Below are 72,089 nucleotides of genomic sequence, written 5' to 3'. Positions count from 1 at the left end.
CGTGAATCCGGGAATGGTGGAAGAGAATTCATCTATACATCTATGATTTATGAAATGAATTCTAGAACCTCCCTTTTCTTCAGGATCTCTCATTTTCCCAAGCACACGCAATGAACAGGTATGCTACCATCATAAGACTGGTATTCTAGCTTCCATAAATAATTCATTAACCATACTGCAATCGAACAACAGATTAAAAGGACCCAAGACATGGGCCCCTATCACAAAAACATGTCAGAACACGAAGGCTCTAACCTTACAGAAAAGATTAACCCAACAATCACAACATTTGAGCCTAGCTTCCACATTTTCTATAGTTTATCAAGCCAGACAGATAAGCCATGTTGTTTTTCACATATACCTCAACACCGATCTACCTATGGCCAGTTGTACTCGTGCAAACGTTTCAGGCAGACAAGGCTCCGCACCGACTTTCCACTATCATGGAGATACTTCAATGACCTGCCAACTAGTGCAGCTGCAACCAGAATCCTGTCATATATGATCAAACAGCACTTGCATTTAAGGTCTGCCAGACAAAAAAAAAAAGTTGCATTAAAAACAAGATGATTTACTCGAAGGTCATTTAGATGTGTCATCGAAATACCCATTTTACTCTTACAGAAGATGAACACCATGACTGTCACAGCTGCTATACTTTCATGGCCTCCGATGAAATGGATAAAGGACTGATCGCTAAAGCTTCTTGAAATCCAAGTGCGAGGAAGAAGGAGACATGCTCTTGCATGCTTGTAGACTTGGATTGGATCCTACTTAAGCAAACAACTTTCAAACAAACCTTAATATACTTTGTGTATGTTCATCTTGATAACAGGCAGTTGTCCAATCAAATCCCGTCATATGAAAGGTAATACCAAATTCAAATCCCAATGCAATACACTTAAGTTAGGAAAATGGAGAATTATTTTATAAGGAAATTTAAAAAATATTTATTTCTCAGTTTATTTTTTATAAAAGTTTTCAATAAGCTACCTAATTAATTTATACAAGTGGACCTTACTGCAAACATAGGTGATGTATACATGAAATTCAATATGACCATCATGTGTTGCACACCTTGTAAGACCGAAGGCTCAAAGCTCAGCTCCATCGTAGATTTAGATGGATTACACAATTGGAAATCGATTTAATGACAATGCACACCTTCCAAACCATTTCCTCCCCGGTGTGGCCCACACGAGTGGAGGATGTTCCTTTTTTGGCCCCAATTTAGGTTGTGAAATCTAATAGTTAAAGTGAATTTCTTATGACCACCGTGACAAGCCCTGTAAAAATTAAGGGTGGACATCTCTCTCCCTACTATTTCCTTTAGTGTGGCCCATCTGAATTATGCGGTTAGGTTGATATTTTTAGCCCTAGATATAATGTAGGATTCCATATGAAAACTTTGGTAACTAAATTCAGTGCATTGTAATTCATTTAAATTCGTTACCGCAGTTTAAACGGTTTAATTTTAGTTGTTTATCGCCCGTAAAAAAATTTCAGAGGATGCTTATCAAAGGCTGCACTCTGCCAGAGTAACAAAGTTTTTCTTGGAGGACAAGACACAGGCAGGCAGAGTGGGCAATCCAGACCGTCCAAACCATATGCATGGCATAGTTCTACGGGAATCCACGCTGCACAAATCTCTTACCCAACCGTTGATGGATCTCAACCAGATAATTGAACTGAGTAGATAATGTTAGCATTATATTCAGACGGACCTTTTGGATGGTCTGGATAGCTTTACTTCCGTTCCACATGTGACGAGGATGAGTCACCACCATTTTGAAAATGGTGCAAAATGAGTCTAGGACTATTCAACTTATACGCGGGGCCTACTGATGAATGGACCATCCGGAACATTTTGATCTCGCCTTCTGCCCTCACACGAGTTTAGTTCGTTAGCACGTGTCCGCGATTCGCCAGTTGAGTCCACGTTCGCGCGAATAGTACAGCATTTTTCTTCCTCGATCCCAATGGGCGCGGATTCAAAGGACTGACCGAGTTACGGAAGCGGATGGGCTGGTGTACCACACACACCAGGCTATATAGCTGGTGTAGATACGTGTCGTGCGAAGACGAGCGCCGACGCTCTCGAGCTCCGAGTTGTACGAACGGTTCAAAGGAGATCAAAGTTACATGGTCCCCACGATGATTTATTTATTATATCCATACCATTCATCCATTTTTCGAGATTATTTTAGAGCATGAAACAAAAAATGAATCGTATCCAAATCTCAAATGGACCACACCAATGATTTTCACCGTTAAAAAATTCGTAGGGTCCACCATAACTTTTATTTTCCATCAAATCCGTTAATAAGGTCACAAATACATGGATGAAGAGGAAAAAAATTTCATATTGATCTGAAACTTCTGTGACCCAGAAGGGTTTCAATGGTAGAAGTTCAATCCCCGCTGTTTTTTGCAGTGTGGTCCAATTGACATATGGATCTGTCTTATTTTTCGGTTCAAGCCTTAAGACGAGCTAGCCAAATGGATGTACAGTTTGGATATAACACATACCTCATGATGGGACCCATAGAAGTAACTGACGTCAATACACCTGCTATATAGCTGGTGTGTGATACACCAGCAAATCCGCTTCCGTTACGTAGGTCCTGACCGTGGCCCACCTCGATGTATCATATGAACGCGGATTGAGTCCTACAACCGCTGTCTCCAGCTGGAACGGGCAGGAGCTTTGAGTAGCCACCGTGATGCGTGAGTTTTATCCACACCGTCCATCTATTTTTCTGTATCAATTTAGGATATGATCCCCAAAACTAAGGCAAATCCAAGGCAGAGTTGGACCATACAATGGGTATTAAACTCTTACCGTTGAAAACTTCCCAGGGGCCACGGAAGTTTTGGAAGGAGCTGATATTTGTGTTTTCTCTTCGTCCAGGTCCATGTATCACGGTGGGCCCTATAAAAGTTTCAACGATGAGAATGATTCTCACTGCTGCTTCCTTTGGTGTGGTCCACTTGAGCATTGGATGTGCCTTGTTTTATAGGATTACATCCTGAAATGATACAGAAAAAATGGATGAACGGTGTGGATAAAACACATACATCACGGTGACCACTCAAAGCTCCTGCCCGTTCCTAGCTGGAGACCGGCTAGAGTAAGACGCAATCCGCGTTCGTATCATATGGACTAGCTGTTACTCACTCTAACCGTGTGGTTCCCACCTTGATGCATTTGTTATATATTAATGTCATGCATCTGTTTTTCAATCCCATTTTAGGACTCGATTCCCAAACTTTAAGGGCGTGTCTGGGCGGTGGGATTAGAAGGGATTAGGTGAGATGGGATTCAAGAAACATAATTAATACAGATTGTCCCTGTTGCCATGGGATATGATTAATTCTATGCTTTGTTGGCAATATGGTGGTACATTGAATGGATATACCCACTATCATTTGAAATTATTGAGAATAATGCACATGTGTTATATCTAAACCGTTCATTTATTTTGTAACCTCATTTTATGGCATGAGCCTAAAAATGAGGTAGATCCAAAACTTTTGTGGCCCCAAAGAAGTTATCAACGGTAAGTATTCAATCCCCATTGCTTTCGATGGTGGGGTCCACTTGAGCTTTAGATTTACCTGATTTTTTGGCCCATGCTCTAAAATAATCTCAAAAAATGGGTGGACGGTGTGGATATAGCCCACACATCATGTTGGGACCTACACAACTTGCTAACATTGAGTGAAATTGGCATCGACCCAATGCAATTTCATCTAATATAATTTCAAGCTTTTCCATTCTTCCCAAACATGGAATGGAATTGGCACGGGACCAGATGAATCCCATCCCACCTAATCCCTTCTAATCCCACTACCCAAACATGCCCGGAAATAGTGATGAATAACCATTAAAAACTTTTTGTCAACTTATATTTCCCTTGTTTAGGTCTTCTTTACATTATCAACAGGTTAGATACCAAATAAACATAAAGAAAACCTTTCCACCGGCCCTTTGAAACTTTTAATGGTGAGGGTGTTATCTACTTAATTTTTAGGACCATGTCTTGAAATGGCCTCGAGAAACAGATGGATAGCATGATATACAACAAATCATTAAGGTGGGCCCAGTAGTATGGGTAATACCCACTAAGTTGTTGCCTAGGTAATACCTAATCCACTAATCATATTGTATGTCCACACGTCCATCTATTTTGCCATGTCATTTTAGGGCATGGGCCAAAAATGAATCATATCCAAATCTCAAGTAAACCACATGCACAACAAGAAAGAGTGATAATTGAACGCCTACCATTAAAACTTCATAGGGTCCACCTTAACTATTATTTTCCATCCAGCCCTGTTGATAAGGTCACGCATCCCTGATTAATGAAAACAACAAATTTAAGCTTGATCCAAAACTTCTTGTAGCCCACAAATTTTTTTATGGTCAATCACTGCAGTTTCCTGTGTTGTGGTCCACAAGAGATTTAAATTTACTTTACTTCACTTTGGCCCATGCCCCAAGATGATATGAAAAAATGGATGGACGAGATGGATATACAGTACATATATCAATGTGGGCCCCATGATTGCAGGCAAATCGGCAACAAAAATTATATGGAGTTAATGGTGAAGTTTATCGAATTCCAACCATCGTTTGCACTGGCTTGTACATGATCCAAAATAAAGACAATCCAGAACTTAAGTAGATCATATAAGTACTCGGCTTGAAGTTAATTTGTTCTCTTTTGTACGATGTCCATAATGCAACAGGAACACCAGACAATCAACCTCCAAAATACCCTCGAATGTTATCTCGAATGTTATATCATCACACCGTTGCACTTGATGTACTAAAACTCGAACCACCATTGCTTGTCTAACCTGGAGACAATTTGAAAATAAACCCAAGGAGAAAATGATTCATTGTTGCAGAAAACTAGAGAGCCAAATATTCAAATGAATATGAAAATCGAAATAGAGAAGTCCATTTTATAGACATCAAAGACTGCCTTGAAAGGGTGTTTAAGCACCCCTGCCAATAGACATGGCTATTAGGTTTTCGAAAGGGATGACTTTTAATTTTTCAACTTTGTAAGAAAATTCAAAAAATGATCATTTCGGTCAATCGTTGTAAAAATAGAATTTCAAAAGGCAATAAAACATTTTCGCTTTTGGCAAACATACTCGTGTGCACGCATTGCACCACACCATGCCACATCGCATCCATGGCCACAACCTGGCCTGGCACGCACGTGTGGGTGGTTCATGGCATAGATTAGGGCTGAAGAATTCGCATGCAAATGATCTAAGGAAACCAAGCATTGATGATGAAGGAAATTCAGAAAAATTACACAATTCAATAACAGATTGTTTAATCCTAGGGTTTTACACGAGCCAAGCTAGCTTGAAAAGCTCACTCAGCTTGGCTCGATCTAGCTCGACTTGACTCGACTTGAACGGTGAATCAAGGCGAGCCAAGCTTTATATGACCCAGCTCGTTTTGAAAACAAGCCAAGTTCAAACATAGTAAAGTTTGATTCGAACTCGACTTGGCTCGAAGCTCGAGCTCGACTTGACTCGAATATATATATATATATATATATATAATATTTATATATATATATATATATATATATATATATATATATATATATATATAATATTTAAAAAAATTAAAACATAAACTCTATCGTATCCGTCCATTCCTCTCATACCATTTCCCTTTCTTACCTAACCCGTTGTGCTTGAGCTCCTCTCTCTCTCTCTCTCTCTCTCTCTCTCTCTCTCTCTCCACTTGGCCACTTGACTTGTCTCAGTCGTACAGCCTACACTCACCTGAGCTCTCTCTCTCTCTCTCTCTCCACTCGACCACTCGCCCGAGCTTGACTCAGCGTCTACCCGGCTTGTCTCAACTGTACAGCCTACACTCACCTGAGCTCTCTCTCTTTATCTATCTCACAGTATCAACAACAAAGTACTACCTGTGGTTTTATCTAATGTTATACATATATGTGTGTATTATTAATTAAATATTTGATCTGGGGGTTGGGTCAGTTGGGTTGGGTTGTTGGGTTAAGTCACGTGCGGGTAGCGGGTTGGGTCAGGTTGGGAGCAAGCTCGACTCGACTCAAGGTAAGCTCGCCTCGACTTAATCCATTAGCTCGCCTCGAGCTTGACTCGAAAGTTCTGGCAAACAAGCCAAGCTTCAATAGTAAGCTCGAGGCCGAACTCGAGGAGAGCACAGACAAGCCAAGCCAAGCTTGGCCCACCTCGACTCGATGTACAGCCCTATTCGATCCCACCTGAGGTTGGTTCGGTCCAACCGAAAGTGTCCAAAATAGTCCAACAACAAACTGTGTTGTAACTGAAGTTAAGCTTGGTGCCACTGAAAGAGAGTTTGGTCTGACTTGAGGCAGAAAGACTTCATATATAATTTGAGAAAATTCGACCACAACTGATAGAATAATTCGGTGTGATCGAAGTAATGTTTGGTGTAACCAAAGGCTATAATCAGTGCAATCGAAGCATAACAAAATGTAAAATTTTGAAGTTGATTCAAAGTCAGTGTGGATTTTCTCTATTTAATGAGTTTTAAGCTATTCTATATAGGATTAAGGCTTGAGAGAGAGACCAATTAGTAGCGGAGCTTCTATGGAATCATCATTCCTCCTCAACCATTCGATTCTAGTTTGTTTTTCTCTCTAGCATTTTGATTGATATTTGATATTTAATTTATTTTTAATAAAAAAATTAGTTATTAATGTTGAATTGTGATCAGATATGATTGAATTTTAAGATTGTAGAATGAATCAATCTGTAAAATTGATTGATCTATTATCGCCTTCAGGTATATTAGATGCTTTCGACTCCCTACAATGTGATTACCTAGATCTTCATGAGAGATCAAGTATATTATGATTATAATCTATGTTGGATGTTTATGATTGATATTACTATGTTATCTTCTGATTATAATGGATTGGAATATAATTCTAGTTGAGTTATCAATTTAAGAAGACTGATTAAGATCGAACTCTGTTGATTGGGAATTCCTGGATCCTTGGTCATTTTTTTTATTAATTGTCTTAAAACCCTTCAACTTCGTTGGATTAAAAACCCAAATAATTTGTTATTACTGCTTCTTAGCTCTGCACTTGGAGGTTCTCGGAGTTCGATTGGTTACCACTAAAGAACTGTACAAATTTAATTAAACACCTATAAGAATCTAATGAATTTGCCCGATCACTTAAATGTTATATATTAATCATGTGATCTATGAATCTATGGCCAAGATCTAAGCGACCCGCCATCGATTGATCAAAACAACCAAAGCCTAATGAAGATCCACTTAAAATTAACACAATTAATAGTTTAGATCTCGATTATCCTATGTACATAACCCCATTTGACCAAACTACACTTTTGGGCTAAGAATCAATGGCTTAGGATAATTCATGGTAAATTTAACTTTTTTGTTAATCTCATAAAGACCAGACGACAAACTTAGATCATATAGACCATATTCAACATGCACAAGAAACTCCACTTCTCAAATCACATTATAAATAGCTGGATTAACCAAACAAACTTTAGACCGCTCATTAGTGGGTCATCGACCACGAAGCTATAGAAAATAATTTGTCTTAACAGGCTTGACATCTCATATGGATTAGATGGTTAAGATCGTATGCCGAATTGTTCAACTAAGAGCCGCAAGTAAACACATGAAAACACAAGAAGAACACCTAGTAAAGAATGTAAGTTTTCTAGATATTTTCAAAATTGAAAGTTAGTTATACTAATTTAGAATTATTTAATGTTGAGACATTCAGACCATTAGTTTGCGATCAAATTGATGATACTAACCTTAACTACCATTCCATGGATATTCCTATAGATGTGATCCCGATCGACAATCGAATGTCGTTGAATTAATTCATTAATTGTATCATTCAATTGACATAACTAAAATACGAGGCGAGCGTAATCTTGTGTAGATCACCACCTAGAATAACCATTCCATATCTCAGATCGAACTGTTCACTACAAAGTGAGCCTCTTAAAACCAAAATCAGCCTACTCTTGTATTAATGAACCATTAGTGCTATTTGTAGGCAACCAAACCTCTCAAAATGAATATAAACAGTATTTTTTTAGCAACTTCTCTCTATACGAATTTTTTCTAATTAAGTAAGGTTAGAGAGTGTTAAGGGGGGAGAGTTGTGTTGAGAGAAGAGACATAGAGCTTGAATCTGGAGTTTTTGTGTTAGAAAGGGGGAGTGTTGTTGAAATTCCACCATTGCACTTGCTTAATCCTCCACCTTAATGACTTTCACTGAAATTAGAAGAAAGTCTATCTCATATAATGTAAATGATAATTTAATTGTAATTTGCCTAAACTTGCTAGTTGTTGTTCTAAAATTACTATAGGAAATTCAAACTATTTTAAAATCTCAAACCTTAGGTGCATTAAGAACAAGAAATCTCATTCAAATGTGATGAGTATTCCAAGTTCCCCTCTATCAGCTCTTGATAGTTACAATTAGTGATACTTTGATTCTAATAAAAATGCCTCATGCTACTAATGTTATAATTGCTCTATTATCATAATCCCTATGTTAATTGTTGTCAAGTTGATGATATGCTTGATGAAATGTTTGATTTTGGTGGAATCATGATATTATGATCCATTTATGCCACTTGTTGTGTAGTGATTATATAGGCTTGCTTAGACTATTGATCAAGTACTTGTGTATAAACCTCAATTGACTCATCATGATTACGATAGGTTGATATGTGCCAATGATTATGTACATGATAGTATGTAACCGAAATGATGTAAATCAAGCTTTAAAAAATTGTGTTGACTAGTAGACAACATACCTTTTAGTTTTCCATCACAAACTTATTCGGTTAACCGAGGTAGAATACGGTCGACCGACAGTAGTTAGGGCCACATGAGTTGTTTTACACCCAATGCTAGTTTTGCCAAAGTTTCCTCTGGTCCTACGTCACCAAAGTTCACATGTTTAATTGTTGCTAAATACTTTATTGAATATTGGATACCATGATTTTTAACGTTTTGCAATCACATATTATAGTTGTTAATGTGTAATACAATTTTATGAACACAGCCTCATGAACTGGACATGGTAGTATGAGACACTACATCTGAGCTATCGGCCTATGCTGGGTGATGAGCCCCCTCTGGTGACCAGTGAGCATTAATGGAGGTGACAATCTTACTATTATCTTACTTGATTTTAGGTGATGAAACCTCATCGTGTTGATTAAATATTTGAGTGACGGGCCCATATATTTGGATTGATTATTCATATTTGATATTAGGTGACGAACCCTTACTATATTAATTAAATATTTGGGTGGTGAGCTTATACATTTAGATTGATTATTCATATTTGATATTGGGTGACAAACCATTACCATATTGACAATTAAACCTTTACCTCAGGATTGATTATTCATATTTGTGGGTGGCGAACCCTAATTTTGGTTAAAGGACACAGGCGACGAGCCACGTGATTATGTTTATTTGACTCTTGATATAATTATGGTATTCTACCTTTTCTATTAAAATTGTTTATAAATGGATTAATAAAAGATTGGATAAAACATCCATATCATGGCATTTGCAGGTGTTGCATGGTCAAATTGTCTGTTGTATTTATGCCACACGGGTAGATATTCTCGGTATTACTGTCAATTCTATTTGCATTGCGAGTAATATTGGTGATGAGCCATATTATTGTTGGTTTTATTTATATTACATGTGATTTTTGTAACGAGCTATATCACTATTGGTTCTTTTACGGGACATACATTCGCATATCATGACATGCATGCATTCAATCAATTATAATAGAGAATTCTTTATTATGATGCACTATCATTACATATACTTGATTGCGTTAGTAGAGTGAGCAACTTGGTAGAATGGTAATACCGATTTGATCACTCACTCCCTCTCGAGACATTGTTTTATGCAGATGCCATAAAAAGCCATTGTGTTAGATGAGGCAAATGTGGACTCGATGGAGGAACTCTCGTACTTCCAAATTTATGATGAGCAAGCATAATTCCAACATGTTTTCATTTTTCTCTATTTTTTCTAGAGTAGTTGCTTAGAGTTTTCAAACATTTAGTAGATTTTGGGCATGTATATTGAGTTCCCAACTGAGTAGATTTTACTGTGTGTTTAGATGACTTTTATGGATATTTTGTGTGTTCGATGTAGCATTACTTTACTTTCGAGCTTAATACACCATTTGGTTTAGTTATTTACGATTGGGTTCTGATGTCATTTGATTATGATATTAAACTATGCTTTCAAAATATAAAAGTTAACACTCAGAATGTCGGGGACCAAGTGTGTACTTGACCTCTGAAATTCGGGGCTACAACAAATTTGGCTCCAGTACAAAGATATTGTTTTTTAACTTAGAGTCATTGTTAGCTGGTAAAAATATGGCTTCGATTGATTAGAATCCATAGAATTGCTTAGAGGATAACAAATTACAAGATTCCTCAACTTGAGTGACTCCTGAGTTGGTTTGCACTGTAAATTCTAGGTAAGGGCCTCTGTTACGGAAAATGAAATGATTAAGTACCATTTTTCTGCCCATGAAATGCATGGTCTCTTCTTTATATGACTATATAATTTTCAGGAAGATTGAGGGAACTTCAAATATTACTGCATTGAGTCATACTATGCTGGTTTTCAGGACCCTATATAGGTAAAATAAAGAAACATAAAAACATTATTAGGAGTCCAATGTTACTGTGTTCAACCATACTGTATTGGATTTCAAGACCTTGAGTAGACGGAATAAAGAAAGAAAAAAAAGTAGTAGAAGCATATGTTGAAGATGTGTGCATGCATAAAAGTTGTTAATGTTATGGGAATGTATGAAGTGGTTGATTTAAGTGAGAATGAAAAGAGAAAATCAGACACCCTTCTTGGTCAAAATGATGATCAAATATCTCGAATTTCAACCCTAGTCGTTGACTTCAGTGTCTTCTTTTTGTCTCATGTAATTCGTAACGTAGTTGGATAAGAGGCCTTGTAGGGGGAACTTTTATGAGATGACAAAGGATTAGGTAAGTTTGGACACAACTTTAATTAAGCGACGACATACTAAGATTGTAACTAGCCCCAAGGATTGGCTCCTCATGAGCAACTCTTCAGTGGAGATCAAACTTTCCCATGGCCTCGGCCTTCTCTCGCACTCTCCATCCCTTGCTCATCTATAATAAGCCCTTAAATAGGCTTGGAAAAACATAATAACAGCCTGTCATGGGCCACTTTTGGGTGTTAACCTTTTTCCTGTGCACAAAGGCCTACAAGGCTTTTGCAAAAGGAGCCACAACTTGGGACTTTTCCTAGAAATGGGGCTTGAAGGTCTTTTTTTGGGAAGAGCCCTTTTCACAGTTCAAGGAATTTAGCACTCGTGGTGCTTGGTGATTAGTGTTTTAGAGCCGTAGTATTCTCTCTCTTGCTCGGCCGCCCGTTTGCTTCAACGACGACTAACTGGATTAGGTGGCTGTTTTCGAAATATCACTAGGATCCCTTAGCTAGATTTTCACATAATATTAGTGCCATTGGAGTCAGGGAAATGTGGTTCGATTGGCCAATAACTTACATGTACCTCAGGTGAATGGTTAGCATCAAGCCACGCGGGGTATGGCTATGTTGATCTGTGCTGTTAATCATTTTCAGATTGTTTTGACGACCTTCTTGAGTTCCTTTTGGGCCTTTCGAGGTCTTAGGGTCAAACCGGGAGTGGCTTCATCAAAATGTTGCACGTTCGACCATCCCGGAGACCTAGACATTTGTGTAAGGAAAACGGATCGGCCAGCCACCAGATCGAGGTGATCCGCCCTGTTGGCTACCTCTAAAACTCATCATAGGCTATACATTGTAAAATCCAAATGACCGTATTTGTAAGTGTTGAGCTGTGTGATACCTTCTATCAAAGCTAGTACCGTAGTCGAGAGTAATTCTAATTTCATTCAGGGTGGGGTCTTTACAGTAGCACAACTGTTATATATATATAAGGAAAAGGTACTATGCGCTCGACCTCACAAGTCCGTCCCATGAGGTCAAGCTATGTGGGCCCCACCGTGATGCGTTTCGAACATTTACCCTATCAGTCAGATGTACCATTCCATCTTGGGCCTAGATCTCAAAAATCAAGTCAATCCGTGACTTTTTTGGGCCACACCACATACAAAAGTGGGGAGGGGCCATGCACCATTAAAACATTCATAATCATTTTTTGGGCCCACCGAGATGTTGTTTGCAAATCCAGCCCATCCATTATGTGTGTCCCACTTGGATGAGGGTTCAGACCAAGTTTCACTAGCATTCAAAACTCAGGTGGACCCCACCAAGTGCTTTTATATCTTTTAACGGTGTCTTCACATGATTTTAGATGGTATGGCCCACCTGAGTTCCGTATACGGCTGATTTTTGGGATATCCCATAATTTAGAGGGGACCCATCAAATGCACGGTCTTGATGGTCGACACGCATCACGGTGGGGCCCACACAGCTCAACCTCACAGGAGCTTATCGTGAGGTCGAGCGCATAGTACCTCTTCCCGACACACACACACACACACACACACACATATATATATGAGGTGCTCGTGGTTGTATGATGACATATGTATTGACACATTTAACAAGTGAACACTTGAATTTAGATGGCAGTAGTGTTGTACATTGGCATCATGGGCACATATGGCATATTTAGAGCCATTGAAGATGAACAATGACATAAATGGCACATTGGTGTATGTAAAGTGCTTTATGCAAATTGGGTGTAAGAGGAGATGAGTACCTGTGGTGCATAAGCACATGTAAGATCTGCTAGAGAAGATTGATGGTGTCACATGTGGTACCTTAGTACATGTGAAATCATTTACACATGTTTGACGACGTACAGTGATACATGTATCACATTAGCATATGTTACATAGGTGGCACATGTGAGGCATAAAAAAATAAATAAACAATGACTCATTTGATACATTGACCCATGTATCACACGGGAAGATAGATGGTTGTATATTCAGGCTTAACTATTAAAAAATCAATTTTCTTTTTACAGTAAGAAAAATGATATTTTTTGTAAATGAAGGTAGAAAAATAATTTGGGTCTTTACTCATGGCTCAGTGGTAGACCCTGTGGGTTTCAACACCGAACTCATGTGTTTGAGTACCCATGTGGTGGGTGTGAGTGTAGGGGTGTGTTTGTAAAATAAAAAAATAGAAAAATATATTTAGTATTTTTTCAATAAAAAAAAGCAAAATTAATGTTTTTGGGGTGTGTTTGTAAATAAAAAAAAGTAGAAAAATACATTTAGTATTTTTTCAATAAAAAAAAGCAAAATTAATGTTTTTTCAAGAAATTCTCGTGAAGAAAGGCTTGACAAACATAGGAATAGAAATCTTTTAAGAAATAATATTTTCTTTCCTTTTCTTTCCATGGATCCAGGTGTTCCCTTCATCTAGTGTGACTGGCCTCGTGAACAGGTTGGATGGAATGTAAAAAAAGCACGGCCAGCCCCAGTAAGGTGTGGATGGTGGACCTCCACATTCCATTTTTGCTATGTTGTGGTTTACTTCAGTTTTGTATTGGCCTGATTTTTGGGACGGAGTGGATGTCATACACACATCACCGTGGGCCCCACAGAGGTTTTTGTTGCACGGCCTTCCTACAACAGTGGTTGTGGTCGTACATTCGCGTGCATCCCAAATGGCAAATCCCCGCGCTCTTCGACTATATAAATTAAAAACTGCCGCTCGTTTCTCTCATATTTTTCATTACCAACCCCATCACTCGCAAGCGATGAAGAAGGAAGAGAAGAAGAAGAAAATTACAGAGCGCTTCGTCATCTCTCCTTCTCTTGCTCTCCTTCTCTATCTCTTCATCTTCTCCATCTCGAATTCGATCTCGGTCGTTTCGGCAGGTGAAGAAATCTCAATCGGTAGATCTCTGTCTTCCCTGAATACCCCTCCATTGATTCGAATTTACACCAAAGAAGAACTCTATATCTTTCCAAGACCGGATAAAACGGAAATCTAGGGTTTCTTCTTTTGTTCTTTCTTTCTTTCCTTTCTTATTCCTTTTCCAATATTGCCATGTAGCAGAGTTAGCTTACATCATAAGCAATTGCTTAGGGCGTGTATGTTTGCACCAAATTTCATAAAGTATCATGACATATTGTGCCAAATTAGGCTGGTTAATCGTGAAATTTCACAAAAAAAGGAAAAGAAAATCGTGAAATTTCATGATATTTGGTGGAACCAAACACAACCTTAATCTTTTTTTTTTTTCTTTTTCCTTTTTGCTGGAATTGATAATATCTTGGTTTTTTCTTTAAGACGGGTCTTGAATTTATGTTCTTTCTTTCTTTTTCTTTTTGTGAGGTTTTTATGATTTCCCCTCTAGTCTTCTCTTATATTTCACCACCATTAAAAAATGGCGTTGCTACACATGGCACAGTTATATAGCAATCCGGACAGACCAAGTTGCTAAATCAATTGTGGCTTTTGATTATAACAAAAAACCTGCACTCGGCAAATCGTAGTAATCATCTGATTATGCCTGTTGAATGTGGACAACTCAACATTTGATCGCCACAAATTGAGTTGTTGGAATTGGTCGATCAGTGTGATCTCTGAACTGTGTTCTATCCACAATGTGTCCCGCAATTTGGATGGCCTGGATAGTTGTGCACGTGTGCCACATGATGAGGATCAGTCACCACCATTCTTGAATGTTGGTGAACTATCAGTGGTGCCTTTTCTGAAGAAAAAAGGTTAGGCTACTGCGTGTCTGTGATAGTTCACTGCCATTTTGAAAATGTAGTGCCTTATCCACTATGCATTTGGATACATGAATGGCAAACCATACTCCGAATTGTGGCCCCCATTGATGAAAGAGCAGGACTCGAGATTCACTCATTGAGGAGTTGTTTGGATGTTGGTAAATGAGGCAAGTTGTAAATGATTTACTAGTAAATCATTTATCATTTACAACTTGCATTGGGATGTCCTAAAATGTTTGTAATCTCCTTTTCCCCCTTTTCATTTGCTAGCAAAAAGCTGGGATTTCATTTTCTACCAAATGATTTACAAGTAAGAAGCCTCCAACAAGTCTTGAAGACTGAGAGATACACACCTCCCTCTCCCCATTGTATTGAGAACTCTCTCTCTCTCTCTCTCTTTCCAATCTCACAACTTGTCTCCTCCCCTCCACCAATGGCAACAAATCTTGCTACCGGCCGTATAAAAGAGCATATGAATTCATGGGCCCACTTCTATGGCTCACCTATTGCTTGGTTTTATGTAAGGTATTTCGTAACAGTAAAGGTGATTGTAACGACCACCATTGTTACCTTTACAATACGGGGTGTAACGACTGTTACGGGGCCGTAATAGTTGTTATGGGCTCTCTCTCTCTCTCTCTTTTTATTTTTTTATTTAAATTTTTTAATGAAAAAAAAACCAAAAAACCTATATTGACACCATAATGGACCGTTACGGGGTCATTACGGCCGTTACGGGGGCTGTAATGACCTTTATAGTTTATTTTTTCTATAATGGCCGTTACAGCCTTTACAACCCTATAATGCGTAACGGTTGCCACTGTTACCTTTATGAAATGACCTTTATGGCCCCGTAACACCCTTTACGGCCCACCATGGTTTTATTTGAGGATCAACCCTAAGCTTTAGCAAGATGGGCTTAACTCAATGATCCACTTTAAAATCCACTCTTATATGCCATTTGAATTTTTTAACGAATTACTTTTCTATACTATCTCAGGTGTGAATACACAATTATGGGATATAAACCATTTACAGGCTATCCAAACACTGTAAATGATTTACTAGCAAATCATTTACAACTTCAGAGAGGCTGTAAATAACGGTTGGTTTTTTGGAATCGTAACGGTCATTACCCTCGTAATGGTGGAAAAAAGGGGCAATTTTTTATATTTAAATCCATTTTTTCCCATTTAAAAAATTTTCTCATTACAAAAACCTTTCTAAATCATTCTACAACAGATTTCGACCACTCTTATTATAGTTTTTAGGGTTGAAACAGTAGATTGAAGTAATTTGAGCAAATTGAAACTCCAAGGGGCCATTTTTTCAAGAATCATAATGCTTGATTTTTTTAAGGATGAAGAATTCTAATAAGAAAAACAGAAAAATTATACAAGCAGAAAAAGGGGAGAGGGTCCACACAATGGACCACCCATACGCCGATAAATTTACAACTCAACCCAAAATTTTTAAGTCAGCCCATTCAGAGAGAAGCGAATACACCTCAAAAATAACCGCTTGATTGGGCTTAGAACGATTATGGAAACACCTCTTATTCCATTCCCCCCAAATGGACCACTAAATAGCAAGGATAGAGAGATGCCATTTAGAATGATGGGAACACCCATTGCCTCTCCTATACCAAGCCCAAATGAGGTCGGAAATTGTCTTTGACATCACCCAGTCTACTCCGAACAACACTAAGAAGTGGTCCCAAATCTTTTGAGGAAAAGGGCAAAAAATAGGGATCAAGATATTAACCTTCTTGAATCTTGATGCAAGGGCTTTAACCAGGATTTTATACAGGCTATTGATAAGGTTGATAGGACGGAAATACTTGATCTCTTCATCTCCCTCCACTTTTGGAATAAGCGCTGCAAAAGAGGTACTTAATTCCTTCAAGATTGACCCCTCCACAAAGAATTCCTCAAAGAGATCTAGTAGATCGTGCTTCACCACACTCTAGAAGGCTTGGAAAAAGCCTATGGGAAACCCATCAGGCCCAAGGGATTTATCCCTCCCCAAATTGAAAACAGCTTAATCTCTTCTTCTGTAAACTTCTAGCGTTGATGACTCCGCTTTTGATATTTTGTCAAAATCAAGGAAGTTCAGTCTCGACTGAGAGCAACAGTCTGAAGAACGAAGTCTTCGGTAAAAGCCAACTATAGCCTCACATATATCCTCCTTTTTATCCAGCGTTTCACCTTCAACCACAATGGAGGAGATCCGATTACATCTATCTCTGGCCGAAGCAACACTATGGAAAAAAACCCTTCTTTCAACCACATTGCTCTCGAGCACTACCTCCATTTAATTTCTTCCTCTTTTAAATTTTTTGAATATTCAGCTTCTAATTTGCCTCGAGCCTTAATCTCCTTCGTGGAGATCTCAACCCCTTCCTCTTTGATGTCAAAAGAGTGAATTTGCTCTAGTAACTTAGCAACCTTAGCTTCTCTTATCCCAACGCTTGACTGTTCCATTCTTTAAGCTTCCCCATTAGCAACTTCAACTTCTTGTGCAGCCTAAAGCTCCCTTTGCCTTCGACGATCAAGGAATTCCACCACTTTGACACAAGCTCTCTGAATCCCTCAACCTCCAACCACATTAGCTCAAATATGAAGGGTTTAGGGCCCTGGCTTTTGTTCGACACCTAAAGCAGGATAGGACGATGGTCTGAAAGCGTCCTTGGAAGGCCTTGGATCTGACATATCGGGAACTTGGCAATCTAGTTTGTAGTCACCAAGAATCTATCAAGCTGTGACATCATTGGAGGCACACGACCATTGAACCACGTGAACATGGCTCTTGACATTAGAATGTCCACCAATTCAACTTGCTGGATCCAAATAGAGAAATCTCTCATGCTTCTAGCAATACGAGATCCACTGCTTTTCTCATGGCCAAACCTGATGACGTTAAAGTCTCCCCCTATGCACCATGAACCAGTCCACCTTGCAGGAATAGAACTCATTTCCTTCCAGAAGTCACTTTTTCTATTCGGTCTGTAGGGGGCCGTACATGAAGGTAAAGAAGCTCTTGAATCTAGAAGAAATTTCAACAAGAATCAATGAAATATAGAACTCCCCCTGCCAGCAGTCTCCTTTTTTCCAAAGACAAGTGTCCCAAGCCACGACAATTCCCCTTAAAAATCCAGTAGCATCCAAGGACTTGAATTCCTTCAATTTTTGCCCCCAAATTGACTCCAGGTTGGAGCTATTGCATGATGAAATTTTTGTTTCTTGAAGACATAATTTGAGCTTTCGATTTCCTGCACATCTCCCTTATTTGGAATCTTGGCCATTGATCCCCAAAAACCTTCACATTCCAGCTAAGGATCTTCATTGGGACACCGACCTTGCCCTTCTTCCCCTCATCAAACCTGTTGGTTTATTGCTGTTGTTGTAATTCACTAAGCTTTACCGCCTCAGTAATTCCTGCTGCCTTCTTATAGGTCGTCTTGAAGCCGGGACTTGTTTGACCTTGCCACTTTGTTCTATATGTTGGAAAAGGGCTAATGCATCATCGTCCCTTGCATGGAAAGACAACCCCAAGTTCCTCCCTACCCTGTTGATCATATCCTTAGTCCAGTCCAGCATCTCATCTGACGTAGGGATATCACTGGAGACGCCACCTATAGTAGCTTCAGCCTAACAGGTCTCTATACCTGTGCACAATTGACCCTTTACAACCACCCAACGCACCTTGGAAAGGGGAAAGGTCCAGCGTATCATCCATCTTGTTCCTCTGCTCATTTTTGCTTCTAATTGCAAGGGAAAGAGCCAACTAACCAGGGCTACTTCCGCTAGAATTGCTTAAGAACGAATCCATGTTACTTGGGCTAGGCAGAGGAAGATGAAGGGAGGAGTCTTGTTCTTCAAGCTACCTTACCAAGTCCTTTTGCAAAAGGAGAAAACCTCCTCCCTTTGAGCGACAATCGATAGCAATCTACTTGAGAGGCTCCTTGTGGAGAAGAATTGCCCTTGGATCACCTCTCGAGTAAAGGCAAATGGGCTTGGAATCATTCGAGAAAAGTCTCGTGGAAGAATTCTGCACATGTAAGGCGTTAGGGGCATGTGCGAGGGCTGAATCCTGAACCGATTTCTAAGTAGCAAAAAAATCTCCTAGCTCAGTTCAAACCTAAACCCTAGTTGGAGAAGTAGCTGCATTAAATTTTGAAGCAATAAAAAAATCACCCGACTCTGTCAGAACCTAAACACGTGTCTGAGAAGCAGCTAAAGACGCAAGCGGGGCCCCTGCACGCTCACCATGAGTCTCGTGCGAGCGCTCTCTTTCCTCCACGTCACAGATGAGGTAGGCACAAACTCAATCCCGTTCACCTGCAAAACATCGAACTGACGGATATGGAGGAGAAGCAACCACGTGTCCCCCTGAGCCCCGTGGTTACTTCCACTACGAGCACGTATGTACGGAAAAGTTTTGGACACTGTTGGAGGATTGGACCAGTGCACCTTCTCGAGGCGTCCCCCCTAGCTTCACCCTGTTGCACCTTTGCTTCCTGATTTCTCCAAACTTCCCCCCTACTTGCAAGGGATGCCCCAGCTAGACTCCTTATCAACACTAATCGGGAGTGTCACCTCTCCCATTGAGAGGGAGATCGTTGTCGTCATAGGGAGAGCTTTACGTCTCTTAATGCATATGTGAGCGACACTAATGTCCTCCCCAACTTTTGCTGCCTCATCGAAAGCTTGGACTTCCCCAATACAGCTCCTGACAGCCATAAGAACGTCCTTGTTCCACAGTTCGATGGGGATACCCAAGAACAAGAACCAAGCCAGCTCACTACCTAGAATAGATCCCTCGTCCCACCTACGAATCAAGAGGATATGGCATTCTTTGAAAATTGCTCCTGCCATGACCAGCTGGTCCACATTAGTCCCCGGCTTCGTTGAGATCCACACCTCCATAGCAGAAATAGGCTTGATCCTATAGTCACATTCCTCTAGTCGACAACAGGTCCTCAACCAAACTCTCAGATGGGAAAGAAGGGCCCCATCTCGAGCAATGGCTATAACTGACCAAAGAAAGGAGGGCCTAGCGCTTTCCACCATTGCCGGATTGATGAAAATGACCGGCCTGGCTGAGGAACATCCTCAAGTTTATTGCTTCTTGGCCCTCTTAACGCCTGAGGAAGAGTCTCCTTGAAGGACTGAAATTTCTCGCCGTTGTTCCGCTCACCCTTTTCCTTCCCCTGAAACTCGTCATCCCTAACCCCCAAGTTTGACGGAACTCGCCTCGAGTCACGCATGGCGTCCTTCTCCGCCTTCTTTACTTTCCCCTTCGAATAGCAGTTTTCGGGTCATACTTAGTGATGAAGACATCAGAGGACCTACTCGAGTGTACTAGAGATGGAGACGACCACTCACATTAGAGCAACTTTCTTTGTGGATGGGAGACGAGTTCCAGATGGGGCCTGCTGGGCTATTTTGAAGACCCCACATGCATTGGACGTGCATCAGGAAGACCCTACATTGGGATGATGCATGTAGGTTGCTTAGGAGACTATTTTAGTCATAAAATTTCTATTTCATTTTGATCTGACCGTTGGATCTTGTCAATTGGGCCACTGGGCCACCGGATCTTTTAGATATGGGCCCCTTGGATTCCGATCTTGCTTTCTTTATGGTTTTTGGTATTTTTAGGAGTTTTTTGATTGTTGAGATTGATAATATATGTTATAGTTTTCTTATTTTGGACGATGAGCCATTTTACTTAAGTAAGTGACATAATTGTAATTATGTTGGATTTTAATTCCGAATTTTTTATTATAAAAGCACAGAGGGGGTGGAGTTCCAACCCTAGTGGAGATTTGAAAAGAAAAAAAAGAAGAGAGAAGCTCTCTTGTGTGAAGGAATTTTCCTCATTGTTTTCTAGGATTTTTTTGAAAAAAACCCTTCCAATTAAATTGTGGAGGGGTAGAAGCTTGTTTGGTCGTGGATTCTAAGGTACATCCTTCCTCTCTCTTCCTCTTCTTCTCGTCTTCCTTTTTTCCTTTCCATTACAACCTTATAAACCCATAAATCTTCAATTTTCTATTTTTTCCAATTTCTAAAAACCCTAATTCCAAAATCCCCAATTCCTATGAACCCTAATTTTTCAAATTTCAGGTTTTTCCCTTCCTAACCCTAATCATAAAACCTACAAATTTGTCCATTGAGTGTGGAACGTGCCTATGCTAAATTGGAAGTTCTATCCTTCCATCGGTCTTAGTTTTAATTGATTTATATGATTTCTTAGAATGCGAGCATGTGATTTAGGTTAAATTAGATTTTATTTCCTATTGTTTACTCTTAATTACTTGGTAGGTTAAAATCTTTTGTTAATTGAATTACTTTATGGACTCTTTCATAATCTCTACATTGCATGTTAGCATTAAATCATGTGTCCTGCATCAAATTTGGTATTAGAGCATAGGTTTAGCATATGATTTTTATGTTGCATCTAGATTAGAGTCACATCTAGGGTTACTAGAGTATGGATCGCATATAGGATCATATTACTGAAATTTTGTTGGAGTATCTTATTGCTGAATTTTCAGTTCGCAGCCCTACTTATATCATTGCTGAAATTTCAGCATAGTAATTTCTGGTTGTCACATTGCTGAATTTTCGGCTTGTAATTTTCAGATTGCACCTGTGCTGAATTTTCAGTTTGGCGCACTCGGATTACCATCTTGCTGAATTTTCAACATAAGATTTGAGGATAGCGACTTGCTGAATTTTCTGGTTAATGTGTCAGCGTGATCTCTAGGTTAGTACTATCATTGTTGATGCAGGACATGAAATTAAACATGATGTATGAGATTTCAGGCTTAAAATCACCTTAGTTCAAAAACAATTACACAAATTCCATATCCCACATAAAAAGTACAAACATTCAAGTAAAGGGGAATCTATGCGGGTCCAGGCCTACACAGGCTAAGACTGGACCAATAAAAATTATAAACCAAACGATTCTCAAAGGGAAATAGAAATCAATCACAGATGCATAGCAAACGGTCCCTAATCCAAGGGATTCCCCAATCTCAATTCAAGGAATCCTAGGGTGAAAAAATGGACAAATAAATTAGGGTTAATGCAAACTAAGGCTAGGGTTTAGGAAATAGGAATGAAAAGAGGAAAACCAGAGGAAAACCTGACCCGGAAAAAGCTTCTGCATGTAGATGGTGGCCCGGGGCTGACGCGTGTGCGCGGGTGGGCTGGCCGCACGTGTGATAAAAGCCCGCCTCCCCAAAGTGACACCTAGGCCTTGGTCGGCCAAGGGAGACCTCCAATCCCTCCAAGTTTGACGACAATCCGACGTAAGGTTGAGGCGTAGTGCTCCGCCGAAGTTTCAGCCATCCTACAGGTCCAGATTCTGGAAACTGGCTGTAGGGGGATGAATAGCTGTAAAAGCTGGGAAATTCAAAGCAATTATGATGATAAAAGATAAGAGATATGGATGGAAAAGGGTAGGGGCGGATGGGGATAGATGTGGGTTCGCACCACGGTAGTTAGCCTTTCGAAGAAGGGAGAGCTTCGCACCCACTTTTGAATTCTTCCATAACTCACGAAGAGAGCAGAAAAATAAAGCAGGAATTTTTATTAAACTTGAATGAATGAAAAGAACTACAAAGGGTGCCTATTTATAGGGAAAACCCCATACCCCAAAAACTCGCACCATGTGCACAACCTATTACTTGGCGATGAAGTAAACTAAAATAAAAACCAAACAAAGAAATTTAAATCGTTCACGATGTTCTAAATAATAACAATAAACAAAACCTAAAATATGAAATCAATTTGACGAGTGAGCCACGATCATGAGATCCCATTATGGGCTTTTCTTGACTATCGGGCCCACTTTTTTTGAACCAAAACTTATTTTCTAGCTAGGAGGTCCTCCTTGGACGTCGTCATCCAGCCAGATCAATGGTGGGGTCCTCCTTCTGCATACGTACATGCGTAGGGGTGGTGGTGTGCGTGCGTGTGTGCGCATGATGTCCCCATCAATTCTCCCCGGCTGCGAAGATTTCGCCACTGGCGAAATAAAACTCCTGAACCGATCCAGGATGTCAGGATCAAGTCTTTGAAGCTCCTCCTCAGTGAGCCACGTGTTGTCTGAAGCTGGGTGTGACTTCCATTTAACCAGGTACTTTTGAAACCCACCGTTCGACGTGGATATTATCTGATGGTCTAAAATATCCTCTATTTCCTCTCTAGGTGTAGGAAGGGTAGGTATGTAAGGTAGAGGCTGAGAAAATGGGTCGGGAAGGGTAAGTATGGGACGTAGTAGCTGGGAAGATGGGTCAGGACAGGTTTATATGGGAGGTAGAGGCTGAGAAAATGGGTCGGGACGGGTAGGTATAGGAGGTAGAGGTTGGAAAAATGGGTCGGGAGGGGTAGGTATGAGACGTAGTAGCTGAAAAGATGGGTCGGGACAGATAGGTATGGGAGGTAGAAGCTAGGAAAATGGGTCGGGAGGGGGCCATGGATCAAGGGAAAGGTCTGATGAATCAGGATGGTTAGGTGAAAGGCTGGACAATGCATCAATGACCCCTTAAAATACAACTAGATCCTCCACATTGAATGTGGAACTAATTCCCATGGAGGGTGGAAGATTTGCCACATATGCGTTGAGACTGTTTCGTTTTATAATTTTAACGGGTCTAACAATATGCGTGTGTAACTTACGAATGGACCCCGGAGAATACCGCTCAGGCCTGATGTGGACCATCACAGAGTCCCTTACATTGAATTCCTTGAAACGTTTATGCTGGTTTGCAGAAAATTTGTAATATTTATTACTAGTGATCTTCTGCCTGATTTATTGATGCCATAAATAAATGTGATGTACAAAAGACTCTGCAGGCTCTAACGGCCTATGGGACCGTGACATAAGGACAAGATCAATAGATTTCTCAGGTTTATAATCAGTAACGACTTCATAAGGACTTAGACTTGTAGACCTGTCGACAGAAGTATTAAACACAAACTCGGCTGTAGGTATTACGGTGTCCCATGTTCTGGTGTGTTTGATATCCCTCTTAGGGGGAAACTCATCCGGTAGATCATTAGGAAAGACATTATGAAACTCATCCACTATTGGAATGGCCTCGGTAGGTAACTCTACACTAGCATCTGGTGCACTCTCTAGCCATGAGGCCGCACATATTGTACCCCTTAAAATAATGGTCTTGATGTCCTTCATGGGGTGGGGGTACGGGTGCACGCCCATGACCGACTCCTTGGCCACCTCCATTTAATGGTCTATCCTCCTGGCCACCTGCTAGAGATTGACCATCTTTCCTAATGGTGGGGTTTGTCCTGAGGGAGGCTTCTATTTGGTCAAGGCGTTGATCTATGTCTTGTTCTAAATGCTTACCCCAAGACTCTATCTGCTGGGACAGCTTGTTTAGTGACTCTAGCAGTTGTTCCATGTTTAGTGTAGAGTGCTAGCCAAAACCATGACCCGTACATGTTGGACGTACAACTTGCAACTCCACTTTTTTTGAACCAAAACTTGTCTTCTAGCTAAGAGGCCCTCTCCGAACGTTGTCATCGAGCCAGATTGATGGTGGGGTCCTTCTACGTACGTACATGTGTAGGGGTGGTGGTGTGCGTGCATGTGTGCGCATGTGTAGAACCTAGGGTTTCCTTTAGAGTGTCCTTGTGTATGCCTACTCGTTCAAGACGTGGTTTTGGTCTACATTCCACTATGAATCTAAAACAGATTGCTAAGGCCCTTAACGCTATCAACAATTGTCTGACAACTATTGAAGCGCACAATAAGACCATCGGGACTCAATTGACCGTGACCAATGCGCGTATCAATCGGCTTGAAGCCTTCCTTTAGGCAAACCCCGACACACGGGAAGATGTCCAATCACAAGTCAAGGATCAAGTTGAGACTGTGCCACTTACAATTATTAGCTGTGTCTTAAGCCAAATTGTAGAAAGTGATGATTGGTGCATAGATTCAATTTTCCACACTTATGCTAAGTGTGATGGCAAAAATTGTAAGGTAATCATTGATAGTGGTAGTTGCATCAATGTGGTATCTGCTCGCACCGTGGACCGCTTAGGTATGCTAGTTGTTCCTCACCCTCAGCCCTATCGAGTCTCATAGGTTGATGCATCTTCGATTCTGGTTTCTCAGTGTTGTCCTATTCCCATCTAGTTTTGTTCCTATACAGACACATGGTGTGGTGTTTTGCCTATGGATATAGGCCACATCATTTTGGGCAAGCCTTGGTTGTATGACATGGATGCAACACTATTCGGTCACTCGAATACGTGTTCGTTTCTATATGGAGGTAAAAGGATTGTCCTTTTTTTTTTGAAAGGCAACAATTATCATTAAACCAAAAACAAAGGCAAACAGTGAAAAGGAAAAAAAAGAAGAAGAAAGAAAACAAAAACAAAACCAAAAAAAGGCAACATTGAGATAGTGTCAACCCTTAAGCAACAAGGAAACATAAATCCTCTTCCCTTAGGTTGTCAGAATAAGAGGCCCACTCGACCACGCAGGACAATACTTTGAGAGAAACGGAGACGGCCAAGGAGTCAAGACATGTGGTCCTGAAGATGTGACGAAACTCCAGCTTGAGTCTCTTCGTATAGTTAATGCCAAATAGTCTGAAAGAGAGACTAAAATTGATTTGACGTTGTATGCCCACGTGGAAAGTGAGGTCACACCTAAGGTTATTATGGAGATGCCACCTGAGGTTACACCTGAGGGCAGTGTAGAGTTACCATCTGAGGTGAGTCTGATATTGGAGGAGTTCGGTGTTGTTATTCCAGAGAGCATACCGGATGAGTTTACACTCGTGCGGGACATTCACGCATTGACTCTACCAAACCTTCATCACGATCAAATGAGTACTGGAGAGGAAGTAGATGTGGAATGACAAGTAGATGAGCCTAGGACCCTTTTAGATTGCATACCCATGTCTGTTTCCATAGGCCTTCAGAGTCTACACATGCATCTACACAACATATGCATGACTTATATGTGGAGATTAGAAAAAGAATCAATATAAGTAATGAAACATACAAAATGATTGCTGACTCACATCATATGTTTAAAGAGTTTGTTATGGTTGATGAAGTCATGATTAAAATATGTCCAAAAAGGTTTCCACAGAGTACCATAAAAAAGTTACAAGCCCGTAGCACTATACTATATAAAATCTTGAAAAAACTAGGTTCGAATGCTTACTTGATAAATCTTCCACCTAAAATGGGTATTAGTTCCACATTTAATGTGGAAGATCTTGTACCGTTTCATGGACATTCCCCTAACCTTCACATGAACTTTGATGATGATACCCATGACCCGTTCCAAAGCCCATGGCCATTACTTGACCCCTCTTCTCAACCTTTACCATCCGCACCATCCATACCTATGAGAAGAGAGGAGATGAAGGATATCTTAAATGAAGAAGCGGTTTCCACACGACATGGCGGTTACCAGGAGTACCTTGTCAAGTGGAAAGGCAGACCAAAATCAGACAATACGTGGATCACAAAGGCAAAGCTTCAGTGACGAGACCCGAATTTCCTCGAGCATCACTGCAGCTTTGTTTTGCTAGAGGCAGAATCTCCTCAGCCGAGGGAAATTGATGGGGACATCAGAGGACCTACTCGGGTGTACTAGAGATGAAGACGACCACCCACATTAGAGCAACTTTCTCTGTGGATGGGAGACGAGTTCCAGATGGGGCCCACCGGGCCATTTTGAAGACCCCACATGCATTCAACGTGCATCAGGAAGACCCCACATTGAGATGATACATGTGGGCTGCTTAGGAGACTATTTTAGTCATAAGATTTCTATTTCGTGTTGATCCGACCGTTGGATCTTGTCGATCAGGACATCGGGCCAACAGATCTTTTTAGATCTGGGCCCCTTGGACTCTGATCTTGCTTTCTTTATGGTTTTTTGGTATTTTCAGGAGTTATTTGATGGTTGAGATTAATAATATATGTTTTAGTTTTCTTATTTTGGACGATGGGCCACTTAAGTGAGTGGCATAGTTGTAATTATGCTGAATTTTAATTCCGATTTTTTATTATAATAGGGTGGAGTTCCAACCCTAGTAGAGATTTGAGAAGAAAAAAAGAGGAGAGAAGCTCTCTTGTGTGAAGGAATTTTTCTCATTGTTTTCTAGGGTTTTGTTTGAAAAAAACCCTCCATTCCAATTAAATTGTGGAAGAGTAGAAGCTTGTTTGGTGGTGGATTCTAAGGTACATCCTTTCTCTTCTTCTTCTTCTCTTGTCTTCCTCTTTTCCCTTCCATTATAACCTTCGAAACCATAGATCTTCAATTTCCCATTTTCTCTAATTTCTAAAAACCCTAATTCCAAAATCCCCAATTCCTATGAACCTTAATTTTCCAAATTTCATATTTTCCCCTTCCTAACCCTAATCATAAAACCTACAAAGATGTTCCTTTAGTGTGGAACGTGCTTATACTAAATTGGAAGTTCTATCCTTCCATCGGTCCTAGTTTTAATTCATTTATATGATTTCGTAGAATGTGGGCATGTGATTTAGGTTAAATTAGATTTTATTTCCTATTGTTTACTCTTAATTACTTTGTAGGTAGCATCTTTTGTTAATCGAATTACTTTATGGACTCTTTCATAATCTCCACATTGCATGTTAGCATTAAATCATGTGTCCTGCATCACTTGGCCTTTTGGACCAGCATCCTTTTACCATCGAAGCTTTCATCATTGAGGGAGTCGACCGCTTCTTGTACCTCTTCCTTCGTTCGCATCCTTACAAAAGCGAACCCTCTGGGCTTTCCTATATTACTGTGTCTGGGAATGACCACCTCAACTACCTCTTCTGCCCTCTCAAACACCTGTGAGAAGTTGATAGGAAGCCACCCTAATGGATACCTTAAAACGAATAGGGTTGGAGCTACTGTAATAGGATTTTAGACGGTCATTTAGACAAAGGCTTGGCCGAGGACCTAACTCATGGATTTGAGGGTTGGGCTATGAGATAAAGGAATTAATTTGCCATGCTCTATCAATTTGAGCTTTTACAGCAAGTGGTTAATTGTCCTGCATCAAAGGCTTTTTCGTGTCTTCTCACTACGACCTTCGTCCACTCGCTATCCTGCTCCTAGCCAGGAGCCGAAGAATCTCTCTCTTAGATCCCTTTGCCCTTTTCCAACTTTCCTTGCTTTGACCCTTCTTCGTCCTCACCGTCATCCTTTTTAGAGTTGTGCTCTTAGTCTATTCTCCTTGTAGAAGTTCTAACCTGCAAGGCTAATCCGTTGATGGGAGATCGTCCTCTAGAGGAACTTGAGCGACTTCCGGCCGATCAACTTCGCGATGCACGTCTTGCTCTTGCCTATTGTGAGCTCCCAATCAAGGGCATGTGCATCAGACAACCTGATTAATGCTTGATTGTGATGTGTAAATATTAGAGACACATAACCATGTTCATCAATTCACCAAACAGCCCAATACACTACTCTCACCAAAGAGTGGACCATTACGCTGCCATAAACAGTTAAAAAAAATGAATACATATTTGGAGTATTTACATTATTCTAGATTTTTTTGGATATTTTTTTCAGAATTTTTTTTTTTTTAAGATCAACTATTATGGGGGGTGTAATGGCCGTTACGTACTTGTATCAACTGTTACAGCTAATACCCATATCGGTAATGGTGGTGACCATTATTGATGCAGAATATCTTACAATGAATCCAAGAACAAATATGTCCCTACTATTGTTGACCCAAGGTTCTCTTGGTCCAATCCTTTAAGACTAGTCAAAAGAACAGCTCCCATCCCGGTCAAATCTGCCTCGGAACTCCTTTCTAGCGACAACCTATCTCCGAAACTCCTTTCCAAGAAGAATGCAAAATGCTTCTTATCTACCATATTGATCCGCCCCATGATAGAATTTTGCATCTTCTATTTCCTCCTAAACTCAGTGTTTTTTTTTTTGCTATTGGATGTGGACCGGTGTCTATGGCTTTGTTGCCATTCACTTTTCGATTACAATCAAATGGTTAGGATCAACTGATTAAGCAGGTTTTGAATTGTGGTTTTAGATATTGGTTTTGGAGTGCAACTATCATGTGGACTGAAGCTAGTACAACCAGTGTTGTTAAATGCGATCGCATATGCGCATATGCATCAGTGGATTGCATATATGCAATCACAATGCATATGCAATCGCATATGTGATGTATGTGATCGCATATACTTTTTTTTTTGGGCAAAAAATCCGCTTTTCCTATAAAAGCACTCAAATCCCCCCATTTGCAACATTGAATCATTCCAAACTCTCTCTTACTCTCTTTGACTCCTTAATCCTTATAATCCCTCTCATACATTCCTGCTTTCAAGTTCCATTTTCCAAGTCTAAATCCTAATCTCTACAAATCCTCTAGAAAGATCAATCAAAACGAGGTCTCAAAGATCAATCAAGGATTGAACATTCAAGAATCAAGAATACATGATAGTAATATAGTATGGCTCAGAGGATGAAGCTCAGAGGGGAAGTTCTTTTTGTGCATATCTTTAGGGAAGGCAATGGGCTGGCTGACAGTATGGTTCGCTTGGGTAGTGAGAATCAATCTGCCTCGGTTATCCGGAATTTTGCAGAGCTCTCGTCCCAAGTTTGAGGTCTCCTCTTCCTCGACTCAATGGGTCTTGGGGCAGTCAGGAAGATCTCTGGGAGCAGGAACTAGTGACCTGTTCTCCATCTTCAGCGTGCCTCTAGTGCGGGTCCAAAAATAATTTTCCTTCATTTTCCATCTTCATTATGATAGGCTTCGCCTAGGTCATTTTTTCCTGGGCAAGCCCGAATGTCCACATCATGTAAAATTTACCTCTGGATGAATGAAGGTTTCTTTAAAAAAAGAAAAAGTAAAAAAGAATCAAGAATACATTCTACATCTCTTTAACTTGGGGAAATTCCCTCCCCCACCCCCCTTTTGCATTTTAAAAATAATTTCCCTTATTATTATTATTATTAATTTTTCACAAAAAAGAAAAAAAAAGCAGTCGCATATGCGGTCACAGTCACACACAATCGCATATGCGATTTGACAACATTGAGTACAGCTCATTCCAACTCAGTTGGAACCATCTTAAGTCGGATTTGTGCGCATTTCAAAAGGGCCAATTCATTTCATTCTCCATGATACTGAGTTCAGCCAGCTGTTTCCTACAACAATGATTCAGGATGGTGACTAGACTACTTACAAACTCTCTAGATCAATCAAGCTAGAGCAATGCTATCCACTGCCAGCACTGCACACCATGCATGTACGACCACCTTTCTGTGAGTCAATGAGCATGTTTGAATGCATGAACCATTACCTGTTTTATAGTATATAAGTGAAACAAGAAAACAAGAAAAAGTTGAGGCTTTTCCTATAGCTTTATTTAAGAAAAATGGAGTGGCTAGTTTGATGATATTTATCAGAACTATAGATGATTTAAGTTCTGGAAATAGCATGCTTTAGATGGTAACTGTAAATGTCTTATAGAAAATTTTGAACGAGTGGAAGTAATATTTGATATACAGCCTATTTGATTGAAGGTTAATGATAGGAAGTCTTGCCTTCTCTGAAGAACATGTATCTATTATATCTTTAAGTGGGAGATATCAACTTTATCCTGATGGAACTGCTAACTCATGCTTACTACTATAACGTTCATATGAATTACTTTTTGGTTGTGCAGCTACTCATCCTACTACGTTGCTGCTGTCGTCTGGCCGAGCAGTGGAAAATTCACCAGGTTCTAAGCCTGGTACCTTAATGGTTTGTGAGAGGATTCACATCCGTGGCCAGCCAAGGCTTCAAAATCTGGGGAAGTATGCCCATTCATTGAAAGTGAAGGTGAACATAACTCAGACTAGTTCAAGAGCTCATCCACGAAATATTGAGGTCTGTTTTCATAGGTAAGTCGTGACCCGTGCTGCAAGATAACACCCATTTTTACAAAACCCTTTAGAATGATATATAGCATGCTAAGGTGGGTGAGAAGGCGGCCGGTAGGTCAAGGATTTTGTCAGTTGCAAAACTTGAGTGTATTCTTCCTCCCCTTTGGGAAACTTGCTGGTTATTCTTTCTGTTTCTGATGTTTTGATCTTTGACAAATTAGATAATGATTTTTTTTTTTTTTTTTTAACCTACCACAACAAAGATCCCAAGAAAAATATGGATTGCACAAGGAATTGAAATGCTGCTTACTGCAATACAACTCAGAAGTCATAACCGCAAACATTTAGCTTGAATGCGGACAGTAAATAACCTTCCCTTCTTGTCTTTCTGAATCATCATCATCATCATTAATCATTATATAAAACTTATCCCAGCTAATTGGGATCAGCTACATGAATCCTGTTCCACCTTTCCACTCTATCAAGGGTTGTAACTTCAGTTAGACCGTAGGTCATTAAGTCTTTTCTTACTACCTCCACCCACTTTCTTTTGGGCCTTACCCTTGCCCTATTAGAGCCTTCAACTTGTACCAACTCACTCCTAACCGGTGCAGTTCTTGGTCTACTTTCCCTCATCTTAGTACCTATTGGTGCTAATACTAAATTCCCTCGAATGCATTCATTTTGATGCAGAACATGAAAATTAAATATGATATGCGAAATTTCAGGCTTAAAATCACGTTAGTTCAGAAACAATTACACAAATTCCATATCCCATATGAAAGTCCAAACATTCAATTAAGGGGAATCTATGCGGGTCCAGGCCTACACATGATAGGGCTGGATCAATAAAAATATGAACCAAACGATACTTAAAGATAAGAAATAATCATCCACACATGCGTAGTAATCCGTCCCTAATCCAAGGGATTCACCAATTTCAAATAAAGGAACCCTATGATAAGAAAATGGGCATAAAATTGGAGATTTGAGTAATTTTGGGTTAGGTACTTAGGTTTAGGGATTTTGGGTGAGAGCGGAGTGAAAGAGAGGAGAGAGACGAACCAGAGAAGTACCGCACGCGTGGACAACATCAATGGCCCAGACGCACATGCGTGTGATCTTAGCCGCGCATGTGTGGGGCCCACTATTCAGAAAAAGGCCACCTTAGCCTTGGTCGGCCAGGGATGGACTCCAAAACCCTCAAATCTTAGCTCGATCCGATGTACGATTTGTGCGTGGTGCTCTGCCGAAGTTTCAACCCTCCCGTAGGGCCAGATTCTGAAATTCTACTGTGGGGAGGAGAATTGCTACAATAGATGATTGATTCGAAGTGTAGATGATGGGGTGAGATGAGAAGAAGGGATGGTAGAAGATGGGTAGTAGAGATGTCGATGGATGGGGGCGAATCGGGATAGATGTGGCTTCGCACCACGGTAGTTAACCCTTCGATGAAGGGAGGGTTTCGCACCCAACTAGGCTTCACAACTCAGAGAGTAGGAAAACGCAGAATTTTTATTAATCTTCAATGAATGAAAAGAACTACAAGGGGTGCCTATTTATAGGGAGAACTCTATACTCAAAAACTCGCACCATGTGCGACACCTATTACTTGGTGATGAAGTAAACTAAAATAAAAACCAAACAAGGAAATCTAAAGCGTTCACAATGTTCTAAATAATAACAAGAAGCAAAACCTAAAATATAAAACCAATCCGACGAGTGGGCCACGATCATGAGATCCCATGGTGGGCTTTTCTTAACTATCGGGCCACTTTTCTGAACCAAAACTTGACTTCTAGCTAGGAGGCCCTCCCTGGACGTCGTCATCGAGCTAGATTGATGGTGGGGTCCTCCTATGTACATACGTGCGTAGGGGGGGCGGCGCGAGTGCGCGTGATGTCCCCATCACATTTCTAAGCTATTCTTCCTTGTCTTGCTACTTATCCATCCCAACATCCTCATTTCAACTACATTCATCCTATGATCATATTGTTCCTTGACTACCCAACATTTTATCTTTCCGTAATAACTGTTAAAAAGTTTACCACACAAAATAAATAAAAAACCCACTCCCCAGGTCGAAGAGTTTGGGAAATATTTTTTATGGCTCACAGGTGGTTGCCTACAGCATAAGTTATTAATCGAGAATGTTTGATTCATTTTAGTATGTTAAAGTCCCTCAATATACATTGATACACCATCCTTTATCGGCTCGAGCTTTTAGAGCAAGTGATTGTTTGACATGGTATCAAAGCGGAAGGTCTTGTGTTCATGGTGTGAGTCGTGAGTGTCCCTCCACCCTTGCCTAGTATGATCCCGTGCAGAGTTCCACCCCACGCGTGCCGGGGAGTGTTAAAGTCCCTCAATATACATTGATACACCATCCTCTATCGGCTCGAGCTTTTAGAGCAACTGTTTGTTTGCCATAATATATGCTGTATCTGTATGCAGTTCATGCTTTAATTTGTTTCTAATTATTCCCTATATTTGTTTTCTTTAATGTTTTAGTTTTAACTATTATCTTGAGCATTGGATATTTACATTGACTGCAACCCTTGGTTGCAAGACAAATGAACCTGTAAGCATCCTGCAGAGCAATCTTGATATATGATACATATCTTCATTTCCATAATAAATAGCTTTTGGAAAGGAGGAATTTTAAGTTACGCAATGACCACATACAAGCTAGTATTTTTCCGCGTGGGTACTATTTTGGTAGAGAGAAAAACTCAACTGGAAGAATTAATTGATTACTCATTCCATCAATCCCCAATCAGGTTAAATGTTTTTAGAGAAATAGTGATAGTAACTGGAATGCCCCTAACCTAAATGGACATACACTATAATATACTTGTGGGCAGCTATCACGTGACAAAGAAAATACACTTCAAATATGTGACAAAGCTAAAATCTCCCTCAAACTGACATAGATGGTTGTAAAGTGCCAATTGTCAACTCAAAATGAGAGACTTTTGGAAGCTAATGGTTTTGTGATGACGCATTGTGTTAGAAACATGAGGTAGTGTAATGAATGAGTCATCCCAGAAGTTCACCCTAATAAAGTGACAATCCGCGTCATTATGTTTAGTTTGCTCTGGTGAGGTTGCATTTACTTCATTTTTTCAAACTTAATCATCTCTACTATATGTAATTTGAGTATATTTGAAGCAAAGATAATGGCTTGTAGGTAATTTCTAGGTGTTTGTGTTCTTAATGATCAATGGTTGAGATTTTACCTGCTCAGCCTCATCAATGGTCTTGATTTTACCCACTCCAATAGGGAAGGACATGTCTGTCATTTTAAAGTTTTGATTGAGTTGCCCCCATGCAATTAGTTGTAGCCTGCACCACACCACAACTTGGCTTGGTAGAATACATCCCGGCATATTGCTATAGGATACATTGAGATTTTAGGCTCTGTGTCTAGGATCATCTTCCAATGATCCAAACCATATGATGGGTCTCACCTCAGATGGGGTTATACAAAAAAAAAAAAGGAAAAAAAAAAAAAAATCTCATAAATTGGGTTGTTTTATCCCTTTGATCATTTGATTCGTTTCCTTTGAGTTTGGATGGTCGCCAAAACCTTTTAAATAATGGAAGGGTTGACATCAATCTGAGAGTTATTTTAGGTATCCCCCACTCCCAATTAGGCCCATCACGTAGATGGTTTTCGACGTTAAAAAGGACTGAGATCCAACAGCTGATGTCCTGACATATCCTACCAGGTGTCATAATATATTGGAGTATCAAATAACACCCCTTTGCAATCATTCCAACCTTCTCTCCTTATCTCACGAGCTGCTTCCACTCTCCATGTGCATTGCACATGCCATACCAACTAGTAAACATAATATAGGAGACAATAAATGACTGTCTACATGAAGCCTTCTAAGCCATATAAATTTTTTATGGATAAAAGTGCAAATTGGGTTTGAATTGACCACCTCTAACATATAGAATGGGTATGTTACCGGTAAAACAACTTGCTTCTAAGCCATATAATCAAACTAGAGTGTCAGGCAGAAGATTGATTTTCTGCTTTGCTCTTCAAAAAGAACAAGGAAGAGCCAAGAAAGATGCAACACCAGTGGTAGGTTTCCTGATGTTGCAACCAAATATTATCTTAGCCAAGTCACCAATTTTTGTAAAATTTGGATAAGTCCTCAGCAGGGGACTCTGACATTCAGTTGATTTTAATTTTGTAAACTTTGCATAGGATATCATGAATTACCCCAAACCTCCGACCAATCATTGGTAAGCTGTCAAATCAGTAAGAGATTATCCTTGAGCAGAGTTCATATTAAGCTTCACCTGTTCAGTTGTTGTCAGACATTTGATTAAATTCTGGTAATATTTAGGCTGACTACCCTAGTATGAGTGGTTCTAGTAACATATATCCAAAGAATTATCTCAATTCTCCCTAGTCTCATCTTGCACTACTTTGTTTGGTCAGAGTCTTATTTATTTATTTATTTATATATTATATATATATATTATTTATTTAAATTATTGGCAATTTGGTGGGCCACAAAAGAAGAGGGTGGCCAAGGTAGCAAAAGAAGACCATTGCTTTGGAAGACTTTGCTACTTGTGGGTTTTTGTGGCCTGTATGGCAGGAATGCAATAGCTGGTGTTTCCGCAACACTCTGCCTATCTGCCTTCTGTGGTTATAGTTGAAATCAAGCGCTTCATTGTTGAATGGGCCCAAGTTTATGGGACAATTCAGGGAGCTTCTCTAAGGTCTTTCTTTGATGTTTTGGGATGACCGCTGATTATTTGGGTGTATCTTTTCGATTGTTGGAATAAAATCTTCCTAACCCTTAAAAGAATAAAAATATAAAATTGGTGGGCCTTTGAAGTAGATTTGGCCGAAACGTATGACAGGTTATCAACCTATTATCAAAATAAAGATGTCTACTAAGTGAATAGAGTGATTTAGGGGGCAGTAGCATGATGAGAGAATGCAAAATGGAAGGATAAACTGATGAGTTATTCCACTGCCCAATTAGGTTAAATTATGATTAGAAGAAATGATGATGATAGCTAAAATACCATTGATCCTGCTGTGGATATACTACATATGCCTGTATTTTAATAATGTATTATATGCCAAATTTACTTCACATATACAACTCATTTAACACTGCAACCAATGGGATTTACTGCTTCTCTTTGAACTGCTCGCATTATAAACAATTACAATCTTGTTTGTTATTTACAGGAATGCATCTCTTCAGATTGGCATGTGCCCTCAAAATGAATGGGAGAAACTTGGTAAGGATTTATTGGTACGATACATGTCACCTTACGACAATAAGCTTCTAGACATACGGATGCCTGGTCGCTCCATAGAATTTGTTGAGGTATCCACTGAAGAAGGTAATATTCTATATGCCGACACTGCAGGCAAAACCATGTCTGGTAAATGGTAGTTTCTGACATTACTAACAAATATATTGCAGAATTCCGGTTGTATCGTGTTATCTTTTTGGTATTGGGGATAGTTATGATGACATTAGCGCCTGCCCTGAGCAATTCGGTCATTTTCTACTATAGCAGTGCAATGACTGTTGGCATCGTCCTTGTGATACTGATGGTCCTTTTTCAGGTAATACAGTCTCCGAGTTGGGAGTTCACTATCTGCAGAATTATGTTTCTTTTTGTAATGCTGGTTGATTATTTGTTTCATATGGTTTTAGTGTTTCAAAATAGGTCACTAAGACTGAACTTTCAAACATGTAAAGGAAGCCTTTCAGTTTACATTTGTTATTGACAGGCCATTTCTTGATTGTGGTGGTCCTATAAACTCATCTATAGCTTTTTACTTGTTGAAGTCAGTGTACCCACACATATACATGTCATATCTAATTTAACATATATGTATTATGCTATAAATATGCTATAAGCCTATAGTACATGCGTATGCTTGGTTAATTAAGTATGAAATCGGTGGTGAAACAGTTCCCTTGTGATTAGGACTTAAGGTCTGCAATCAGGTTGAAGCTTTCAATACACTGAATGCCAAAGATAGAACAACATATAATTCCATCTCAAAAGTTAAAGAAGAAAATGGAGGATGTGTAGTGGTTTTACCTTGTTCATGCTCTAACATAGGATGTGCTCAGATGCAGTTCTCTGTCATTGGAAATGTAGGATTTTGCAAGGAACATACACCTTTCGTGTCAAGGTGGAAAATTAATCCTAATCCTTTGTAAAATCTATATACCTGAGGAGTATCACACTAGAACAAATCAAACCAAAGAATCAACATCTTGACTGCTTAGGGCCACCATGTGCTACTAACTATATTTGATGGCTTGTCAACAAATCGGTCAAGGAATTACCTGGCTGAATTTGGCAAAGTAAAATTCAAGCCTTTACAGCCTTTGATTGGCCCAGCCGATGGTATGTTTGGCATCAATGGTCATAATCATAGCCTCATATGGCTAGTTTGGAATTAGAATCTTAACTGCCACAAATTAGCTCATGCCAAGGTTAAAATAGTCGTGTTTTACATGGATTTATAAGATTCTTTATTTGATTTCAATGCCTTCATAGAACTCTGTTCCATTTGTTTGTTCCCATCCATAATATGGTTCATTTGGTAGGGGATGAAGCTGCTACCGACAGGTCGAAAGAGTTCACTTGCAATATGTATGTATTCGTCAATTGTAAGTGTCTTAATCACTTTACCTTTAAAAAAGGTGCCTTAATCACTTCTATTAGCTTTCATGGTTTGCTGTAACGATCATTACATAATGGTGATGGTGGCAACTGGTACGCATCATGGGGTTATAACGGCTGAAACGGAAGAAATAACAGCAGTTACGGCCTGTTTACGGGGTTGTTATATTTTCTTTTAAAGATTGTAACAGCCGTTATGGCCCATTTTTCAATGGTAATGCTGGTGGCCATTATGACCACCATTACTGTTACATAATACCTTGTTATCTTTATGTGCTATAATTTTTCTCATTTAATAGAGTCACCTCTGGCAAATGCTGATGTTATCTTGTTCTTTATGTTAGGTTGGTGTGGGATCTTTTCTTCTCAGCTACTTATCTGGATTGTTGCGTTCTGTACTTGTACAGATTGGGATTAGTGAGGATATGTACAGTCCTGTACGTAAGCTTTTTATTATGCTTTACTGTTAATACTTTCCACGTCTCTAATGAAACAATGCAATATCTCTTTAATTTGGCCATGGTAATATAGACAATTTGGAATCAAGTAGTTGAGAATTTGCACCATCTGGAGAGTTGGTTGGGTAGGCTATGATGATGAAGGGAAGACCTAAATGGATTTGGATCGAGGTGGATAGAGGTGATATGGAGGCTTGTTCACCTACTGAGGATACAGGCTTAAGAATGGTTAGCTGACCCTAAACAGCTAGGACAAGCCTATAACGATAGTGATTGGAGGAAGTGAGACATTGCTCATGCAAAATACACCAAGCTCGTGGCAAATTCTGTCATGGTTTCTTATTTGGTACTATGATAAAAGCATAAGATGAAATAGTTTGTGCTTTCTTTTTAGGTATATTCGCTAGTTCACAAAATTAATATTAGAGAAGCTTGCTGTTATTTCATGTCATTTTGCAACTCTAGTGCCAACGATAATTAATGAAAATCAATGATCAAGATGTTTGCTTTTCCAATTAAGTGACAATGGCAGGTGGCGATATTTCTTCTTGTTTCCCTTGTTCTGGCTGGAGCTTGGTTAGGGTTTTGGGGTGTCCGCAAACTTATCCTGACTGAAGATGGATCTGTTGATATAAATGTAGCTCATTTTGTTTCATGGTCCATTTGGATTTTTGCCGCTGTTATGATTCTTCAGGTACCTATGCTCATTAATTTTAGTTGAGCTTGTTAAAATTATTCAATTTTCTTTGAGGCCCACTAGCTTAATATTGTCTGGTTGATCTTTCTTTTGTCTACCTCTTTTAAGAAAATATATATGATTCAATTCCAAATTAAATATTATAAAATTTATGCGTTCCTATTCTGTTTAGAGTTCTCTGGATGCCCTACTGGCAACAGAAGCATTGGTTTCTGGAATAATTGTCTCATCAATAACAAGGAAGATTGGAAACTCAAGATTTTTACGTCACTCGTTCAAGTAAGTCTGCTTTATGATTACAGTTTATTTATATAACAGGTGTCCAAATGTTTATTTATCATCCTAACTCGAAAATTATTTAGTTGTGGATAGTGACCTGATTTGTGTGTATTACAAAGACATTTTAACTTTATGAAGTTAGGTATCTCCAGTTCAGTTGCTTGCCAAGGGACATACAGAAATATTCAAGATAATAGCTTCATTCTTGGATTGCCATTCCTTTTCACTTTCCCTTTATCGTCATCTTGTGGCTCCAAATCAGTGTACCACACCAGAAAAATGTTAAATTGGCAATGCAGCATGCTTGTATGAAAGATACCTCTTGTAGTGTCTGTCATGCTTAAAAATCTGTTTGGCCTGTTTATTGTACATCTAGTTATGGTTGTGGTTGTGTCATCTGCTTTCTTTGCTCAAATCTGGCATATCCAGATTGTACTTGATGAGATCGTTACATAATTTGCCTTTCTTGGCCCTAGCGCTCGCTCTTCTTCTTTTCGACAACATTTTGTTGTTCTTGCCACGTCTATTGCAACCACTGTGGCACAACAACACCCGAAATGTTGGTTACTTGGTTGGTTTAGGCAAGTAGGGAGAATGGGGTTTGTGATGTGGGAAGGAGAAGAAAGAAGAAAAGAGGAGACAAATATTTGCATGCACAAAACAATTCAAAGGTTTTTGTTTTCGGGTTTTATCCCTTTGCAAGAGATCACTTTCTCCCTGAACTTGCAAAGTTTTTATTTAGTCCATTCATGTTGTATTACATCCACATATCATATACATAGCCTAAACAAAACAAAACCTATCTTAGCCCTCAATATTGCCTATTCTCTGTGTTCAAGAGTATTGTCATCATTACATCTATCGATGACTTGATATATGAAACCATGTATCGATAGTGTTGATGATATCGCAAACATTGGAGAATCCATCACTTTTTGGGGGAATCATTAGGAAAATGGTGGGATTTTCAATGAAACTTCAGAAGATGTAAAAAGATGTGATTACATGCTGAGAACTATACATAATAGGTCTCCGTTGATAAGGGCCCAAAATATGCTTATTGGACAAAGATATTTAATTAGTAAAAATTATGGCTAATGCACTAATTATTTTTAAGAAACAATGCAATTATTTAGCCTGCATAATGCACTAATTTAAAACACCCTTACGAAAGATCCTTCAAAACAAATATGGAAATTTAATATTTTAATTTTTTGGAAGCTCATAGGTAAAATTAAAAATTAAAAATTAATGCCAGTATCTTCTATAATGTTGGTAGTATCACATGATATGGACAATTCAGTGTATTTCTTCGAAGGGGTGTTGCCTATATCTCGTGATAACTTCAATAAATGCGATATTATTGATATTATCTTTTTTGATTTACTTACATTTATTTATTTTTTTTTTTGAAAAAAATCATATGATTTGTGATTTGATACGCTTGCACACCTATTACAATTTGTGATACGATAATGATTTTGACAACATTGCTTCTAATGAAATATTGGATTAGTTTTTTTTTTTTTTTTTGGGATTCTTTGATTCTTCATAGAACTCCCGCTCGTCTTTTACACTGTACATGTAAGTCACAATCTTCTAGTTAACCATCTCTTCTACCACAAGGATGATCCAACACAATGCTCTTCCACCAGTGAACAATGCTACAAAAGAATCATTTCTGTTATCCATGTCCACACTGTGGGTTCTTTGTAGTCATTGTAGCATGATACTGTATCATATATTATAGCACACTCCTATTTATAGAAACCTTACTTGATTCTGATATATTATCAAAATGGTTTATTCCTCATTTGGCTCCATCAAAGAGACCGACAACAATCATATGATTTGATTATGGCACAATTAGTGGCCGGCTGGCCATAACATTCTACCAGATAATTTTTTCATCAATTAATGTTTTAAATGAAGAATTGATGAAGTGACTACTACTGTTCTCCTTTCTCTTCTTGAGTACTCTCCTTACCTCACTTCTTACACCCAAAAAATGTTATGGGGGATCGTCCAAAATGTTACACCAGACAACTCAGTTGGAGGTAAGATGGTTAGAAGCCCCTGAAAGTTGTCTCTTATCATAAACTAACATAGAGCAATGCAAGGTTATCCACACCAGCAATGACAAAATAACATGATGTGTCATTTGGGCTTCTCAAGTGTAACAAAAATCTCTTTATGGACAATACAAGTTGGACTCATCAACTAATGGCTGTCGTTGGCATAACATCATTTGCCAGCGCATTAACTTTGATGAGACCATGCCTGGAAAGCTAAAGACCTTGTCTGGTCTCAAACCTTGATAACGACACTACCCAACAGCCAGAGAGTAGATTCATATCAAGTATCTTTGCTCCTAGCATGAACCCATGGAGGATTGATCTTGTTGACCAATTTGTCATCTTGTTGGGTCCATGTCTTGCAATTGCACTGCTAGCCAAAAGGGAAGTCGACACCTTAATAGGAGCTCCAAGGGATCATAACTGAGGGTGCAATCCAGGTCAGGTTGGCTTGGGTTTGAGTGAAGCCAAACCCGATTGGAATGACTCAGTTATAACCCAAACCCAATTTGACCCATGGTTTTGAATGTCAGTATCGATCGGTGTATTGGTCCAGCAGAAAAATGATACGATACAACGTCGTGAATCAATATCGGGGTTGTAATTAAAGTTTTTATATATATATATATATATATATATATAGAGAGAGAGAGAGAGAGAGAGAGAGAGAGAGAGAGAGAGAGAGAGAGAGAGAGAGATTAGAAAAAAATGATAGATTCAAAATGAGATATCCAAGAATCTTATCATTTTTTGTGTGTTTTGACCATGTATTCAATGGCGTAATGGACCATTCTTTGATGAGAATGCTGTCTATCGATTTGATTTGTTGAAGGTAAACTAAATGGGCCCTAATCATTGTTGTCAAATGCAATCGCGTATGCGCATACTGTGGATCGAATTGCATATGCCATGATGGCATATGTGTGATCCTGGCAAGTATGCCATGGCATACTTTTATATGCGGCCAATATGCGATCGCATATGCGAGTATGCGATTGCATACTACATATGCGATTGCATATTTCCTAATAATCAGAGTGGAAGCAATTTTTTTATTTTTTATTTTTTCAATTTGGAGAACTTTTGCCTATAAAGAGGCACTCATATCCCCTCCATTTTCACTATTCTCTACTCCAAAGCTCTAAATCTCTTACTCTTTCTCTCTTTCTCTAATCTCTCTACAATTACTTCAAGTATGTTTATTTTTTATATTTTATAAGTTGTGCTTACTTTTTGTAAATTAAGCCGTAAGTTATAACTTGTAAGTTGTTTCAAGTTATCTATTTATCAGTAAAATTTCTTTGCTCGAAGTTTATAATAATTAGTTCTCTTTTAATGTAGCTTGATTGTTTTGTTAAAATTTATATAATATAATATAAGTAATTAAATATATAACTTAATGAAACACTCAAACTATAACGAAATAAGTAAAATAACTCAATCCAATCATGTGTATTAATTAGGCAAGTTTTTCCTTCTTTTTTTTTAAAAAAAAGATTTTTTAATTTTTTTTCCTTTTTAAATTTTTTATTATTTTATAAAAAATATACCATGGCATATGCGATTGTGCGATTGCATATGCGAACAACATATGCTGATCGCATACAATCGCATATGCGATTTGACAACATTGGCCCTAATTGAATGCAAATCAGGCATGATTTGGTGAACTAGGACCCATTACATTGAAATACAAAAAAAAAAAGAAAAAAAGAAAAAAAAGAAAAGAAAAAGAAAAAAAGAAGATGAAAATACATAAGAAAGTGATGGTTTACCTTTCTTTGCGATTTTTCACACAATGATCCACTTCGCTTTGATTGATCAAATCTCATTCAAATCATTTATTTTGATCCCAAAATAGGTCTAGATATAGCCTAAAATAAGTTTTTAAGCTTCTTCCATGGTGTAATGGAAACAAAGAAGAGGAGAAATGAGTGAAATAAAAAATCAAAATTAGGTTTTTATGAGCGCATCAGCCGATATAGGCCGATACAGGTCAGTTTTTTCATATCGGACCCCTATGACCCCATATCGCGTATCGTCTTGTGCCGATATGGATATGATACGGCCATATTGGCCGATACGATATTGATATTCATATCTATGACCTGATCAGATTTTCAATATGAACTCAACTTGTTTTTATATCCCCCACCAGAATCCGACCCAAGCCAGCTTGAATTTATGGATTTTGGTAATGAAACTTGATGAAAAACTGTTGATGAAGAGCAAACTATTCTAGATCAAAATGGGGTTGGATCCAAGGTATTCTGTAACAGCGGCCACAACGGCCACCTCCATTACCTTTACGATACAGGGTGCAATGGTTGTTATAGTTTTTTTTTTAAATTTTAATCAGAAGAAATCCCAAAAACCTGTATCGACCCCATAATGGACCATTACGACCTTTATGGGGGCGTAATGGGCCATTATGGGGGTTGTAATGGCCTTTACAAGTTATTTCTTCTGCAACGGCCGTTACGGCCTTTACAACCCCGTAATGTGTAATGGTTGCCACCGCTACCTTTACGTAATGGCCTTTACGGCCCTGTAACAGCATTTACGGCACATCATGGTCTGATTAGATCAGGTTATGACAACCCAAAATGGATATGAACTTAAATCAGGTTATAAAAATCAAGCCCAAACCCAACCTGACTGATGCAAATGAGAAAGTAGACAGAGGAGATTCAGGCATAGATCCAAGCCTCATTCTTGGAAGGAAATAGGCCCAAATTGATCCCAAACAGTGGAGAACTTTGATCCAGCAGCAGCTGTTGTAATGGCAGCAAGGGGCTCCAAACTTGATTTGGTGGCTAAAAAGGGCTGAGATTATTCTGACATCAGCCATATTACTGAAGTCAGCATTACATCAGGGTTTTCTTCAAGGTGATGAGTGCATATGTTTTAGGAGCTTTGGAGGCTTTCTATTGGTTTGAACATGGACCCCACTTGTTTCTTTTTTAGAGGCTTCCTGAAGATTAGTATTCAAGTCATGTTTGGAGTCTTGGCCTTTTAGTCTTAGCAGCTGAGTTTATCCAGTCAAGGGTTGAGATCAACTCAGCCGCAAGTAGTTTCTAGGGTTTTTTTTTTTCCAGAACTTAGTTGCACGATCCTTCCAACCAGGTGTGCCGCTCCCTCCTCAATTTGAGCTTTGGATTCACCCTCCTGCTTCCTACCTGTTCATACTTGCTAACATTTTGAAACTGAGGCTTACACACTCCCACACCCGAATATGTTGCTGCTTCATGCTTTGTGCAACTATAGTTTAGGGCATATAAGAGGCCTACTATTCCTTGGGTCCTTACTCTTGCCCGGGTGGTAGACTCTCAGAAGTTTCAACTCCCGGTCAAGGGTTCGAGTACCCATAGGTGGTGAAATTCCACCAGCGTGTGTGGGGTGTGTGTGTGCATGTGTTAAAAAAAAAGGCCTACTATTCCAGCCTCAAGTAGGTTTTATGGAACCATTACCATATTTGCTACTTTCTTTGGGAAGTGTGTGAACATTTGGGGGATTTGTTTCTGTTGAAACCCTTCTTTATGGATTAAATTGAGGACTTCTTTCCATCTTGTGTTATTAGTAGAACCGGGTACATTGAAAGCTAGTTGATTGCTGGAGGAGTTGTGATTTTACTGCTGGAAATTGTCACCAATATGCTAAGTTCTAGCATGGTTACTGGAAACTACATGTTACTGCTGATTTTGTGGATTAATCTTATGGAACAGTACATTTGTAGTGCAAATCGGGTTGTGGACCCATCCTATGCCTGGGTCTGAGATCAGTATTGATCAGGAGTCAGAACCCTGGACTGACCTCCATCACAGACCAACCCCAGTTAAAGTTTGGTTGGGCAAGTTGGGTCCAGCTTGAGCTGGGCCTAAATAGTGGGACTATGACTTACACCATGTGGCCCACACAGTACGTCATTCAAAGGTCACCTACTAAAATTACATGGGTGATTGTATGGGAGCATTAATGGAAGTGACCTTGCACAAGGCAAGACAAGAATTTGGCAAATGGAGAGGGAAGATGAAACCTTTTGAGATGGAAGGAGACGCGAGTAACCGAAATAAAGAACTCCCTTTCCGTTCTTTTAACTATATTCCAAGTCCCAATTACCCTTTTTTGGTGGATATGAAATACTATTAGAACAAAAGAAGAATTACTTACACAGGAACAAATTCCCGAAACTAAGATCTAGGTGCCAACCACCTTCTGTGGCTAGGGTGCACAACATTAGCTGCACTCACAATCAAGGAAAACAAAGTGTGTAACCTTGCTCTTACCCAACAGGGGCCAACAGGGGCAATATGTTGTGTGACACCCTCCACTACCAAATCACTTGAAATTTGGAAAAATCAAGGGTATCATGAAAATTGGAAGTTTGAAATACTTAAAGAGACCTCTTCTGGTTTGAAAAACCTCTTGTGACTCTTCTTTTCAATTATAAATGATGGAAGTGGTAAAGTGATGTAGACTAGCAAAACGGGGTTAGCTACACGAATCTTGATCCGTCATTACACTATCACGGATCATCTTCTTAATTAAACCATGAGGCATCGAATCTTTTCTTACTACCTTCACTCATGTCCTTTTGGGCTTTCTCCTTGCCCTTTTGGAGCTTTCAACTTCAACTAACTTACTACAGCTCGTTCGATCAGTTCTTGGTCTCCGTTGCACATGGCCAAACCATCTAAGTCTACCTTCCCTCAATCTTGGTACTTATTGGCGTTACTTGTAAGTTCTTCTGAATGCATTCATTTCTAATTCTATCTTTCCTCATCTTGCCACTCATCCATCTCAACATCCTCATTGAGTCACACATCCTACGAACATAGCGTTCCTTGATCCCCAACATTCTATTCATAACATATGGTCGGTCTTTGTAGATACCGCATAAAGTCTAGAGGTACATCTCCACTTCATCCACCCGATTATAATTCTATGAGCAATATCCCTCTCAATCTCTCACTCTCATGAATTATTGACAAGTGGTCATTTGGGGTATTTCTATGCCTTCAATCTTAACTAATTACTCAATTTTACTCCTATTGTTACTAAAATTGCATTTCATATACTATTTTATTCTGACTTATTCTAAGGGATCCCTCCATAGCTATAGCTTTGCACTTGTCCCCTACCTCATCTCGTCCATCAATACTATGCCATATTCAAACAACATACACCACCGGATCTCTTCTTGCAATGCCTTGTTAACTCTTCCATAACCAATGTAAAAAGATACAAGGTCAATGCCAACCTCTAGTGTAAGCCTACAATAATTTGAAATTCATGTCTCTCCATTAGTGGTCCACACATTTGTTACCACTTCTTTGTATATATCTAATCATGTTTGTATATCCTCTTGAGATTCCTTTCTTTCTCAACACCCATCAAATTAACTATAGGGATCCTATCATATGCTTTCTCGAAGTCAATAAAGACCATGTGGGGATCCTACCTTCTCCCCCTATATTTCTCCATCAGCTGTCTAACTACGAAAAATTGCCTCAATGGTTGACCTTCCCAGCTTAAATCTACACTGATTTTTGATACATTCATCCCATGCCTTGATCTTTGCTCAGTAACTCTTCCCAAATTTTCATAGTATGACTCATAAATTAATTCTGCGATAGTTTGTGTGGCTCTGTCTCCTTTATTCTTGTAAATAAGTGCCTGGTTTTTTTTTTCCCTCCATTGGTCTGCCATTTCTTTAAAAAAAACTTCAGTCGTACAATCTTGTTGAACAATTTTATCAACCAAATAAACCAATGTCTCTCATGCGCTTCCAAACCTCTATTGGTATACCATCTGGTCCTAGGGTGTTTCTTATCTGCATCTTTCTCAAAGCTTGTTTCAAGGATTTGCAAATTCTTTTTTATAACTTTCCCTCCCTCACGTTGGCCGAACCATCCAATTTATAAGATCATGATTGAATGGTTAAAATGATCTGATCATGAGTCATGACTGAAGAGTTAAAATGATCCGATGGACGATAGCTATGTTTTGGTGCACGGGCAAACTGGATGAGCAGTCTATATGCTTGAAAGGAGGGCCCCTTTTTGGAGTGGTTGGGCTGAACCAGCAACACAGTTTTCATTAGAACATCATATTAGTTTGTTTGGATAATTGTGCTGTATCTTTCAAAACTCTTTGCTTCTCTTGGCTTTTTTCTGTTATCGAGCTTAATTTTGAATCAGCAGTTAATGCAATTACATTTTATAATTTATATTATTTTCTACCATTGTTGCAGGTATTCATTTAGAACAGCAAAAAGCATCCTAAAACATTCTCATATCCAAAGGTCAGATGATGATTCTTATGCAGAATATATGGGAGGGATCAGAAGGTCAAAAACTGGGTCGCTTAGGTCTCGAACCAGACCGTTTAAATTGGCTTCCTGCACTTCTCCTGTTCAAGGTTTGCATGAACCTCAGATTCCTATTAAGCAAAAAAATAGCAAATTTGCTGCTAATGTTATTTAATCTAGGAATGACATAATCCTTAACCCAATACAAGGGACGCCCAAAGATCCAGAACATTGGCCTGTTGGGTGCCTGTGTAACCCAGAATCTCCCAGATTGGAAGATCCTATCCATCGATATTGGTCATTTTCCCGTTGAGTGTGGAGCTTCACTGTATTTCTAACCACCTGTTTTTTTCTGGCCACAAATTAAAAGGTTGGGGTTGTGCTATACAGAAAAATTTCTTGGGCATGGTCCATGCACATTGGGGCCCAACAGATCAATGGACTGGATCATTGAATAATCGACCTACTTGTACAAAATGAAGCCCTTGGCAGCATACTGCATATGCATGCCATTGGTCGGGGTCAAAGGATCATTTAATTCCTCTATTTAATCAGGTATTCTGTTCTAATTAGATTGTTATAGTCCCTCTTTTTCTTCTTCTTCTATTTTTTTTTCAAATTTTTTTTTTTTTATTTAGTACAAATTCCCAATTCATTACAAATGCCATTGATTTATCTCCCCAATCATGGATGAACCATGAGCAAAAGATCTCCCAAATTGGAAGATACTAGCCATCAACAATGCAAAAGGTTAATACTCCAAGCAAAGAGATTTTTTGGCATGGTTTATCCATACAGATTCGATAAGCTAAGCCATCAATGGGCCGCACATGTACACATAAGGGTACCAAACATGGAAGTTCCCTTGGCCTCTTTTCTTTTCTTTCTTCTCAAATAATAGATGATTTTCTTCATTTTGCTTCTGTTCCTTTGGATGGAAATCTTGCAGGTTTGACTAAGACACCACCCCACCAGCCATCAGGTACAGATACATACTATTCAACCTTCCACAACACTCCTGAGAGGAAAAGATTCTCAAAGGAAGAGTGGGAGACATTCACTAGAGACTCCACAAGGAAGGCCCTGGAAGGCTTGGTCTCATCTCCTGACTTCACTCAGTGGGCCGTAGCCAATGCTGATAGGATCACTTTAACTCCCACTGATGACAGTAAAACTAAGCCACAGCAGCAGCGATGGCTCCGTTGGTTTCAGGCAAATTGGCTTTGAGCCTGTGACTTCAAAGGAATGTGGATGGAAATGTCAGAACAGCATAGAAAGCTAGGGTGAGCATAGAGCTGGTGCGAGGATTGTTGTGTTGTAAAATGTGATACAGATTCCATACATGAGTTTTGGAATTTGGCCTTTCTAATGTACTGATCAGATGTTTTGAGATTCATTATAAGAGGATGAAAATTTCTGTTTCAGCCGTTGATCAGATGGGTTGAATGCCTGGCAAATATTTTCTGCTTGGAAGAGATCCTGATCCTCAGTAATCATAGGATCCTTTTACCCAAGGTTTGGATGGTATATAAACTCACATTTTCAATTCTAAGGGAGGGCAACTGTGGCTCAGTAATCCAGGATTTTGGTCTGTTGGGTCCTACTGTGGATTGATTGTGTTCCAAATCAATCTCATGTAGAAGAGGCTGGATCCATTACGTGCATGATATCCAATCCGTCCATCATGTGCTTTTTTGGCTTGGGCCTCCAACAATCAGGCTAATCCAAAGGAAGGCCACAATGTGATTCAGAGGTTTTAGGCATGGTTTAGCCTCTGATTGATTTTTGGAATGGCTTGATTCACAGGCTAGGATAGCCCTGTACAGGAGATTCTTATGGTTGAGTCTCTTGCGAATACGGGCTAGGATATGGCTGCTTAAACGTGCTTTTCAAGGTGTTGATAAAAAGCAAAAAGAGCCCAGCCCTTTTAAGCAACTGATAACGGTGCATCTTTCCCATGCCACCTGTATAGGAAAATATAGTACCGTGAAAGTGATAGATGAGCCCGAGCCATGAAGATCACTCCAGAATTGGGCTATCTGCTCTCTAGGTAGGCCACAATTTTATGTTGAGTTAAGAGTTGGTTATCCATTGATTACAATCGTGTGGTGCACATGGCTCCGAACTGACTTGATATTTTTGTGCCAGGTGATCTTCATGGTGAAGAAGCCTCGAAATATGGACTAAGTTGCTGTACCTAGCAGTAATCAGGCAAATACCATTTATCCAAATTCCAAAGAGGATGCGAAATTGCCTGTAATCAAGCATTACAAGAACAATGAATCCTTGTTTTTCACCATTGACTTCAAATGAAGAAGATACAATTCTCAGGTGGACCATACCATAGTAAACAGTGGTTATTGGCCATTAACGGGCAACAAAAGTTTTTGATCAAGCTAATACTTTTTTTTTCCCTTATCGGCCCTATGAAGTTTTTATGGTAGGGCTTTTTAATCACCACTGTTTTCTATGCTATGGTCCACCTAAGATTTAGATCTTCATCTTTGGGGCTCATGCCCTAAAATTGATCTGTGTAAACGGATGTAAGGGCCACAGTCTTGGGTGAGAACCCCAGCTGACTCTTTTTTTTTTTTTTTTGCACCATATGCCAGCGTTAGTTCTGTGCAATCCACTATACTGGCATTTTCATAACATGGTTTAAAAAAATTCTTTCAAGTAGTCATATCACCCTGCATTGGCACTGTTTTGGGCTGACACAGGCTGCTACAGCAGAATCATTTCATGGATTTGGGACAATTCAAACAGCAGTATAAAAAGGCAGAACGTGTGATGTCAACCAAACCACTCAGAGAAATTGAAATCTCTGGTGGACCACATCAGAGGAAACAGTGGTGATTGACCATTAAAAACTTTTACATTGGCCACAAGTTTTGGATCAGTTGATATTTGCGTTTTCTTTCATCCAGGTCTGTGATCTCATCGAGAGGTTGGTAGGCAAACAACCATTAAGGTAGGCCCTTAGAAAATTTTAATGGTGAACATTCAACAACCACTGTTTCCTTTGGTGTGAAACTCCCGGAGATTCGATCTACTTCAATTTTGGGCCCGTACATGGACAGCATGGATATACAACACACATCAGGGTGGGCCCCCATGGTCACAGATTCTATGCTTTGCAAGGACCCATCTTTGATAAACAAATCAAATATAGCCATGTCACGGCCTCACCAAGTAGGTGTTTCCCCTGGCTTACTGTTCCTTTTTTGGAAGGGGAACCCATGATGAGCAACTTACCTTAAAAATACCATTTGAAAGGGGTTTCAACACACCTCTTCCCAAAGACAGCAACAGCGTTGGCTAATTTGTCATTTTGAAGCCCAAAAGAGAAAGGAAAAAAAAACCACGAACAGGAGCTTCTTTCATGTGGGGTTTATTGGAAAGAAGGGGCTTCTTTGAAAATCCTACTAAGAGTATGAATTAATGATAAAATAATAATAATAATACTGACTTAATTTTATTTTTTTTAAAGAAGAGGTGAAATCTACTTCTAGCAGCCACAAAGACCTAGCATGGTTAATACAAAGCTAAATTCTTTATGTTGTGACCCAAACACACTGGTAGTTGTCCCATTTCACATTCCATAAGACTGAGCACCAAAAAGATAAACCTCTTCAAAACTCAATTTAAATATGTAGCATAAACTTGAAACATTCTCAATATAAATGGAGTCCTAACTTTCCCCATATGAGTTCCTTAAAAATAGATTAAGAAAAACAGAACACCATTTAAGGCACACAAACTCCCGGCAGATAATCACCTAAACCGTCTGGCAGCAGCCTCATTTTCCACCAATTGTTAACACATCCGCACCTCTGCACAAGATTCACAAGATCATACATCAAGTATGAGAATCAAATGCCTCAAAAAAAAAAATCACAAACAATACAAGATCAAGTAATAAATTCAATGAGTGATAAGACTGCAGTGGGAATGAGATAAGAGCGTAACTAGTTTTCCTCATGAGCAGAAAGGGAGTAATTGAAATGTATGACAGCCTTACTGGTTTTGGGTCACAGGGATAAGTAGTGAACAGAGAAAGACAGGGAGCAATTGAGATATATGAACTGGTTTGGGGTCACAAGGGATAAGTAGTGACCATAGAAACCAGCTCAGATATCATCATCATTTTCTTTTAAGAAATCTCGGATATCATCATCATTATCTAAGTCTCATCCAAATTAACCGGGGTCAGCTACAAAATCTTGTTCAGTTCAGATTCATGATGGAAATTGTGGCATAAGTTGACAATGGCTGTCAACCCGATGCAACCCTCTCTGGGCTGGGACCGACAATGAGAGCACAAAACTCCCATAGGCTTTACATAGGTTGATTACAATCAAGCGGCTATCTAATAGATTAGTACATAGGTTGGTTATAATCAACTAGTCATTTTCGCATATCCCAAACCAAAATTTTTATCATCAGTTCATATTTCATACCAGGTGAAACCATACCAATCAAGTCAAATTCAATTCTCAAAGAAGCAAGGTAAAAAAAAAATGCAAAGCAATGTCTTTGAGAACATTAGGCTGCTGCAAGAAAAAGGGCGAGTGGGCTTTTATTCCAAAGATCAAGGAGCATCTTTCATACTCGCATGACTGCAAGAGTAATAGATCAATCATGAAGTTGGTGAAGATAGTTTTCACAAAACTAAACTGCCAAATTTCAGTAATCACATCATCCAAAACAAGATGCTTGCCCACACAGAATTAAGGAAAATCCCATCTAATGCCACCATCCGCCCACATGGCACACAGTGCCACTTCCTATTTGAACAGAATATTTTGGGACACAAAACAAACTTGACATCTATCCAACAAACAGAAAAATCTAAATTGGTTGTTCAAGAGAAATTAAAAAATCATTCTTGAACAGAGAATCGAATTTTTTCACTTTTTTTTTTTTTGAAAAATGACAATTTCATTAATACACAACAACCAGCAACAACAAGAAGACAACTGTGGAAGCTGGCCCTATTGTCACTCCAGAACAAGGCATGTTCAGAACCAAAAAGAAATACCCAACAGCATATAAAAAATGGCTCTTTCACTAGGCCCATCATCTGAACCTGGCAAGTTCCATTCCCCTCTCATCAATGCAAGAGAGGTTGCTAAGCATTCAGGTAGGTCAATGACCCAACCGAGCACCATGGATGTGAAAGGGTAACCTTCAGGATGACTCCCAATCATAGTCCATAATGAAATAATATTAACAATAAAAGACAAGATAATGTTGAAAAGTCACGTCTTGGACAAACAAAGAGATGCAACAAGTAAAGACGAGCGGGCAGCTTTGATTTGAAGATGGATAAATATAATTGTGTGGGAAAGATGAAAACTCAGGCAAATAAATGGATACTTACAGATCTTGTTGAAGGCCACAATATCACAGCTCTGAATGTACTCATTTGCTGGTTCAGAAGTAAGATGATCCTCGATGAGGTTATCAACAGATACCAAGTCATCCACGATGGTCATCATAATCTGCAACTTTTTAATACCATAGCCAACTGGTACAAGCTTGGCTGCACATGACCAATACAGTTAGCCCACATGCAGAAAACAAGATTTTTTAAGGCAATTTGAACCATTCCCAAGTAATGTATGAAACAAGGACAAATAGAGTTTTGCCAAGTCAAAGGACATCCAGACGCACATAACCGCATCACATGCATACCAATCAAGCTAGTGCAGGGGACCCAAACTGACAATATCAGGTGGGCCCCACCATGTGGATGGCATGACCAAAAAAATCCAGGTCCACTCGTCAGGCAGGCCACACGCCCGTTAAATGTGAACCACAAGCAAATTCTTGACACTACATGCTTTCGTACATGAGATTACTTGACCAGCCTAAATTTTAGGCCATGTCATCCACAAGGTCACAATATGCATGGTTTAGAGTGGCCGTGTGGAAAGAGACGCATGTAAGCCTGGCACAACTCACCAAAACATCCTCGATGGTCATATTATATAAAAATTACAGCATAAAGATGGCAAAGAAATGAATTGCCCAGTCGGTTATGTACTAGCAAAGGCGTAGATAAGGGGGAAGGACATACAAGCTCCCCAAAACAAGCCCTCCATTTGAACACTTCTCACTGACTCTTCAAGCTTTTGCATGTCTGTCTCATCGTCCCAAGGTTTCACATCCAACAATACTGATGACTTTCCAGCTGATGATGACACACCCAAAAAAAAAAAAAAATCATATTTTACAACAAAGATTAAGTAATGAAAAATTAGGCAAATGAATCTCATAATTAGTGAGATCTCCTTTTGAGGAAAAATGCATGTCTATTTTTTGGATTCTTCTCACGAAATTAACATTTACACCTATAAGTGAATGTAAGGACAACTCACATTCTTTCTTCTTTCCAGAAGCCTTGACAGCTGCTGCACGTTCTTCAGCTGCTTTCTTTTCCTCCTCTGTCTCTTCACCAAACAAATCCACGTCGTCATCGTCGTCATCGTCGTCATCCTCTGCAGGGGGCTGAAAACCCAGGTTCCATTTCGTGAGTGAGATTGTTTCATTACTAGGTCTGGTGAGCCTTTATGCACCGTGAAGGAACCCCAAATCCAATCACTGAATGGTGAAACAAAACAACCTCCATGGTCTTGTGTTTCTCTAACCGTCTTTATAATAGGATTTGGAAGTACAGCCAAATCAACATTTTGTTGAGAACTTGTTGTGGGGAAATCTCATTTTGAAATTTCCAAGCATTTAGGTGGGACAAGAAAGGAAACCATTTGGGTGATCCTATTTTCAAATTTTCAAGCATTTAGATGGCACAAGAAATGAAACCAAAATGGGAGGAGGGCAATCCTATTTTCAAATTTCCAAGCATTTACGTGGCACAAGAAATGAAGCCAATATGGGAGGATTCCGCTAGTCTACCAAGGCATTCGATAATGGTAATAGTGGCTACAACAGCCAGCCTTATGGCCATTACAGCCCAGTAATAGTCAAGGAAGAAACTATACCAGTCTGTTATGGACTGGTATCAGACTGTTACTGGCCCATAATGAAGAAATGAAACCAAAATGGGAGGATTGCGCTTGTCCGCCAAAGCATTCAAGAACGGTAATGGTGGGGCCATAATGGTCAGCCCTATGGCCATTATGAAATGGGCCATCACAGCTCTGTAAATGGTCAAGGAGGAAGCTATATCGGTCTGTTATGGACCTGTATCAGCCTGTTGATATGTTATGGCCTTCCCATGCCTGTTACGGGCCATTTTGTCAGAATAGCCGTGATTACCCTGAATTGCATAACAGGTCCCACAATTACTATAATGCAACAGCCATTACCATGTTTTCCGCAATCAAAATTGGCATTTCTGCACTCAAAATTAACATATCATTCATTTTATTACACTAGCTGAAATTAAGAAAATATGATATTGTTGTGAAGCATTCTTCCAAACTCATTTCCCAAGGTGTCATTCTGAAGTGTGAACTGTAACAATCAAAACAAATATACAAAATATTGATATTGTACCTTAGTGTCAGACACGGGAGGAGAAACAGGGGCCTCCTCACATGCAAGAACAGATCCCTCTATTGTGACACCCACACCTTCTCCAGACACACCACTGCACATTGAGAAGTCAGAAAACAGTAGTGATATGAGGCATGAATTGGCAAGGGAAGTTTTTGCTTCAGCACTTACGAAATCCTTAGAAGCGCATTGATGTGGTTATACCACCGGCACACATTAACATAGTTTGATGATGGTGCTTTTGGAAACGCTGCATAGACAGTAATATCATCCTTCGAAGCTTGGTATCTGAAATTAACCATATGAAGATAACTACATCAGAAGGATGCACAAAGGAACAACACAAAAGAATGAAAAAAGGTAAAGAACAGGTATGTCAAGAGCCAAGCACAGGACAAGCAAAGCGAAAACTTTGAGGTCAGACATGAAATGGCCAGATTGACAAACTCAAAATACAAGCCAAAACCAATCAAGACCTAACATGTTGACAGCCTCGCTTAAAAAGGAAAATTACCCAGTAATGTAACTGCGAGTGAGAAGATAGTCATTAAGTTTCTGAATGCCGGCATCTGAGCTGAGGCTGGAGAGTGTGACTGCCATTGCTAGAAAAATGTGGCAGATCTCCTGGAGTCATGAAGAAACACACAGATTCAGGGAAAAGGTAAGCTACTAAGTTGAAGCTTTGTTGTCTTGTGGACAAGAAGTTTCAAGTAAGCACAATGTTGATGCTTCAGTTACCAATTGATCAAATTGTAACTAAAATAAATATATACACATATGCCCTAAAAACGTGCACAAGGACAACTAGAGGCCCGTGCAAAGTTAGCTAAGATTGACACCTGAAATGCTTCCATTAACTTCTAAATGACTATGACCCAGTAACTTTCCAGTTGAATCAGCACAGTTGGGAACAATTTCAAGAAATCAAATGCAAATAATGCTTGAACCCATGAAATGCCCATTAAAAGCACCCAAGTTCAATAATGAACAGTGGGAGTGAAATGGCATTCAACCAACAGGTCCGTCCAGAGACTCCTGCCGAAAACTGTTTGAAGAGACACAAAACCATCATTTTAAAATCTCCATTAAACAGCTTACAGAATATTCCACAATGCCTTTGAAAAGAACTTGTGGGTTTCTACAAGAGAATGGAAGTTCTCTATTTCAAACTGAAGCTAGAAAAAAGACCCAAGATACTGGTAAAGTAAGGAAGAACAGGGTGGTCAAAGAGAGGATTTTTGACAACCTTCCCATTACATCTTATGGGGTCTTAGTGGTTTCTGAATGAGACTCACAGGAGACAGAAAATGTTATGATACACCCCAGCCCAGTTGGAACTAGTTCTATCTGCTCTGGTTTCAGAGAATAACTCTGGTGACTCATCACCAAAACCTACTGGGATAGGGCCTATTGAAAACTATAGTTTTGTTCAGTCTAGCCCATTTGCCACCCTAGCCAAAGTATGGTGACAGATGCAACAGCCCCATTTGAATAATCTAAGCTCTCTAAAACAAGGAATTGTGCAATACTATGCATGAGAGTTCAAAAACTATGCTTGCATTTTCAGTTCGTACAAGTGTAGCCTATGGTTCATTGATCCAAGCCATTGATATGATGGACGACATAGATGGTCCATGCACTGACAATGGCCCAGATTTGAAAGCCCAATACTTTTTTAAGGTGCACCATTGCTGCAATCCCTTGGCCTTCTATTTTCTGAAGGCATAACAAAGTAATGGGATTTCCCATTTTGGGAGGCTTTTGGCGTACAGGCCATCCAGAGTGGGCCCAATTGCATCAACATATTAGATCACTGGATCATGGAGCATGCTCATATGAGCCTAAGTGGAAAGCCTGAGCACGCCATAGAAATGCTTGGACCAGCATTGTGCTAGAGAGAATTACCAGTCAGTTAAGATTGGGTATGTTCAAAGCTAAACTCATCAAACAATTAAAAAAAAAAAAAAACACAATCAAATGTCTCATCCACAGTAGCCTGGGTCTTTCAGTTTGTATAAATGGGCCCCACCGTTTATCCATCCAGACCACTAATATGGTCGGCACTGCTTCAGATGGCCCATACGCACAAAAAACTAGCAGATTAGAAATTCCAAACTGTTCAAATATGATGAGATCCAAAATTGAGAGTATAGTGATGGTCCCAAACCAACCCCAAAAGAAGCAATTCAACAACTAGGATCTTCCAAATCTGGCAGTATTTTGGCCATGATCAGTAGCCGCCACAATGAGATCTGATACACAGTAGCCTGGGGCTTTCAGTTTGTATAAATGGGGCCCACTGTACATCCATCCAGACCGTTGATATGGTTGGTACTGCTTTGGATGGCCCATAACACAAAAACTTAGGGCGTGTTTGGGCGGTGGGATTAGGTGGGCGTAAGTGGGAGTGGGTTTCGAAATCCCACTCTTCCAGGCGCCGGCTGTTTGGCGACGGACTCAAGGTGGAATTGATGGGATTTCTTGGATATTGTGCCGGCATTGAAGATGATCGACTTCAGAAGCACAGGATTGCAAAGGATTGGAGGGATGGAAGCAAATCCCACCCAATCCCGCCTCGAAAATCTTGCGCTGACCCAAGAAGCTTTCAACGGTGGATGATGGTGATGGGATGGCGATGCGATCAGGCTTCGAAGGAATGGAGGGTGTGGATGGAGCAGAAGAGGGGAAGAGTGAGGATGCGGCCTGCGGTGCGGCTTTTGAGCTCGAGAAGCAGATCTAGTAGGTTCTCCTCGTCGGACCAAGATGATGACGATGATGGTTCGTCTATGGATGATGATGATGATGATGATGATGATGCTGGGCAAGGGGAAGTACAAATGAGGAAGGCTAGGAGGAGAAGGAAGATGAGATCTATAAGCATAATTCGACGGCTGTGATTAGATGTATCGAGAGATGAGAGTCATGGCCTCTTCTCTTCTTCTCTTCCTTTGTTGCTGCTGCAATGAGAGAGAGAGAGAGAGAGAGAGAGAGAGAGAGAGAGAGAGAGAGAGAGAGAGAGAGAGAGTCAAGACAGACCGTGGGGAGTCATTTGATATTTTGGCAGTGTGATGGACCATTGTATATTTTCAGTTTTAACCGTCCAATAAACGTCCACCAATCCAAAAATCGTCCTTATAAAATAAGGCGTAGCTTTTGGTCCATGATACATCTGATCTTTGGAAATAATTGGAGGATCGACTTCAAGAAGCTTTCAACGGTGGATGTTTCTGTTCCTAGTATTTCATTTTGTGTGGCCCACCTGAGTTTTAAAGTCCTGACCGATTGTCAGATTTGAAAAAAGATGAACGGAGTGTCTTTGTCACGCCCATCTCTGTGGGCCCCACACAGCCCCAACAATTATATCTATATATAAATATTTATACACCACATTCGTTTTAAGTTTATATTCTACGTACGGTATGGGAGTTGTAGAAAACCTCCCATCCAATCATCCTATGGAATAGGAGTTAAAACGCAGCCATCTAAACCTCCCATCCAAACATCATGCGGAATAGGAGTTGTAAAAACCTTTCATTCCTATGCCATCCAAACACCATGGCACGGGAGCCAATGGAATTAGAAAACCCATGGTATTGAGACAATTATCTGACAAAGCCAATTATTACCTTTTTAAAAACCCATCCCACCTAATCCTACTGTCCAAACAGGCCCTTAGCAGACTGGAAATTCCTAACTGTTAAAATAGGCAGCGATGTAATATAAAGAGTACAACGATGGTCCCAAACAAATCCTAACAGAAGCAATTCAACGGCTAGGATCTTCCAAATCTGGCAGTATTTTAACCATGATCACTAGCGCCAACAACATAAATCTGATTAACCGACAAATCATAGGATCGGTCAACAGTAAGATCTAGAGAAAGATTCAATCTTTCCAAAGGACCAATTCCACGGACAGCAATGGACACAATCCAACGAACAAAAAAGGACCAAATCAATGCTAGGAACTTCCGAATCTGGCGGATTTTTTTGCCATGATCAATGGGGCCCACCACATGCATATGATTAACATACACATCAAAGAAGTTATCAAAATTAAGATCTAAGCAACAGACATTAAATCTTTCCAAAGATTTCCCAGCAACTTTAGTAATCAGTAAAGAATATAAATTCAACCAGCATCTTTTTCAAACAAAAACCTAACTAAAACATCAGATATTCAAAGGAGAGAGGGAGCTTTTCTGTTTGAAATATCAAAGAGAACTCACCAGTCGACGAGCACGAGAGAGGTTTTGATTCTAGGGTTTTGGCTGCTCTCCCTTCCAAGGACTACATATAGATACGAGAAATGCTCACATACAACCTTGTATGCGAACTTCATATACAACCATATTATTTTTCACTAATATGTAAACTCCAATGGAAAATCTGAGCCGTTGAAAAGGTGAATCGTTCTATAAAGAAATTTAGTACGAAAAATCGGAACAAATATCTTATCAGGTATACACAAAACTTTATTGAGTAAGACCATCGGATGTCCGTTGATTTCAAAAGTGTAGTATCTCTGATTGATTTAACTATCTGATTTTCAGTCCAATTAATGGCTACGATGCGAGCCACTTTTTGTACGGCTTGGATTTCACACATAAGGGAAATTTAGGCCGAAACGTAGTTTTGCGTGATGGTTCACTCACAACATTGAGATTGGCGAGGACGCGATTGCCCGACGCGGGTTTCGTGCGAAAGCCTTTCGCACGAGGTTACTGCTGGGATGCTAGGTGGGGCCCACCGTGATGTTTGGGATAAATCGATCCTAATCATCTTTTTTGAAAGATCATCACAGGGCATTCTACAAAAATATAGGCAAATCTAAAACTCAAGTGGGCCTTACGAGATGAAAATTTGGGACAGAGTTTCTTACCATTGAAATCTTATTGGGCTCCTCCTTAATGTTTATATACAATCCAAACCGTTTATAAAATCATTCCCACTGAGATGAAGTGATATCACAAGGAATTAACCTAATAATAAGCTTTTAAGGCTGCATGAATGTTTCAACGATGGTTACTAAATCTCCATCGGAGTTTTGGATCAACCTATCTTTAGTCGCATGCATGTGGTAAAATAGATGAATGAGATGGATCCTCACAAACATCAGGGTAAAACGGATAAATGAAAATTCTCACAAACATTACGGTGAGCCCCACCTAGCACTCCTTCCCGTGGAAGGCTTTCCTAAAAACCATGTAGGTTGTTGCCCACGGACGCTGCCAGCAGCCATACGTTATTGCCCACTAGACGGTGCTCCGTAGGTCCCACCATAATAATGTATGTGCTTAATCACGCCGTCCATCTATTTTTTCTAAATATTTTAGGGAAAGACACCAAAGATTAGGTATAGATAAATTCTAAGTGGACCACACCAAATAATAGTGATTGAATGTCATCATTAAAAACTTATTAAGGGCCATGGTGATGTTTATTGGCTATTCAACCTGTTGATTAGGTAATAAAAGTTTGCATGAAGGGAAAATACAAATATCAGCTTCATACAAAATGTTTCTAACTCCAGGGGTTTTCAATGATAAGCGTTCAATCACCACGGTTTCTTATGGTGTGGTTCACATGAGATTTCGATCCACGTTATATTTAAAACTTATGCCCTAAAACGATAGGTAAAGAGGAAGGACAGTGTGGATAAAACACAAATTATAATGGGCCACAGAGGACCATCCAGTAGCGACATGTTACCCAGGTAGCAATCCACGTCGGATTGGCCAAGCCTACATGCGTGTGAAACCCGGACGCCATTGAAAGGTTGAGCAGTGAGACTCCTCAATGAAGTGACGTCACCAAATTATGTGGGCCTCACCATGATGTATGTTTTGTATACACACAGTCCATATATTTTAAGAGATCATTTTAGAGGATGATACCAAGAATGAGGTAGATCCAAGGCTGGAGTGGACCCCACCACAGAAAACAGTGGAGAGAGTGACGCCCACCATTGAAACCACCGAAAGGTGGACTGTGATATTTATTTGAGATGCAACGTGTTCATATATCAACACAGACACGAAAGAAGAGAAAATAAAAATATTAGCTTGATCGAAAACTTTTGTGGCCCTTTAACTTTTTAGTGGTCGGCGTCACTCTCCCCACTGTTTTCTATGGTGGGTCCACTCGAGCTTTAGATCTGACTCATTCTTTGGATGATGCCTTAATATGATCTCTCCAAAGGGACCGACGGTGCGGATACAAAACATAGCGCGTCCAACCCTTTTATCCGCAGGCAAGCGTACTGATAGTGAGTCACTCACTACTCTCACTGTACTGACTAAACTTTGTGAGGTCTACCATGATTTATGTATTTTATCTGCTTCGTCCATCCATTTTACCAGATAATTTTAGTACTTAAGCCCAAAAATTAGACATATCCAATGTTCAAGTGGGCCACACCACAGGAAACAGTTGAATTGAATGTCTACCGTTGAAAAATTCCTAGGGCTCACGGAAGTTTTGGATCAAGCTTATATTTGTGTTTTCCCTTCATCTATTTCTTTATGATCTTATGAACAGGTTATATGACAAATAAACATCACTGTGGGGCCTATAAAGATTTCAACGGTGGAAATCATTATCCCCCACTGTTTTCAGTGGTATGATCCAATTGATCTTTGGATATGCTTCAATTTTGGGATAAACTACTTAAATTAGATGAAAAAACTGATGAACAGCATGGATAGACCACTTACATTCAAGTTGAGCCCAACTTAGTTTACTTAGTACGATGAGAGCATACTCAGTAGCTCACGCAGTCTGATTTGGCTTTTCCATTGGGCACACTGACCGGATTTGCTGGCTCAAAATTCGGAAATCATGGTTGCTATGTGGGCCCAGCCATAAGGTAAGTGTTTTATTTACGTCGTTCATCTATTTTTGACATGAGTCCGAAAAATTCTCAAACGGACAATCGAAAATTAATTTTGATTGAGCTTGTAACATATTATTACTAGTACGGCAGTTAAAAAGTAAAATAAAATGGTAGACCTGCACAATACTCCTCTTGTAACTTTACTTTCCACACTAAAATACTTTGGTTGGATATACTATAAATCTGTCAATATATATTAAATTCACCTTGTTCATCGATTTTTTAATATTATTTTATAACGTGTTTCAAAAAATGATCTTGATTCAACACTTCCGTAGGCTTCATTTAGCAGGTGTTCAATCCCTATACTAGTTGTGGTGTGGTCTATTTCTTCTTTGAATCTGCCTCGTTTTTTGCCATATAACATAAGATGATCATGCAATAGGATTGAACAGTGTGGATATGACACATATATCATGGTGGGGCCTACAAAACTATGTCACATCAACACGTTGGATGATGTGATTCAGAAAAATTTATGGTTCATTCCACGATATCCAAATATGAGTTTTACCTCACATTACCATAGTAGTCTATTATCCAAACATATCCTAAAAACTTCTCAACGCTCAATGTACCAGAAAATTACAAATATTAGTTTGATTTAAAATTTTTGTAGCTCCTAAGAAGTTCCTAAAAGTTTTCTAACAGTGGGTGTTCAGCCCCACTATTTTGTTTGATATAGGTCACCTGTAATTTACGTTTACCTCATTTTCAGGCTCATGTATAGAATGAGCTAGATAAGCGGGTGGATAGCATGGATAAAACACATACATCATGGTGAGCCCAATGCCAGTAAATTTTGGTGGCCTCTATGGGTCATCATGCAAGAAGTTGATTGCATACTTAGTAAATTTTGACAGCTTCTTGTGGATGCATGTATCTTGTCCATGCTGTCCATTTGTTTTTTCATGTCATTTTATGGTGTTAGCCTAATAATGGAGCATGCATATCTAAAGTTCCCATGGACTAAAGTGCTGAACTATGAGGATAATGTCGTCTACTGTTGAAACCTTCTTAGGATAACATGTTCACAAGGTTACACAAGCATGGAGAAGGGAAAACACAAATATCAAACTGATCTAAAACTTAGTGGCCCCAACGGTAGGCACTCAATTCCTATCGTTTCCCTGGTGTGGTTTGCTTGAGCTTAATTTGGATATTGTTGAAATTTAAGCTCTTGTCCTAAAATGAGATAGTAAAATAGATGGACAACTTGGATATGACAAATATATCACAGTGAGCCCCACGAAGTTTACTAAGTTAGCTATAGGACACTGAGAGTTAATACACAGTTGATTGCATACTAATTCAGGGAAGTAGATTGCTCACTGAGTAAAGTCTATGAGACCTACTGTATTGTGCATGACTTATCACACCATCCAACTGTTTTTTTTTTTTTGGGTTCATTTTCAAGAAAGAGCCCCAAATTGAAGTATATCCAAAGTTCAGGTGGACAATACTTTGCCTACGGCTGAAAACTTCTTGGGATCCATAGAAGTTTACATAAGTTTTGAATCAAGCTGATATTTGTGTTTTCCCTTCATCCAAGTCTGTGCAACCTTATAAACATGGCAAATGAAAATTAAACATCCTTCGGATCCTATAAAGGTTTCAACTGTGGACATCATTATCCTCATTGTTTCCTATAGTGTGGTTCACCTGAGCTTTGGATATACTTCAAATTTGGGCTCATGCCCTAAGATGAGCAGAAAGAATGATGGACAACATGGATAAGACACATACATATCATGGTTGGGCCCCCACATACATCACTTGAGATTTTGATGTACTTCAATTTTGGGCTTATACTCTAAAATGAAATGGAGAAAGGAATGGACGGCATGGATAAGACACATTCATTACAATGGGCCCACAGTTTAGTAAGTACACTAATGGTTACTGAGTTAGTTACTAAGTGTGGGCACACATGTAAGTTCAAAGCTATCCAATAAGGAGCTTATGGATTAAATCTTCTAACCTATTGTTAATAAGGTGGGCCAAAATGTACAAAACAAATGGACGGCTAAAACAAGTTGTTTTTGCGGTTAACTTATTTTGTACATTCTCTCCAAGTGAAACAATATGATTTATTCCTTCAGCAAGTCTTGCACACGTGCCATATTTGCACCTGGGTTCATCCGTAGATGGGCAGGGCTCCACTATTAATTGGGTGAGTAAACCTCAAGAAGGTGATGCAAATTAGATGGGCACCAATCATATAAAGGAGGCTTCTCCACCACACATTACAACACTGGTGTGAGATTCAAGGGCCCATCAGGTGGGCTCATCTGAGCCAAGAAATCAGCCTAGCCATGCATGTGTACACCGAATATGAACCTTTGGTCATGTTTATTCCATCCGTTTCTTATACAAGCATATCCTGCATGTTAATGGTTGGCCCACACCTACTTAATGGCCCTGATTTGTCACTGATGTTCTTCATTAGTTGGAGACTTTGGGATTAGAATCATTTTTCTTTAAATTTATATGGTTTTGATATAATTTCAAGTGGTTCAAAGGTAAGTATTGAAGCTTTTTAATCCACGCACGAGATGTGACCCACTTTTTTCACATCTCCACATGCATGGATTGTCTTTCCCAAGTTGGGTATCGCACTGTCGAAGTCATGTGAAAATTTTATTGAGGGGCGCAAACTATCTCAAATATAACAATTAAATTCTTCATGAAATTAGGGCTCATTTGATTTTTTGGCTCAACTGTAATTCCCATGTAAATAGGTAATAATTATTTACCTAGGTAATTACCAAATCTTTCCCAAGGCGGATGTGGCAACTTACTTTTTTAACACTTAAATTGAGAAAATTTCAAAATCAATGTGGAGACCACCATGATGTATGTGACTTATCCACACCACTCATTTTTTATGCCAAATGAATTTAGGGCATGAGCAAAAGAAAGGGGTAGATGTAAAGCTCAAGTGGACCACACCACATGAAACAGTGGGAATCGAACGTCTACCATTAAAAACTTCTTGGGGCCCATAAAAGTTTTGGATCAAGTTGATATTTGTGTTTTCCCCTTGTGTGACCCTATGAATGGGTTAGATGATGAAAAAACCTCGATGTGGGCCCAGTGAAGGAAATAACCTACAATGGTAAATGAATTAACACCATTGTTTCCTTTCGTGCGGGTCATTCAAGTGTTGGATCTGCCTCATTTTTCGGCTCATGCCCCAAAATTTTCTAATAAAATAGATGAATGGTGTGGATATATCATATACATTATGGTGGGGTCCACAAATTTAAGTCAACACTTTTGTATCAAGGTGGAATTACTCTCAACTTGTCAAACGAGGTGAAAAGTTAATAATTACTTATTTACCAGGATTTACATGTATCATGAAAAATCAAACATGCCCTGACTTAATATTTCTCATGCCATTATTTTAAACATTATATGTAATTTTAATTTTGATGCATGACAAACACAATGAAAATGTCCTCTAAAATTCTCTAGAAATAATGGATGTGTTTAATCCTCTCCAGCATAGGCTAATAAAGACTTAATATTTATATAGGAAGATCAAAGGGAACTGTACAAGGCATATGTGATTGGAATTATTAATTAGGAAGTTGGCATGAACCATAACCACCAATCTTTGGAACTTTTTTCATTTAGAACCTTGGATCATCAACCATACATTTGTAGGGTGAAGATTGAATGATCTACCATCATCCTATTGAGGAGATGTTTGAGGTATGGTCTATCTTTTCTTTATCTATGAGGATGAAAGGTTCACACAATTCCTCAATTCTAGTTGGTTTGCAGTTCATACCACCAATATGATACAATTGACTATCAATGGATCGATGGTGGTCCAATAATCTATTAATCTACCAATAAAGAAGATCAAAGACATCCAATTTTAACTTCTGGCCTTTTCCTCTCTATCGTTGATTGTTACTGTACTCTTTTCGTAATAGAACAAATAAGACTACGAATCCAACGAATAGGTTTTATGCGGCCCACCATGATATATGTGTTACATCTACCCAATCATCAATTTCTCCAACTCATTTTAGGGCATGAGCTTAAACATTTTCCTACGATTTCCTCTGATGTGATCCACTTGAGATTTGGATCTCCCTCATATTTGGACTCATGCAATAAAATAAACTGGCGAAATAGATGAACGACATACATATAATGCATACATCATGGAGGACCCCATAGAGCTTAGAGCTAGACAATCCACATGATTATACCTTTTTCATAATTATGAAAATATTCGACAATCAACACACCTACTACAATCTCATGTGCACCTCTTTCTTTAGGATGTAGGAAGGATGTGCATAATATTTTACAGTATCTTTGACTGTGGCAATGACTTCAGCGATGCATACCATTTACCTGACATGTTATAAATTCTTGGAGATTGCGTTCAAAAGGTTTTGGATGACATGGTGAGGATGATCTATAATCTACAAGTACATTAAAGTCATAAGTAGGAAACTAATGTAGCTTATTCAAGTGTTGGGAGAGTTTGAAGATCTTAGTTACCAAACTAATATGAATTTGAAGGTAGGAGGAATATTTTTCATTCGAGATGATGAGAGCTCGTATTTTCTTCAATGGAATTAGGAGTTGATCGGGAGCCACTGCCTCTTCCTAACACAACCTCACTCCACTGAAGATAAACGCATTGAGGATAAGCATCTCCTTGTCTATCATGGTGTCACTTGAAGTATTATCGAACTTCTTCTTTCATGTTAAATTCTGAGAACAAACAGAAGCACATTAAGATATAGGATGATTCGTCATTGAGCATTCTAGACAAGTGCAATGAGTTGCAGTTTGTTGTAGAGAGGATCATTGAGATCACCATCAACGCTGAGGGATTATATTCGAGGCTCAAAATCTTCACAAAGAGCTCCAAGACATCATTTCTATGTATGGGGAAACCGAGGATGCAACTCTACTAGCTTCAGATGTCTTTAATCTATACATGAAATAGGGGTCTTGATTGATCAATCAATTGAGTGAATTTCGGATTATATAGATTATTCTTTAGATAGTTTTGGATAGGTTCGATTGATTGATACGATTTAGAAAATACTTGTAAACTTTCTGGATAGTTTCGAGCATGTTCAATTGATTGAACATGGGAGCTCGATCGATGTCTAGATCGACGGCACACACAATTTTGCGTAATTGTGTGAATTATTTTTTATTCCAAGTGTTATGCTATATATATGGGTGTAATGTGGAATTACAGTTAACAAGGAGTTTGATAGGCTTGTACTAAAGAAAGGCCATGGTTTCGGAAGGATTTCACATATGTAAGTTCATTGATCTCTTGTAATTCAGTGTCATAGTAGATTTATTATCGCTTTGTGGTATAGTTTTTTCCTCACAAGGGATTTTCACGTAAAAATTATATGTTCATGTGCATGCTTTGTTACATTTATCTTTCACGTGTTTGATTCGAATAAGAGATTTGCTTTTGCGGTCTATCGACCAATGGTATCAGAGTTATATGTTGGGATTTAAGTTTGAATATGAAACATATCAATGAAACGATTTAATATTAAGTATGAAACTAGGAAGTTCACTAGGAAAAATAATTTTGAACTATGGAATGTGAAGATGAGAGGCCTTCTAGTTCAGCAAGGATTGCAACAGGCACTCTTTAGTGTAGTGAAGAGTCTTGGGACCATAAGTGATGAAGAGTGAGAAGAACTATATGAAAGAGCAAAAACCTCAATCCAATTATGTTTGTCTGACGAGGTTATTTACAATGTCCTTACCACCACAAGGCTTTTGACAAAGATAAAAAGCTTGTGCATAACAAAATCTCTAAATAATCGTTTATATTTGAAGAAGTAATTCTATAACCTAAAGGTGATACTTTCTAATCGTTGCTTAATTCATGCATTTAAAAGTGTTGATTTTAATATATGCGAGCATTATATATGTGACAAATGATTATAGTTGTCTTTTAAATCTAAAAAAAATATCTAAGTAGGTGTATTCTAGATTATGTGGATTTGTATGTATGAGGGGTCATCGCCCATTATTTTTAGAGGGGGTCATTGTTTTTTTATCTCATTCATAGTTGACTACTCTATAAAAATGTGGGTTTACTTCATGAAGTATAAATCTAATATTTTTTTTACATTCGATATGTGGAAGGCGATGATAGAAAAACAGCCAGGACGAATATTAAAAGTGTTAAGGACAAACGATAGTAGAGAATTCACTTATAATGAATTTAATCAATTTTTATAAAGATGAGGGGATCATAAGGCATACACACAACTAGACACATACTAAAGCTGAATGGTGCGGTGAAACGAATGAATCAGACTCTTTCGGAGAGATCCCGAAGTATATTGAGCAATGTCGCGTTAAGCAATGAGCTATGGGCTGAGGCCATTAACACGGCTTATTACCTAGTGAATCAATCTCCGTCTACGCCAATTGGTTGTAAATTTTCAAAAAAGGCGTGGAGTGGCCATGAAGTTAACTACTCAAGGTTGCAAGTATTTGGTTATGACGCTTACTCTCACATATTATTAGTTAAGAGAGATAAGTTAGACTAAAGGGCGAAGAAGTGCACATTTGCTAATATGGTGATGATGTGAAGGGATAGAGGTTGTATGACCAAGTCATACGGAAGATCAAGATTAACTGTGACATCATCTTTGATGAAGATTCCTTATTTCGTAAGGTTGAACACAAGGAAACGGGAAAGCCAGTGGTAATTGACATTGAAATCGAAAAAGGTGAGATACATGAAGAAGCTGAGCTGCAGGAAGAGGTATAAAAGTAGGTGGAGCAGCCACCTGTAAAGAGAAATCTACCAAAAGATTGCAGATTATCGACGAGATATAGGAATGACTCGAATATTATATTCACTCTCATTGTGGATGAAGGTGATCCGTCTACCTTTCATAAAGCACCGAATGACCCAAATGGTGAGAAGTGGATTGCAGCAATGCAAGACAAGATGGACTCTTTGCACAAAGTGATCAATTGTAAATGGATTTATCGAAAGAAACGTGACATATATAAGGCGAAATTGGTTGTAAAGGGGTATGCTCAGAAAGAAGGTGTTGACTTCAGTGAGATATTTGTGCTTATTGTCAAGCACGTATTTATCTGATTTGTGTTAATGCTGGTTGCCTAATACAACTAGAACTGTAACAAATGAATATGAAAAATGCTTCCCTACACAGGGAATTGGAAGAACAGATATACATGAAGCAACTAGAGGGGTTTGAGATGTTGGCGTCGAAGAATAAGGTTTCTAGGTTAAGGAGATTGTCGTGCGGCCTAAAACAGTTACTTAAGTAGTGGTATAAGAAATTTGATACTTTCATAGTGAGTCGGCGGTCTACAATAAGTGAATATGATCATTGTATTTACTTCAATGCACTGAACAATGGAGAATTCATGATACTGGTATTATATATCAATAACACGCTTATAACTAGCCATAGCATGTCTGAGATCAATATATTGAAAATTCGATTGTCAAAGACATTCAAAAGGAAAGATCCGAGAGCTTCAAAGAAGATTCTCAACATTGATATATATAAAGATAAGGAGATGAGCAAGATACAATTGTCTCAAGTTGAATATCTTGAGAAAGTATTGGTGAAGTTTGGAATGCACAATACTAAATTAGTTAGCACACCTTATGCTGCTCACTTTCGGCTTTCTTGAAAGCATTGTCTCATTACAGATGAAGAAAAGTAGCTTATGTCTTGTTTACCCTATTTAAGCACAGTTAACAGTTTGATGTATGTCATGGTTTTATGAAATCGGATATTTCACATGTAGTCGATGCCGTGAGCAGATATATATTAAACATTGGCAAGGAACATTGAGAGGCAATGAAATGACCACTCTATTATCTATGAGGCACAATAGACTACGTCAGAGAAAAATTTGGTAGGCTATGTGGAAGCCGATTACGTAGAGAACATGGACAATAGAAGGTCGATTTTCGATTACTCATTTGTGTTAGCAGGTAGAGCGATCGGTTAGATGTAAAGTTGTACATGAACCGAGTTAACTCGGTTAGCTCGCTCGACTCGACTTAAAAAGCTCAATTCAACTGAGTTCGAAACTGAGTTCGAACTGAGTTAATCTGGTTTTTTGTGCTCGAAAAAATTTTGAACTGAGTTCGAGCTTGCCCGAACTCGATTCGACTCGGATCGAACCCAACTCGAATTGAACTCGGATCAAACCAGTTCGGTGACTCGGTTACTTTAATATTGATGTTGCTCACTAAGTGTTTGACGAAATGATTCAATGAAGTGTCGGCTGGTGACAAGGAAGGTATGCGTATGAAACAAATACCCATTTTTCTTGATTTTGATGTTCCCTACAAGGTATTTGATGAAATGCCTATAAAACTGTTGTTACTGTTTTACATACAGTGAGATTTTGAAGGTGCAGTACATGTGTTTGTGAAAATGCTGCACAAGCGAACTCGACTCGATCTTGGCTCGAACTAGCCTGAGCTGTTGACCGAATCGAGCCGAGCTAACCAGTCATGCTCGAGGACCGAGTTGAGCCGAGTTCGAGCTGGGGTTAGCTAGTGGTCGAGTCGAGTCGAGCTGTGCCAAGCTCGACTTGGTTCGACTCATGTATACCTTTAGTTAGATGTTGAAGCTTCAGTTTGTGGTTGCTCTTTCCACAACTGAAGCTAAGTTGTAACGCCCCGCGTTTTCAGGACCCGAGTATATGACTCATTTCCCAAAAACCCGAGTGTTAACCTTAAAGGATGGTCAAATTCACGTATATTTTTTTTCTCCTTATCAGAGTAAGCAGATGAGCGTAGAATGGACAAGTAAGATAAAAGGGAAGTTTAAATTTTCATTTAGAATAGACAAGTGGTTGCCCATAATGACTTATATAAACCAATGTCCCCATTCTTACGAATGCAAAATGACATAATATTACATGTGAAACAAGGTAAACTGCAACAATCTTGAACTGTGAAATCCTGTAGCAACCCTTAGCAAATAGAATCATGCACTCTTGTCAACCATAGCCTGCTCCTCACCAATATACGGGGCCACCTGCACTACATGTACGGTTGTATATTTGATGGATGAGTGGCCAGCTCAGTGTGAATTTCTCTCAAGATTACACACCGCCACATTAGGTAAGCATAGTTATAAAACAACAAAGCAATCAAAATAATACATGATGCAATCTTTTTAAATGCATGAATGCATGAATGCACATCGGCCTGGGGATGCACATCCAGCCGGACTTGGGCTCGTCACCCATGCAAATCATCGACCTGGAAAAATCATCCAGTCGGACAGGGGTCGATAGTCGGTGGTCTGGGAGCTAGCGAAACGATACCCCGAATATCCTAAGGGCACATGCTACAGCATCCAAATTAGCTACCCGTCATCGCCAACATGCTATGGATGCATGATTAGCCAAATTATTATTAGTCAAGTTACAATCAGCCAATTTAGGTAAGCTCAAGGTCACTACGGGGAGCTCAGAGCCCAGCGTAGGCCGACAGCTCGGGCATAGTGTCCCATTACCACCATTCCCGGCTCATGAGGCTACCACCTTAGGATGTTTAATGGAAAACCGTCGACTAGTGGTCAATCATATTACAACATATGGGGCTTGCCATCGCATGGTTGCACAGTATAAAAACATCGAGCCCATATAGGGAAAATACCAGGACAAGGACACATACGGCGATACCAAAGCAAGACACATAAGACAAATATCAAAATAAGCCACATAGGGCGAGTATCAAAATCATGCGATAAAAGACCATCCTTGAAAACCGTTGGACACAATAACCTTGGATGGTAGGCCCACATCACTGGTTAATTTAAACCACCATTCAATAACCACAAAGCAGAAAGTCCATTACTATCACAACCAGTCGGGTTACATCCTAAGTATGGATGTACACATATAGGTGGGGGTTTCCCACTGGTGTACCAATTCAAGTTCCATAAGCAATCTACAAATAATCCATGAACAATTATACAAGATGAACATTAAGCAGTCAATATAGCAATTCAATTTCCACCAGCTAACACATGTGATTATAAGAGAGAGATATCAAATATAAATTTAAATAAAAACTATAACTTAAGCTAATGAGAAGATGGAAAGCTTAAGGGGAAGAATCATCACCTGTATGGTAGTGTTCTTGAATTCGGCCTGAGTCTTCCTGTGGTCCGGGGTCGACCAAGAAATCGCCTGATAGTATGGTTTATTTCTGTCAGATGTTTTTATGGTTTGTACAAAAGTCCAAGGGATTTCACTGTTTATTTTCTATTTGACAAAGATTCGTCCTTATTTTTCTCCCCAATCCTTAGGACAAGTTCATCAAACAGATGGACGGAGTAGATAACACAGTGAGATGTGTCATGCACAAACCT

At 39.3% G+C, this 72,089-nt stretch overlaps 2 protein-coding genes across 4 annotated transcripts; one reads left to right on the top strand and one right to left on the bottom strand.

Moving 5' to 3' along the window:
- The first annotated feature begins 13,809 nt into the window (after positions 1-13,809).
- On the top strand, positions 13,810-48,695 carry LOC131228601 (uncharacterized). Of its 3 annotated transcripts, XM_058224369.1 has the most exons (11): positions 13,881-13,995; positions 30,418-30,454; positions 30,561-30,780; positions 35,990-36,147; positions 36,231-36,376; positions 37,377-37,439; positions 37,797-37,889; positions 38,443-38,604; positions 38,780-38,886; positions 47,215-47,381; positions 48,221-48,695. In XM_058224369.1, exons 3-11 carry the CDS (start codon positions 30,638-30,640, stop codon positions 48,496-48,498), a joined length of 1,317 nt encoding a protein of 438 aa, XP_058080352.1. In that variant the 5' UTR covers positions 13,881-13,995; positions 30,418-30,454; positions 30,561-30,637; the 3' UTR covers positions 48,499-48,695. The 3 variants fall into 3 exon arrangements, with proteins under 3 accessions (XP_058080351.1, XP_058080350.1, XP_058080352.1); XM_058224368.1 differs by lacking the exon at positions 30,418-30,454 and having other exon boundaries at positions 13,810-13,995; positions 35,990-36,042; XM_058224367.1 differs by lacking the exon at positions 30,418-30,454 and having other exon boundaries at positions 13,810-13,995.
- Positions 48,696-50,887: 2,192 nt separating this feature from the next.
- LOC131229132 (elongation factor 1-delta-like) lies at positions 50,888-59,070 on the bottom strand. Its single transcript, XM_058225006.1, has 8 exons — positions 59,021-59,070; positions 55,307-55,416; positions 54,964-55,080; positions 54,793-54,886; positions 53,655-53,784; positions 53,354-53,467; positions 52,655-52,816; positions 50,888-51,104 (listed from the first exon to the last, which is right to left on the bottom strand). Coding segments are annotated over exons 2-8 (705 nt in total). The 5' UTR covers positions 55,393-55,416; positions 59,021-59,070; the 3' UTR covers positions 50,888-51,102.
- Positions 59,071-72,089: the final 13,019 nt, after the last annotated feature.

The sequence above is a fragment of the Magnolia sinica genome, chromosome 16, assembly GCF_029962835.1.
Source record: "Magnolia sinica isolate HGM2019 chromosome 16, MsV1, whole genome shotgun sequence".
Taxonomy (NCBI): domain Eukaryota; kingdom Viridiplantae; phylum Streptophyta; class Magnoliopsida; order Magnoliales; family Magnoliaceae; genus Magnolia; species Magnolia sinica.
Note: the sequence above shows the minus strand (reverse complement) of the source record. Positions and strands in the feature narration are given on the sequence as shown.

Bases quoted from the DNA above. Each gene is read 5' to 3' on its own strand.
- LOC131228601 (XM_058224367.1), top strand. From the start codon at position 13,857: ATGAAGAAGGAAGAGAAGAAGAAGAAAATTACAGAGCGCTTCGTCATC. The intron at 30,781-35,989 runs GTAAGTCGTGAC...TGTTATTTACAG, and splicing joins ATTGAGGTCTGTTTTCATAG to GAATGCATCTCTTCAGATTG. The intron at 47,382-48,220 runs GTTTGCATGAAC...GAAATCTTGCAG, and splicing joins CTGCACTTCTCCTGTTCAAG to GTTTGACTAAGACACCACCC.
- LOC131229132 (XM_058225006.1), bottom strand. From the start codon at position 55,392: ATGGCAGTCACACTCTCCAGCCTCAGCTCAGATGCCGGCATTCAGAAA. The intron at 54,887-54,963 runs GTAAGTGCTGAA...CTCAATGTGCAG, and splicing joins AATGCGCTTCTAAGGATTTC to TGGTGTGTCTGGAGAAGGTG. The intron at 53,785-54,792 runs GTACAATATCAA...CTGGGTTTTCAG, and splicing joins CTCCCGTGTCTGACACTAAG to CCCCCTGCAGAGGATGACGA.